Below are 72089 nucleotides of genomic sequence, written 5' to 3'. Positions count from 1 at the left end.
TTGCAGGAAGTGATGTTAGCCACAATATGATCGAATTGATCCACCGTAACATCATGTTCCACATACACTTGCTCTAAAACCTTCTGCAGTGCTTCTCTATGCGCTTCTGAATTCATTAGCAGAGACAACACTGAAATCTTGGAGGGAGTTTGGAGCAACTACTCCACCATATTAAACTCGCTTTCTTGATTAATATGAGTACCTCATCGTCATCGTTAGGCTTCAAACCGATGGATTCGCCAGACTGACACTTTGGAGCGCTAACAGGATCTACTACAGGCACATCAACCTTCTTACCGATAGATATATCTTCAACATTCTTAGGGAACACCGACCCAAAAACACGACCACTGCAGGTCACATTAGTAACATCAGTTATACTCAACAAAATTGGTCGTAGGCAAAGGAACCTCTTGACCATTCTCTAACATGGTAGCATTGTACTGATATGGGACAACCTTATCGGATGCATATGGGACGGGGCCCGCTAACCGTATAACCAACAGTGATACCGATCTATTGCTGACACCGTTACTGCTGCTGCTGTCGTATTGGATCACTACTCTTTCAGGAGTTCTGAAAATGGGAACAATAATATTCACATCGCCATCCACGTGACGGGACTGGAAAATCTGAATCATGCCCTCATCCATGAACCTTTGGATGTCTCTCTTCACAACCATACAACCTTTAGGATTGACATTGCAAATAGCACAACCATCATGATCATGCTCACAGTCGCTTACCAAACAGATATCCTTGTGCATCATCACCAAGGACCTTCTAATGAAGCATACATCAAATACTTTGAATTTCCCAGGACAACCGTCCACCATATTAACAGATGAATTTCCATGGGAGGGTAATGGGTTGGCTTTGACATTTGGCGCACGATCCTCAAAGGACACCATTCCACATTTAACCAGCTTTTGGACTTCATACTTTAGGGGGTAGCAATTCTCAATATCATGACTGGGAGATCCTTCGTGAAAGGCACAGTGGAGTTCCGACTTGTACCACCATGGAAGTGGTTCAGGAATTTGAGGAGGATTCCTTGGTTGCAAAAGGTTCTTGAGAACCAACGATGGGTACAATTCAGCATATGTCATAGGAATAGGGTCAAAAGATACCTTCTTCCTCTCGAAGTTTTGTTGTTGTTATTGACTGTTGGTACTGTTGTTGTTGTTTTTGTAGGTGTTTGTTCGTTGTGGCGGCGGTTGTTGATGTTGTTGTTGAATTGGTGTTGATTAACTGGTAGAAAATACTGGAATGACAAATGATACTTGATGATGGTGTTGACGGGGTTGCGGACTTCTTCTGATATGAGGCCTCCTCTGCCTCCCAACAGATACTGCATTAGCCTCGTTCTCCTTCTTCTTAGCAAAACTGTTACCATGCCTCTTGCTGGATGAAACTTCCTCCTTAGATAACCGTCCTTCTCGGACACCTTTTTCTAGCCTCATCCCCATATTTACCATCTCGGTAAAATCACTAGGGGCACTGGAAATCATCCGCTCATAGTAGAATGAGCTTAGGGTCTTGAGGAAGATCTTGGTCATCTCCTTCTCTTCCAAAGGAGAGGTAATTTGAGCAGCAAGCTCTATCCATCTCTGAGCATACTCCTTAAACGTCTCTTTATCCTTTTGAGACAATGATCTTAGTTGATCCCTATCCGGCGCCATGTCCATATTATACTTGTACTGCTTCACGAATGCTTCACCTAAATCATTGAACATGCGGATGCTCGCACTATCCTAGTCCATGTACCACCTCAATGCGCACCAGTCAGACTGTCTTGAAAATAGTGAATCAGTAACTGATCATTATCAGTTTGCGTCGACATTTTCCTGGCATACATGACAAGATGGCTAAGCGGACAAGTATTCCCCTTGTACTTTTCAAAGTCAGGAACTTTGAACTTCACCAGGATTTTGACATTTGGAACCAAGCAAAGTTCCGCAACACTCTTACGAAACAAATCTTTACCCCTCAAAGTTTTCAACTCCTATAGCATCTTAAGGAATTGGTCTTTCATTTCATTCATCTTCTCATAAACATCAGGGCTCTAAGACGGCTCAAAATGATAGATGGTGTCTTCAACACGGGGTAGAGTATGCACAACTGGTGGTGGTACAGACATGATCGGGCTAGATGTCGGCATGGAAGCAAAAGTAGGCACAAAACCTTCAGGCATAAAATTAGGTGGCATTCCCCACGGGAATCCGGTAGGCATAGTAGGCGCAAAATAAGCAGTAGTAGCAGGAATGGTAGAGGTAGCAACCTCGGAAATAACAGTCCTCTGAGGAGGAGGAGTTGCAGGCGTTGGAGAAGACTAGCCCTGAGCAGCTAGAACTGACTCCATCATGGCAGTCAGGCGGGCGATCTTGTCCTTCAAATCTCTGTTCTCTTGCTCTAGATGTTCCATGATTCTTGAGTGATTGGCGTGGGTATTATATCGATGAGTCAGCTTGGCTAAAGCACATAAGAAATACCAATAAGACATCTGGAAAAAGAGAAACTTGCTATGCAAATGATGCATGAAATGCAATGCTTGGTTGTTTTTATTTTCAAGGAACTTACTATATTATTTGCAAATATATATGATAATAACGATTCCAACAATTTGATTGATCATAAAATCTCTTTTATTTATATAATTGGAAGGATTACACTGAGTACAATTTCAGAAACCGAAATACAAAATACAAGAGGAAAGGAGACTAATCATCCTAAGGATCCCTGTCGCATCTCGAAAAATACGATTCCTCGCGATGGTCGCGAAAAAATTTAATGTTCGAACAGAGTCGCCACCGAACTTTATTTATCCCAATGAAGGGATAGGAAAATATCGATAAAACCTTTAGGAAATAAAATAATGGTCATTGCAACCATATTCGGGTTCGGGAGTGGATTACGTAAGGGGAAGGTATTAGCACCCCTTACGTCCGTTGTACTCAATGAGAACCTTTTAGTTCTAATGTGCATTTCGTGTGTTAATTTATGTTTGTTTGTTATCCTTTGGTTATAAAATTATTAAAAACATAAGTGGATGAGAACCTAAGAAAGGGAAAGGGGAGGTTTTTTTATTAGTGTGCTCGCGAAGATACAACAATCTCCTGCCTACGTATCCTTATGGTGTAATAAGGAAATCAGAGCATTCGTAGTTCGGGGAACTACGGTTGGTTGGTGTCTTTTACCGAACAGTTGTTTAGATCGCGTTCTAAAGGCTAAACGCTGGTTTGTCTACTCTCGGCGGAGGCTTAAGCACTAGTTTGTTGTGCGCGTTAGAAAGGATTAAACAATGTTCTTTCTGAAAAGGGTTTTGATCACACGAGGGTGACAAGTTGGATTAATATGTTGGATGTTTTGTTTGACTGGTTTCGATCGCACGAGGGCGAGAAAGGATAAACTTGATAGGTTAAGATATTTTTGGTTGGATGACGATTACTCGGATATTCGAGTAAGACAACTCGTATCCCAATAACCGGGAAAGGGAATAGAAGACTCTAGACTGCTTTCTTTTTCATCCTTAATTATAGGAAGGATTTGGTAATAATTAAGGTGTTTTGAATGGATGACGAATGCTCGGATAATCGAGTAAGACAACTCGTATCCTAATAATCGGGAAAGGGAATAGAAGACTCTAGACCACTTTATGTTTCATCTGAGTAATTATGAAAATAAGGTTGTATGTGGTTGACGTATTCTAGAATAAACGACAAGTGCTCGAATGGCTGAATAAGACGACTCATACCCAAACATTTGAGAAGAGGAATTGAAAACTCAAGACCATCTCCCTTTTCGTATAGTTTACTGTGAAAGTTATTTGATTAAGTCACAAGTTTGTGGGAAAACGACAATTGTTTGACTAACCGAGTAAGAGAACTCGTATTCAATCAATTGAGGAGAGAAAGTTGAAAACTCAAAGTCATCTCCCTTTTCATTTAGCTTAATGTGAAAATAATTTGATTTAGTCGGGTTTGGAAGTTTGTAGAGGAACGACAATTATTTGACTAACCAAGTAAGAGAACTTGTATTCAAATAATCGAGAAGAGGAATTGAAAACTCAAAGCCATCCCCTTTTTCATTTCCAAATGAAATGTTGTTTGATTGTGATTGGATACGTTCTTTTAAATTTTAATGAAAATACTCGACATCGGATCGAGGTTTTAATTTTGTGTTTATGAATGAAATGAATTTTATTTTAGTGTATTCATCATCTACTCGATTAATTAAAAATCGAATAGGTCTCATTGTAAGAAAACCCAAGAGTAAGCTATGTGAGGTTGATGGCGATGCTATTACAAGCGATCGACTTACATAGGGGTTTTGAAAATGGGCTCGACTTTGAATCAAGAATTGTTTGGTTTTGAATTGATGGAATGAAATTGCATTTGTATTATGAAATGATAATGGAAAATGATGGTGATAGTGAAAGAAATTGATCAATTTTAATTATCAAAATTAATTGATTAAAGTTCGATTGAATCGATTAATTAAATTAATTAGGATTAATTATCAAAATTATTTAATTAAAATTAAATAATCAAGTTAATTAAAATTAATTAATTTGAACAAAAAATTTAATTAATTAATTAAAAGAGAAAGAATTAAGTAATGATATTGATCTATCCAATTTGGCCGGTGTGCTCAAATCGGTTTGTGCAAAATGACAACATGACTAATGTCATTTGCGAGATCCAAACGCGGTGAAAAATTCTATTTAATTTATTGCAACTTAGGCAACATAACGACATGCAAATGGTGAATCCACAAATAATAGTCAATTAAGCGTAATAGAATTGAACAAATATCAACATTACATTACAATAACTCTCATAAATTATTTTGACATCTATCGTTGCAAACGGAAGGTGAGAACAGATAACAAACTTAACCATTATCAATTTAATACTTTCTCTAAATTTAATAAAAGGTTAGAAAATAATATAGTAAAAATAAAAAAAAGATTCCACTTGTATCCACTTATCAACAGTAATCACTTAACCATTATCAATTTAATACTTTCTCTAAATTTAATAGAAGGTTAGAAAATAATATAGTAAAAATAAAAAAAAGATATCCACTTATCAACAGTAATCACATAAGTCGAAAAAGGAAAGGAAATACTTGAAACTCTAATCTCCCCAAACACGTTTTTTAAACACGTTTTTTATATGCAGTTTATGTAATTTCTTTTCATCAAGAGAACGTGGTCTAATGAACACAGAATCATAATCTCATAACTTCACCCCTTTGATCTAAAACTCAAAGCAAACAGAAAGCAAAAATAAAATGAATAGTGAAAATGGGTCATCGTATGGTTACCGAATTTGGAAGCGGCGGCAGAGGATGAACAACGTTTTATAATCGGAAAACAAATGCGTGGCAACGGTATTTCTGGCGATGGCCCTGTTTAAAGTGATTTCTGCCGGAGACGGAACGATTTAGTTTGTCGGTGGTGAATCGGAATTCCGGAGACGGAACGGTTGAGTTCGACGGTGGATTTGAACTCCCGGAAATGGAACGATGGAGTTCGACGGTGTATTGTTGTTGAAAACGGATCGAGGCAGAAGGAGGGTATGAGTGAGGTTGTACGCGGTTGGGGTTTAGTGATGGAGGGTGGTTTTGGTGTGTAGTGAGGAAGAAGAATGTGAGGTGAGTGAGAGAGATCTCCAGAGAGGATTTTTGTGTGTGAGAGTCAAATGGGTTTTTATTTCTTTCTTTTTTCTTTGTTACCGTTGGAGAGGAGTGTCATGTGCGTGCTAGCTGTCACCAAATATAAAAATCATTTTCTTTTCTTTTGCCAGCGAGAGAGAGAGAGTGTGGATTGGAGAGAGATTTTTTTATACTTTTATTTATTTTCAGATTTTCTTTAATAATATCATTAATTAAATCCTAATTTTGATTGGATGAGTAGGATAGGTGTGGATTGCTAATAATGGCCACTGATTAACTCGAATCGACTGTTTGGATTGAATCATAGAAGCACACCAAGAAACACACATTATTTAAATAAATCAAAATGCATATAATGCCCTTTTTTAGATGACTTAATTGATTTAAAACAATTTTAATCAATTGAATCAAATAAAATTCACAACTTTTTAAATAATCATGATAAAATTAAAATAATAACATGGAAAATTCTATTTATTTAATTTGACTATTTTGACAAAAGAACAAAATTAAAACGACTAAAAATGAATAAAAGTCGGGCAAAAATTTGCTCGAAAGATTAAATCGGATGCATGAAAATAATCAGTGCGAAATATACTTAATGAAAAAATACAATATTTCTTCAAATTCTGAAATAAATTTTCATCGGTTAAAAGGCTCAGACGGATTAAAATGCAGCCGAAACAGTCGCTGAAAAATATAACGGGCACACCAGTTTAAACTTCATGAACCGTAGATTAATAATACTGGCGTCTGCAATTTTAAATTTGAAACTTTTTACCCGCTGATTCTTGCACGTTCCTGAGAATAGATTTAACCAATTTGTCTGTATTTTCAATAAATTTACCCTGACTGATATTTTAGGTACTATTTATGATGAAATGCATGTTATGCTGTACAACTGATGCAAATTGAAATAAAAATCAAATTTACAAAAATTTAAATATGCTCAGACAAAATTGGGGTATGGCAGCTGCCCCTATTTCATTATCTTGAACTAGAAAGTAAGAATGACAACAGTCCTCATACATTCGTGGTAGAAGAAAATTAAATACAAAAAGACCCTAATTTTGTCCTTTAAAATGCTGAAAGAAAATGCAGTGAGAAATACAGTAAGAAAAATCATTTTAAAGTAAAAATGGAACAACCAGTACTTTCTGGGAGTCGTCAGAACAATATCTTGGACGTCATAGTCGAGATATGTTAGTAATGGAGTGGCATCCCTAGCTAAATCTCAAGACTTTTCCAGGATGCTTAGAGCAGTATCTCTAAAAAGTATGGCATGAGACTCTTCATATTGATGAAGCAACATCTCAACAGTAAAAATGAGATTCTCTGTATCAAGTCGAAGCAGCATCTTATATGATAGAATTAAGATGTTCCAGCAAGGGAAAGATACCTTAATTGAATCTAAGACTCTCCGAGGATATTAGAGCAGTATCTCTAAAAAAATCTGAAATGAGACTCTTCATATTGATGAAGCAGCATCTCAAACAGTAAAAAATGAGATTCTCTGTATCGAGTTGAAACAACATCTTATCTGATAGAATTAAGATATTCCAACAAGGGAAAGATACCTTAATTGAATCTAAGACTCTCTGAGGATATTAGAGCAGTATCTCTAAAAAATCTGAAATGAGACTTTTCATATTGATGAAGCAGCATCTCAAACATAAAAAAATGAGATTCTCTGTATCGAGTTGAAACATCATCTTATCTGATAGAATTAAGATATTCCAGCAAGGGAAAGATACCTTAATTGAATCTAAGACTTTTCGAGGATATTAGAGCAGTATCTCTAAAGAAATCTGAAATGAGACTCTTCATATTGATGAAGCAATATCTCAAACAGTAAAAATGAGATTCTCTATATCGAGTTGAAGCAGCATCTTATATGATAGAATTAAGATATTCCGAACAAGGGAATGATACCTTAATTGAATTTAAGACTCTCCGAGGATATTAGAGCAGTATCTCTAAAAAAAATCTGGAATGAGACTCTTCATATTGATGAAGCAGCATCTCAAACAGTAAAAATGAGATTCTTTGTATCGAGTCGAAGCAGCATCTTATATGATAGAATTAAGATATTCCAGCAAGGGAAAGATACCTTAATTGAATCTAAGACTCTCCGAGGTTATTAGAGCAGTATCTCTAAAAAAAATATGGAATGAGACTCTTCATATTGATGAAGCAGCATCTCAAACAGTAAAAATGAGATTCTCTGTATCGAGTCGAAGCAGCATATTATATGATAGAATTAAGATATTCCAGCAAGGGAAAGATACCTTAATTGAATCTAAGACTCTACGAGGATATTAGAGCAGTATCTCTAAAAAAAATCTGAAATGAGACTCTTCATATTGATGAAGCAGAATCTCAAACAGATAAATGAGATTCTCTGTATCGGGTCGAAACAACATCTTATATGATAGAATTAAGATGTTGCAGCAAAGGGAAAAATACCTTAATTGAATCTAAGACTCTCCGAGGATATTAGAGCAGTATCTCTAAAAAAATATCTGAAATGAGACTCTTCATATTGATGAAGCAGCATGTCAAACAGATAAATGAGATTCTCTGTATCGGATCGAAACAACATCTTATATGATAGAATTAAGATATTCCAGCAAGGGAAAACTACCTTAATTGAATTTAAGACTCTCCGAGGATATTAGAGCAGTATCTCTAAAAGAAATTTGAAATGAGACTCTTCATATTGATGAAGCAGCATCTCAAATAGTAAAAAGTGAGATTCTCTGTATCGGGTCGAAACATCATCTTATATGATAGAATTAAGATATTCCGAACAAGGGAATGATACCTTAATTGAATCTAAGACTCTTCGAGGATATTAGAGCAGTATTTCAAAAAAATCTGAAAATGAGACTCTTCATATTGATGAAGTAGCATCTCAAACAGTAAGAATGAGATTCTCTGTATCGAGTCGAAGCAGCATCTTATATGATAGAATTAAGATGTTCCAGCAAGGTAAAGATACCTTAATTGAATCTAAGACTCTCCGAGGATATTAGAGCAGTATCTCTAAAAAAAACTGAAAATGAGACTCTTCATATTGATGAAGCAGCATCTCAAACAGTAAAAAATGAGATTCTATGTATTGAGTCGAAACAACATCTTATCTGACAGAATTAAGATATTCCTGCAAGGGAAAGATACCTTAATTGAATCTAAGACTCTACGAGGATATTAGAGCAGTATCTCTAAATAAAATCTGAAATGAGACTCTTCATATTGATGAAGCAGCATCTCAAACAGATAAATGAGATTCTCTGTATCGGGTCGAAACAACATCTTATATGATAGAATTAAGATGTTCCAGCAAAGGGAAAAATACCTTAATTGAATCTAAGACTCTCCGAGGATATTAGAGCAGTATCTCTAAAAAAAATCTGAAATGAGACTCTTCATATTGATGAAGCAGCATCTCAAACAGATAAATGAGATTCTCTGTATCGGATCGAAACAACATCTTATATGATAGAATTAAGATATTCCAGCAAGGGAAAACTACCTTAATTGAATCTAAGACTCTCCGAGGATATTAGAGCAGTATCTCTAAAAGAAATTTGAAATGAGACTCTTCATATTGATGAAGCAGCATCTCAAACAGTAAAAAGTGAGATTCTCTGTATCAGGTCGAAACTGCACCTTATATGATAGAATTAAGATATTCCGAACAAGGGAATGATACCTTAATTGAATCTAAGACTCTCCGAGGATATTAGAGAAGTATCTCAAAAAAATCTGAAAATGAGACTCTTCATATTGATGAAGCAGCATCTCAAACAGTAAGAATGAGATTCTCTATATCGAGTCGAAGCAACATCTTATATGATAGAATTAAGATGTTCTAGCAAGGGAAAGATACCTTAATTGAATCTAAGACTCTCCGAGGATATTAGAGCAGTATCTCTAAAAAAAAATCTGAAAATGAGACTCCTCATATTGATGAAGCAACATCTCAAACAGTAAAAATGAGATTCTCTGTATCGAGTCGAAGCAGCATCTTATATGATAGAATAAAGATGTTCCAACAAGGGAAAGATACCTTAATTGAATCTAAGACTCTCCGGAGATATTAGAGCAGTATCTCTAAAAAAATCTGAAAATGAGACTCTGTTGAAAAGTATATCTTCGGAAAATATTTTTATATCGTATCCACAGAGATTGGTTGATATTACCGCCGTTCTATAATCCAAATGTTGTAAGTTTAGAAAGTAACAAGGTTGTTTTGGTTGGAAAGTTATCTTGTGATTAAATGTCACTAAAAACAGTAAAATGGTTTTAATCTAATGTAAAAGCTTGGCAAGATTGGAGTTCACTATTTCAAATGCTTATGATTCCTTATGATAAATAAATAGATTCAAGATTATTGATGATGTTCAAGTATCCTCTCAAAGTCATTTATGTCTAAATGATATTGTGATAATCACTATATTGATCCTCAGACGATCTCTCCACCTAACTATCAATATAGCAATCTTTAATGCTTAATACCAAAGAAGAGTAACGAATAAATCTATCTCTACAACTTATTCACTACTTGAAAATTTATTTTATGTCAAGACTCAAATAATCTCTCTCGACAACTACTCAAATCTGGTTTTCAACTTAGGGCAAAAGCAGTATTCAATACATCAACAATCTTTATCATATATATAAATCAAATGGAATACATAAACATATGAGAATAGCTACTACCTCCAATCTTGACAAAAGGGAGTTTAGCTCCTCATCATCATTGTTACAAAGCAGAATGTTAAAGAAGAAAAACTCTGTTTTCTCTCTTACAAAAATCTCTCAATGTCAATGTGTGTCAAATGTAATGAATGAATGAATGCCCTAGAATAATGTATTTTTCTTTACAAAAAGGGTTGACATTTCCCTAATTGGCCATTATCATCCAAAGCAGGAAAGTTATTCCAAGGCAGACATCAAAATGGCAAAAAGCTTTTTCTGCAAGACAGCACTTTTGACCCTCAGTCAGCTTGCTGGATTCGCAGCCTTCGCGGCGCGAACTGTTGCTTATCCAGCTTCCTTGTTTGGCAAGCTTCATCCAAGATGTGGTGTTGCATTCCAAAGCCTTCTCATCCAAAAATTCTACAAAATTAAAAAAATGTGAAATAACTATTCAAAATAAAATAAATTAAACCTAATTGCATTTATACAAAATGGTGAGAACAAAAGTGTGTAATTACATCAAAACTTGGTAAAAGGGACCAATAAAATGATATAAAAAGTAGTATTAATTGGTCCCTAACAGACTCTTCATATTGATGAAGCAGCTCAAATAGTAAAGATGAGATTCTCTGTATCGAGTCGAAGCAGCATCTTATATGATAGAATTAAGATATTCCGAACAAGGGAATGATACCTTAATTGAATCTAAGACTCTCTGAGGATACTTAGAGCAGTATCTCTAGAAAACAAATGAGATTCTTCAAATTGATGAAGCAGTATCTCAAACAGAGAGACGAGATTCTTCATATAAATGAAGCAGTATCTCGAATATTCATCTGTTAGGGGAATTTTAAGAAAAGACTCCTTTTGAGGGAGACGTACTGGAAATGCTCTACAAGGAAAAAAGCTCATAAGATACTTTTTAGGGTAACCTCTGCTTGGGGAGTGATGATTGTAAAGAAAATTGATGGGAAATAATCATTATTAATCATAAAGTTTGAAAAATGATCTGCTGAGAAATAATTCCACGAGCATTTGCAGGGTAATAACTTCATTTGGAAATGAGGAATGTCCAAGATATACATGAATGACCTTGGATTCTGATATTTTGGTGTGATTTTTGTGTGATGTCCCACTTTGAGTGGTAGTACTATGCATTGGATGATGCATGAGATGTATGCAATTACTGGGGATATTTGGCTGTGCATGTAGGAATGCGAATGATTTTTATTTTGTTGAAATTCCCATTTTGTGGGAGTGTTATGCATGAGTATGCTGATGATTGATATGACTGTGTTTTTTTTTTAATTTTCTGTTTGGTAGGAAAACCATGTATGGATGATTCGTGCGATGCATATGGGAATGCAACTGGGTAATTGGATGCTTTTGTAGGGTTTAATTCTTGATTGCCAATGAGGTTGAACTTTAAATGGGAACTGCCAGATGAGAACTGGTGAAGGAGATTAAACTGCCAGATGAGGACATCACTTGAAGGATATGTTACCAGACGTGAACTGGTGAAAATAATTGAAATGTCGGACGAGACTGAATTTGTTTTTATTTGTCAGACGGGAACTGACTTTTTTAAAATAGGCTACCAGACGAGAACTGGTGAAAATAATTGACTACCAGACGAGAACTAGTATCGAAATAAGTGACCTACCAGACGAGAACTGGTATTAAGAGATAATTTACCAGACGAGAACTGGTATTTGGCAAATTGATTTGTCATGCAACAACTGATTTTTGATATAGTCCGCCAGACGAGAACTGGACTTTGGAAATAAATTTCCAAACGGGAACTGGGCTTTGAAATGAATTGCCAGACGGGAGCTGGGCTTTTGAAAAAGGTTGCCAGACGGGAACTGGGCTTTGAAATAAATTGCCAGACGGGAACTGGGCTTTTGAAAAAGGTTGCCAGACGGGAACTGGGCTTTTGAAAAAGGTTGCCAGACGGGAACTGGGCTTTGAAATAAATTGCCAGACGGGAACTGGACTTTGAAATAAATTTCCAGGCAAGAACTGGACTTTGTAATAAATTGCCAGACGGGAACTAGGCTTTGAAATAATTTGCCAAACGAGAATTGGACTTTGGCGTCAGATTTTGGGTTTCAAGGCTTTTTGATGTCAGGTTCATGTTATGGGTTATGCCTGATAAATGATATGATATGCATGGCTTTATGCTAGAGCAAAGCGACATGACTAATGCATGATGATGATTTATGTAATGATTGGAAGGTTTCCAAAATGCCCCTGCGCGGGTATTGGAAGAGAAGGTTTTTTTTGCAGAAAGGCTTTTGTCTGTCAAAAGGTTATTTTATTGGGTGATAGCGTGATTCCCCGACACTCATCTTGAACTCTACAGTTGATGACGTGTGAAAAAGCTTTCCCTTGAACAGCTTGAAGTCAGGGAGATGACTTGCTCCTGTATGGCTCATCTTGCCCCAATGTGATGGGTCTATGCAAAATGTTTTACCTCGAAAGGATTTTGAAAGAAACTGTACCATAATTTGGAGATGGATTGTCCCAGAATTTTGATCCATGAAAGGATTTATCCTTGGTTAACCGACTCTTGGAGTGGTTGACTTTCCTCTGCTCTTGAGGTAGCTTGCCCCGGTATGAGCGTTAAAGCGACTGAACTCACCCTAACTGAACATTGAAAGGGTCTGCCCCTGGCCAACAAAACCTCTAGGTGATCTGCCCCTAGTTAATAGAGTCCTAAGATGATTTGCTCTGGATCAACTGATTCTTGAAATGATTTGCACATTTATTAACAGATGTTGGAGACTGTTTAAGACTGACCAATTCTTGGAGTAATCTTCCTATGATCAACTGATGTTTAGGTGGCATGCACCTGATTCGTGGGTTATGAAGTAGTCTTGATTCGGGTTAGCACCAACGAATGTCCAAGTTCCTCTAATTGTTCCTTATTGTTGGAATTTCCCTGACGTCAAGTACTGTCTTGCAGTTAAAATTGTTTGTTAAAAAATGGTAAGTTTAATGCGATACTCATGCAAGTTTTGAAAAAGAATCATTTATTGGAATGATGTGATAGTATGTGACAAGTGGACCCTGAGTCCAAACGTAATGATGATTTAGCAATTTAAAGTGTGAAAGACTACCAGTGAGAATAATGACATCGATGTTGAAGATTAGCAAATCTTTAGGAGTCAGTTTACGCAACTTTGCTGTAATATGCTTTCGGAAATAACCCCACCTCAATTAGGTCTTTTGAGGGTTGTAACGTGGATTGGTTCATGGCACAAATCAGTCCAACGATTGCCAGTGTTAAGGATGTCTTCCTTTTTTCTAAAGCTATCATAACCTCCATAAGTTGGTCTATCTGGTTTTTCATCGAGTCCACATCTCCTCTCAATGCAATATGACTTTGCTTCAATGGATCCATGGTCTTCCAAGAGCTACTTCAAGTCTGATACGAGTGTCGGGAAATCAACTGTAGGTTATGGACGAAGGGTGGATGAGTTTTTTTGTATTTATTTTTTTGGTGAAAAATGATATGAAATGTATGATGATGAATGCAAATGCAATGATATGTGTATGAAGGTAGTGACATATTTAAGATCACAGGTTCAAAGTGTTCTCAGACGGATCAGAATAACGGGTATCTCTGATTAATGTAACCCCATGGGTAAGCTCTACAGTTGGTAGGTTCCTAGAGTCACATATATTTCTTGAGGACGTCACTGCCGTGACGAAGACTCGTCGGACAATAATATCCTTAAGAAGATCTCCTCTAGGTGAGGTCTTCGTATTATCCCAACAAGGAAGGCTCCATGGGGATTCTACTACACAACTCTCGAGTCCAAGGTTCTAACAAGGTTCTCAGAGTCATAGATCGAGGTTGGAAATATTACTGTAAAATAGTAATACGTCCAAGGGATCTCATCTGATTGGGGCTTTCGTATTAACCCAATAAGTCTGGGACTTTTCAGGTAAATACTACATAACCACCATATATAATGGGTTAAAAAGGTCCCTAGAGTCATTGATCCAACTTGAGAATACTATCGTCGTGACGAAAACTCGTCGGGCAATAATATCTCAAGAGAATCTCCTCTAGGCAGGGTCTTCTTATCTTCCCAACAAGGAAGACTCCTTGTGGGCGCCCACTATGCAACCACCAACTTAATCTATGGTTTTTCTCAGACTCGGGTAGAGAGCCTATCTCACAAAGCACCACTAACAGAGAGCCCCAAATAAGACATAGTCAATAAATCACAAAACAATAATTATGACAGAATAATAATAACAGAATAAAAATAACAATCAAACAAACAAGATTAACACACAATACCGAAACTGAACTAAATTTGGCTTCACTCTCTTTTGCTTGGAGCAAATATTCCCCAACAGAGTCGCCATCTGTCGCATCTCAAAAAATACGATTCCTCGTGATGGTCGCGGAAAAATTTAATGTTCGAACAGAGTCGCCACCAAACTTTATTTATCCCAATGAAGGGATAGGAAAATATCAATAAAACCTTTAGGAAATAGAATAATGGTCATCGCAACCATATTCGGGTTCGGGAGTGGATTACGTAAGGGGAAGGTATTAGCACCCCTTACGTCCGTTGTACTCAACGGGAACCTTTTAGTTCTAATGTGCATTTCTTGTGTTAATTTATGTTTGTTTGTTATCCTTTGGTTATAAAATTATTAAAAATATAAGTGGATGAGAACCTCAAAAAGGGAAAGGGGAGGTTTTTTTATTAGTGTGCTCGCGAAGATACAACAATCTCCTGCCTACGTATCCTTATGGTGTAATAAGGAAATCAGAGCATTCGTAGTTTGGGGAACTACGGTTGGTTGATGTCTTTTATCGAACAACTGTTTAGATCGCGTTCTAAAGGCTAAATGCTGGCTTGTCTACTCTCGGCGGAGGCTTAAGCACTAGTTTGTTGTGCGCGTTAGAAAGGATTAAACAGTGTTCTTTCTGAAAAGAGTTTTGATCACACGAGGGTGGCAAGTTGGATTAATATGTTGGACGTTTTGTTTGACTGGTTTTGATCGCACGAGGGCGAGAAAGGATAAACTTGATAGGTTAAGATATTTTTGGTTGGATGGCGATTACTCGGATATTTGAGTAAGACAACGCGTATCCCAATAACCGGGAAAGGAAATAGAAGACTCTAGACCGCTTTCTTTTTCATCCTTAATTATAGGAAGGATTTGGTAATAATTAAGGTGTTTTGAATGGATGACAAATGCTCGGATAATCGAGTAAGACAACTCGTATCCTAATAATCGGGAAAGGGAATAGAAGACTCTAGACCATTTTCTATTTCATCTGAGTAATTATGAAAATAAGGTTGTATGTGGTTGACGTATTCTAGAATAAATGACAAGTGCTCGAATGGCTGAATAAGACGACTCATATCCAAGCATTTGAGAAGAGGAATTGAAAACTCAAGACCATCTCCCTTTTCGTATAATTTACTGTGAAAGTGATTTGATTAAGTCACAAGTTTGTGGGAAAATTACAATTCTTTGACTAACCGAGTAAGAGAACTCGTATTCAATCAATTGAGGAGAGAAAGTTGAAAACTCAAAGTCATCTCCCTTTTCATTTAGCTTAATGTGAAAATAATTTGATTTAGTCGGGTTTGGAAGTTTGTAGAGGAACGACAATTATTTGACTAACTAAGTAAGAGAACTTGTATTCAAATAATCGAGGAGAGGAATTGAAAACTCAAAGCCATCCCCTTTTTCATTTCCAAATGAAATGTTGTTTGGTTGTGATTGGATACGTTCTTTTAATTTTTAATGAAAATACTCGACATCGGATCGAAGTTTTAATTTTGTGTTTATGAATGAAATGAATTTTATTTTAGTGTATTCATCATCTACTCGAATAATTAAAAATCGAATAGGTCTCATTGTAAGAAAGCCCAAGAGTAAGCTATGTGAGGTTGATGGCGATGCTATTACAAGCGATCAACTTACATAGGGGTTTTGAAAATGGGCTCGACTTTGAATCGAGAATTGTTTGGTTTTGAATTGATAGAATGAAATTGCATTTGTATTATGAAATGATAATGGAAAATGATGGTGATAGTGAAAGAAATTGATCAATTTTAATTATCAAAATTAATTGATTAAAGTTCGATTGAATCGATTAATTATCAAAATTATTTAATTAAAATTAAAATTTCAAGTTAATTAAAATTAATTAATGGTAATTAACTAATTTGAACAAAAAATTTAATTAATTAATTAAAAGAGAAAGAATTAAGTAATGATATTGATCTATCTAATTGGGCTGGTGTGCTCAAACCGGTTTGTGCAAAATGACAACATGACTAATGTCATTTGCGAGATCCAAACACGGTGAAAAATTCTATTTAATTTATTGCAACTTAGGCAACATAACGACATGCAAATGGTGAATCCACAGATAATAGTCGATTAAGCGTAATAGAATCGAACAAACATCAACATTACATTACAATAACTCTATAAATTATTTTGACATCTATCGTTGCAAACGGTTAACCATTATCAATTTAATACTTTCTCTAAATTTAATAGAAGGTTAGAAAATAATATAGTAAAAATAAAAAAAAGATTCCACTTGTATCCACTTATCAACAGTAATCACTTTACCATTATCAATTTAATACTTTCTCTAAATTTAATAGAAGGTTAGAAAATAATATAGTAAAAATAAAAAAAAGATTCCACTTGTATCCACTTATCAACAGTAATCACATAAGTCGAAAAAGGAAAGGAAATACTTGAAACTCTAATCTCCCCAAACACGTTTTTTAAACACGTATATTATATGCAGTTTGTGTAATTTCTTTTCATCAAGAGAACGTATTCTAATGAACACAGACTCATAATCCCATAACTTCACCTCTTTGATCTAAAACTCAAAGCAAAAATAAAATGAATAGTGAAAATGGGTCATCGTATGGTTACCGAATTTGGAAGCGGCGGCGGAGGATGAACAATGTTTTATAATCGAAAAACAAATGCGTGGCAGCAGTATTTCTGGCGATGGCCCTGTTTGAAGTGATTTCTACCGGAGACGGAACGGTTTAGTTCATCGGTGGTGAATCGGAATTCCGGAGATGGAACGGCTGAGTTCGACGGTGGATTTGAACTCCCGGAAATGGAACGGTTGAGTTCGACGGTGTATTGTTGTTGAAAACGGATCGAGGCAGAAGGAGGGTATGAGTGAGGTCGTACGCGGTTGGGGTTTAGTGATAGAGGGTGGTTTTGGTGTGTAGTGAGGAAGAAGAATGTGAGGTGAGTGAGAGAGATCTCCAGAGAGGATTTTTGTGTGTGAGAGTCAAGTGGGTTTTTATTTCTTTCTTTTTTCTTTGTTACCGTTGGAAAGGAGTGTCATGTGCGTGCTAGCTGTCACCAAATATAAAAATCACTTTCTTTTCTTTTGCCAGCGAGAGAGAGAGTGTGTGATTGGAGAGAGATTTTTTTATACTTTTATTTATTTTCAGATTTTCTTTAATAATATCATTAATTAAATCCTAATTTTGATTGGATGAGTGGGATAGGTGTGGATTGCTAATAATGGCCACTGATTAACTCGAATCGACGGTTTGGATTGAATCATAGCAGCACACCAAGAAACACACATTATTTAAATAAATCAAAATGCATATAATGCCCTTTTTTTAGATGACTTAATTGATTTAAAACAATTTTAATCAATTGAATCAAATAAAATTCACAACTTTTTAAATAATCATGATAAAATTAAAATAATAACATGGAAAATTCTATTTGTTTAATTTGACTATTTTGACGAAAGAACAAAATTAAAACGACTAAAAATGAATAAAGGTCGGGCAAAAATTTGCTCGAAAGATTAAATCGGATGCATGAAAATGATCAGTGCGAAATATACTTATTGAAAAAATACAGCGTTTCTTCAAATTCTGAAATAAATTTTCACCGGTTAAAAGGCTCAGACGGACTAAAATGCAGTTGAAACAGTCGCTGAAAAATATAACGGGCACACCAGTTTAAACTTCATGAACCGTATGTTAATAATACTGGCGTCTACAATTTTAAATTTGAAACTTTTTACCCGCTGATTCTTGCACGTTCCTGAGAATAGATTTAACCAATTTGTCTGTATTTTCAATAAATTTACCCTGACTGATATTTTAGGTACTATTTATGATGAAATGCATGTCATGCTGTACAACTGATGCAAATTGAAATAAAAATCGAATTTACAACTCCTCTACATCTTGGTTATGGAGAGTTAATGGCTCAACCACAACCATAGACATAGGTCTTTCACAAGCATAAGGCATCTTCAATTCCAAAGCTCTCTTCTTCACCCAAGTAGTATAAGCTTCCAAAGCTACACAGTTGCACGGGCCAAACTCGGATCTTCCTTTCCTATGTACATTATGCCAAGCATGCACAATCTTCTGCTTCAAATATTGGGGATATTTACCCTCTTTATAGAAAAAACCTTCTAACAAAGTGTTATTAGGTTTATCTCTCAAGGGGAACCCAAGTTGACGACGAGCCAAAGCAAGGTTGTAGTTAATTCCTCCTTGTGTACCAATGAGAGGCACATTAGAGAATTCACCACAACTATCAATAATCTCCAAACTGCTTAATGAAGGATCATACTGAACTATATCATCATTAGTGAGAGACATAAGTCTTTGAGACCACTGTAGACATTGTTTGTTCTCCACAAAAGCAGACGTCTGAGGCAAGTGCGAAATAAACCACTTGTACAGAAGAGGAACACAACAGACGATAGTTCCACCACCCTTAGAATTCCTTAGATGCAATGAGAAGTACATATCATCCAACAGAGTAGGCACAGGATTTCCAATCAAGAAAATTCTAATGGCGTTAACATCAACAAAACCGTCAATGTTAGGGAACAAAGTCAAACCATAGATGAGCAACATAAAGATGGATTCAAAAGCATCCACACTACCGGCTTGAGCAAAAGCAGTAGCTTCCTTGATGAGGAATTCAGAAGTCAACCCAAACAATCCTCCTTTCTTCACCCAATAAGCCTCAATCTCAGACTTCTTCAAGTGAAGAGCTTCAGCTATAATGTGAGATATGGGAATCTCCTCCAATCCACTAAAGGGCACTTTTCTAGAAACAAGTATTCCCAAGAGGTGGGTGTACTCCTCTAATGTAGGCACAAGCTGATAATTAGGGAAAGTGAAGCAATCGTAGAGAGGATCATAAAACTGAACCAACACGCTCAAGAGTCCTTCAACCACATCAGCAGACAAAATAGACAGAAGCTTCCCATGCCGTTGCTTGAAATCAAAGGGATCTAATACAAAAGATGATAGCTTCCTTAACTCTTTCAAGTCGGGACATCTGAAACTGTACTTTTTAGTGTTCCTTCGTCCATAATCCATGTTCTGAAAATATTTGCAAATAAGACCTCAGTTCCTTGAAATTTATGGGTGTGATGAATGTTACGATGCGCATGAATGCATGAATGCAACAATCACAAATAAGGGATCACACACAAGGCAAACAAACAAAGTTCAAGGGATGAACCAAGTCATTGTCAAGATCAATCATCCATTTTGGTGGATCATGGTTTTCACCTTATCGACACCCAAATTCCATTGATATTGGCAAGACTTGATTGGATCAACCAAGAATCAAGGGTTTGTTGTGAGTCACGAGCATGGAGTCTGGGTAAGAACCATCCGAAAGGCGTGAACTAAGGATAAAAACATGTAGATCATATTCTAAAAAGTTCCTAGAGTCTTAATTCCATCTATCGGATATTACAGGTTAGGATGATTGACTCATCAACCCATAATATTCTCAAGAGAAACTCGTTTGAGTGTAGTATCGCGTAAAAATTGTTATCAAGTCTACACTTGAACAGTCTCCGCACTACGTCCTAAATAGGCCAAGAGGGGTTAAGTGTTCCATGGTCCTCAACTTCTCGGACCCCAAATCAGAGAAAGTAATGCCTAACCACAAATAACTTGTGTGACATTCATAACTCCAAAAGGGTCTCCACTTAGTAGATAAGTCTCAAGCCAACTTGTAAGGACTACTCCACACAAGTCAAACATGACTATACCATCCTCCTATCTTAATTTCACTTAAGTTCGGGTTAGAACTTATCTCACCACTCAGAGACCAACAAGCACAACAAGCAGATTATATCATACAAACAAATATACATACATCAAATATACAATTATATACACACAAAAAAGTAGGCTAAACCCACTGGAGACTACTCCCCAGCAGAGTCGCCACTTAATTTCTGTAGCGGTAAATTCATGATCATCAAGCTATGGATAAGCAAGACGTCAATAAAACCAGAGTCGCCACCGCGCTTTTATTGTTTCCAAGGGAAAAGGGAAAAGTACGAATAAAACCCATAAATAAGAAGTTTTCAAATCAAAACTAATAAAATGCCAGAGATTACAGGTAAGAGGGTTGGTTACACAGAGGATAGGTGTTAGCACCCAAAGTGTCCTAGGTACTCCTAGGGAGCCCTTTCTTGTGTGCATATATGTTTTTGTACAAAATGATGTTTGCAATAAATAAAGTGGGGGGATGAGGAAAGAATTAATTAATTACATTTTCGTATTTGACAATATCTTCAGACTTGTGCCTACGTACCAACATAAAAATGAGGGATCAAAACCTCATAGTTCGTGGTAACAATTTCAAAGTGAGTGCATTGCTTTAAACAAAATTTTAAGTTTAACAAAGGCACAAAAGGCCTAATTTTTTTTGAATGAGTGTTAGTTCTTTTTGTCTTTTAAAATTTTAAGTCAAGTATAGTTAAGTTCATTTAAAAATTTGATTAAGAAAAGATTTTAAAATTCAATGACATAAGGCCAAAGTTTCTAATTTGCAATATGGTCTAAGTTTAGAAATCACAAATAAAGAAGATTTTGAAAGAGGGGAGAGATTTGAAATTAAAGAAGTGGGGATGAGATGAAGAGACTAATCCTAAGCACAAATTAAAAGTTAAGAGTTGAAAAGATCTTACCAATGGGCTGCAATCCAATAGACAAGAATGTCATATAGAAACCCAATCTTCCCTTTGGACCTTAGAGTCAAGCAATACCAATACACAAATAGAAAGATGAAGAGCAAGGCATCAAATAAAGATAGCCACATCCAAGCTTAGCAGCTCCATAATCTTCTTCAAAATTCCCCATGTATTAGATACTTCAAAGATGGCATTAGACACATGTTCAATAACAACTTCAATATGATCATGTAGCAGATGAACTTAAGAGGGATCTTCAACATTATATCAGATGAATATTCACTTCTCAAGCAATTGGTTTCATGAAAGTTGGCATTGGCCAAGTCCTTTGCATATGGAGTGTTGCCTAATTCTAAGTCCAATGTCTCAGATCAAATCCAACAGTCCACATAAAATCTTTTTTAGGGATTTTGTTCTTATTATGTACATTAAGGTCAAAAGACCACACAAACAAAAAAGTATATACAAACACAATATATCACAAATTATGGCCCAAGTGAGCAAAGTGAAAATGACATTAAAGTAAACAAATTGAATGGTATGAATAATGGCAAATGAATAAAGCTTGAAATTAAAGTGCATAAAAGTAAATGGCTTGAAATTAAATGTTAGTTGTTAGTTGATTAGAAGTTAGTATTGCTTTTGCTTTTGTATTTTTTAAGTCATTCTTTGGAGAACACTCAACCCACTTATCACAAGCATGGATCCTTGAACCAAGACATCTTCCAAAGGAAGGAAAAAAGGCCAAGTTTCCATACAATACCATGAAAGAGGGGAGACTTACAATCTCACTTACTAGAATGTTATGCCTTTTGTGTCAAATTTTAGCGCTATGTTAAACAATCATAATTTGACTTATATAGAAGTCATAACTATTTGAGGCCGGGCAATAGAATTTTGGTGTTAATGCATGTTAGAGACATAATATAATGGACTACGCTCATTAAACATACCACACACAAAAAGAATATGCAAAGTGGTGGACCTAATCTCATCCATACTCATGTTGATTTTGCAATCAACTAGCCTTAGGATATAGAGATATCATAGGTCCGTGACATGAATGCATAAAGAAAGGGAATGAGATGAAGGGGGAGGGGAAATGGAATCAACACAAATTGGTCAAAGGAGGACTTTTATCAAATTAAGATCATTCATTCATTTTTGGAGATGAAATGTACATTTCATCAATCCCCTAAATCCAATGATCTTAACTTAACAAAGTCAAATCAACCTTGACCAAGGCCCAACAACACAAGTCAAACTCAACAAGTCAACTAAAATGGCTCAACATAATTTATTTGATATTTAATCAATTAAAAATAATTAAAATATGCATTAAATTAAGTTATGGTTTGTCAATTTCCTAAAACCTCATCAAAACACCAAAGAAATGGCCATGAGATTTATCACAAGTCAAACAAGGTCAGAGGACCTTGGAGAAACAATTTCATCATTTTTTGAAACTTAAAACTATTTTTAAACAATTAAAAATATTCACAAAATCAATTAAATCATGAAAAGTATTAATAATGATCCAAAAAATAATTTTAATTCAGAAAATAAAAGAGGAATTTATTTAAATTTTTTTGGTGAAACTCTCATATTTTTTGGATCAATATTAAAATTAATATGAATTAATGAAAATAACACAAATAAAATGAAAATCAAATAATCAGAAAAAAAAACGTGGACCACTTGATCTCCCTCATTAATTGAGGTGGCAGATCAAGTGGCCACAAACGTGCATTCCATGGTGGACTTGAGTCAGCGCGTCACAAACCAGGTAATCAAAACCAACGCTCGTGATTAAATCATTTTAAACAAATCATGTGACTCTGGACCTTGCCAACTCACCACCGAAGCAAATCTCCGGTCACCTTCTCAGGCGAGCCTCACCGGACTGGTCCAATCATAACCATCACAAAAATTAAAAAGGAGGACATGATTTTAAAGTAAAAATGACATTGAGCACGAATCTGGCCTCAATTCATCCTAACTCCAAGTATATTGAGAGATACAAGGAGTTGAAATTTAAGGTGCATGATCTGAGTTGCTTCGATTTGACCTCAAAACAACTCAATCTTGTTGCCTACATTGGTAGGACTTCAGACAACCAAGGATCCAAGAGAATTATAGAGAATTGAGTAAGAATAGAAGAGATGAAATTTTCTGGAAAATACCTTCAATGCAGGTCTGGATTCACTTGTTCTTGCCTTGGCTCGTGCTTGATCTCACTCAGGAAGCTTGCAGAAGTAGATTAGGATGCACAAAAGGTCTTGGATCCCTGGAGTTTTGAATATCAAAACAATGAGATTCAAACTCAATTTCACAAGAAAATTCTCAGGATTATCCTCTCAAATAGAAGGGTTTGGAGTTTGGGATCAAAGCTGGCGCGAAGGAGTCCTCAATTCTGAACCTAGAGGCCTCTATTTATAGCTGCATCAAGTGTTATTTGCACCTTGCAAGTGAGTTTCCAAAATTGGCAATGAGTGATGCATGTGTGCATGGGCGTGTGCAGGCCCATTAGATCATTCCTTTAGGTCCATAATTGAGTATGAGCAAGTCTGAAATCAACTTGGAATGCAAGACAAATTTATATGGAAGTTTGAAGTTTGATCTTTGCCAAATGATGATGCAATGTTCAAGCCATGCGCAACCCATTCAAATATTATCCAAAATGGATGAAATTAGACTTTTTGGAAAGGTTAGATCAAGTGGAACAACTTTCATCTTGAACACTTTTCCATTTGAACCTTATATCATGATGAATTTTGAGGTGGAAATTTGGGAATTTTAACATATCAAAAATGTTTCTAAGTGTCAAGCCATATGTTCACTTATTCCACCTTGGATAACTTTTTGTGTGAGCTTCAAATGAGAAAAGTTCCTTCATCAAAGTTGTATCTATTTCAAATTCCTTCAAAATGGTCACAAATTTTACCTCATTTGGATTTGTTATGAATGCGTTATGCATTTTTGAAGTTGAGGAAAATCACTTGTTTAATGGTATTGCTCCAAAATGACCCATAATGTATCCTCATATCCCATGCTCATAAAAGTTGAATTATATTTTCCTCATATTTAAGAAAATATTGGTCCAAAATCACTTGTTTAAGTACCGACTGCTAGGAAATTGTGCAATATAAATATTGGTCCAACTGTGAGATTCCATTGCTGCTAGGAAACACAAGGTAATTGGGAGATCTTTTCTTTAATGGGTGTTAAACATGAGGGGTAGAGTTGATGAATCCTTAACCTCCGATAGGATTACAAGTATTGTATATGAAATATGTATAATTATGTTGTGTGAGGTTCTATGATGATTTTGATGATAAAATTCGTGTACTAATATGTGCTAAATATTATGTCATAAGTGTTTTCATGTTTATCCCATTGTTGATGTCTTTGAAGGTTTGAAGGATGTTTGGAAAGTATGAAATTAATTGAGTAAGCATGATAATTTGATGCAATATTAGGATATATAGGTGTATATGATGTTTTTGTACTCTCTTGGGTCGAATTTAGGTACTAGAAATGAGAAATCGGAGTTCTGAATTGAAATCCATGCAGAAAAACGAATTTTGCCATTTGCAAGTCGATGGTGCATGCCATCGTCATGGATACCAGGTCACCATAGGTTTAGAGTTGATGCCGGGCACCATCACTATGGCGTGTTACCTTCATGTACCTAGGATGAGCATAATGAGCTCTGGTGTGTGGAATTGAATTCCAATTCCAATTTTTTTTTCTGTTGTATGGTGAATTGAGGCGTTGTTGGGTACTGTTTGGTGTCTATGATTGCTTATTAATGGTGCTTAATTAATTTTGACATGATTTAAATGATGAATTATGTTGTGTGGTGCAAATAATGAATGTTATGGTGATATTTGTTATGATTAAATGTTGTTATATGTTGATGTATTTCCTACCATGATTATGTTATTAGTATTATTGGTGTTGTACATGGTCAGAAGATGGGCCATATGTGCATGTGTTTAAGTACATGTTGAGAGTCATGCATCATGGTATACGGACTTCGGTCTAGTTTTGGTGTGCTCTGATCCTATGGTGGGGATCGGGAGCGAGTGGTTCTGGTGGGAATCAATGAAGCGTTACCTATGGTGATGGTATCGATTTTTGTGTGCTCTGGTTCTAGAGAGGGAATCAGGAATGAGATGAACCTAAGTGTTCATATTGATACCACATGCATGTTGAGACAGTTGTTGAGTACAGTTGCATTACTGTTGCATTTGTGAATGATTCTTTTGTGGTGTGTTGTATGGATGTGAATACTTGATGTGTGGATATTGGTATGATTAACAGGTGTACCTGTTGTTATATGATATTATACCTTTTCTTGTTTACACCACTAAATTACGGAAGTGTATTCTCACCCCTATTTGCTTTCATGTTTTCCACCATGGACATCTTACAGATAACCAGGATTAGAAGTTGTTGTTGTAAGTGGGAGATAGATCTTGGAGTCATTTTCATTAGTTTAATTTATCGCATTTTTAATGGTGTAATACTCTGATTTTGTAGCACTGGGTGAGGCGAACGACATTACTCTATGTTTATGTTTTTGTTAATCGAGAGTTGGATGTTATACTCTTGACGTTTGAGCTTATGTTGGTGGTGGAGACTTTTGCCACCGGTTTATTAAATATAAATAAAGTATTTTAATGGGATTTAATTATTGTGAATCATGATTACTTGATGAATTCAGTTGCGATGGTACCTTAAGTGAATGCGAGCATGCGATAACATGTGTATTTGAATGTTTTACCTTAATTGATAAGTGTTATGAAACAAATATTGTTTTATGATGAGTGACATCCTAAATGTATGCATTGTGATCAATACTTGAATTATTTTATAATTTAACACGTGGGAAATTTAGGTTGTTACATAGTGGTATCAGAGCAGGTCGATCCGTCCGACCAAGTTTTGTAATGTTGTTGAGTCCCTAGCATGTGACATATGTGTGTACACTGTCAATGCATTCTTTCTTCTAGTTTTTGTTTGATGGTGTGAAAAATGTATAGAAGAAACAATTGCGATATTATTGATGCTTTAGAGTCAGTGGCTCAGGCACTACACGAACAGCAGAATCAAGCAGGTGATGAATTCTGCAATCTGGGAAAATTTCAGAGGAATAATCTGCCTACGCTCAAGGGCAGGTATGATCCACAAGGTGCTCAGGTGTGGCTTCGTGAGATTGATGAAATTTATTGATTAATGGATTGTAATGAAGAACATAAGGTAATGTTTGGTACTCACGTGTTGTATGAGGAAGCTAAGTACTTGTAGGATAATGCTGCTAGAGACTAGAAGATGTTAGTGCTGAGATCACTTGGGCCGTGTTCAGGGTGCAATTTCTTGAGAAATATTTTCCTGAAGATGTATGTAGCAAGAAGGAAATTGAAATCCTTAAACTTAAGTAAGGAAACATGACGATTGTTGAGTATGCCGCTAAGTTTGAGGAACTTGTGAAGTTTTGTCCATACTATAATGATGCATATGTGGAGGGGTCGAAGTGTATTAAGTGTGAAAATGGATTGCAGCCTAAGATTAACCATGGTATTGGCTACCAGGAGATTCACAGGTTTCCTACTCTGGTGAACAAGTTTAGGATTTATGATGAGGATTATAGAGCTCGTTATGCTCACTACAAGAGTGTTAGCGGGAGAAATAGGGAAAATAAGTATAAGGGAAAATCATACAGTGCTCCAGCTGACAGGGGAAAGCAGAGAGTTGCAGATGAGAAAAAGCCAAGTGGGGAAGGGACTCTTGCTTCTGTCAAATACTTCAAGTGTGGCGAGTTAGGCCACCGTGCTAACGAGTGCAAGAATAACATTTTGAGGTGCTTTAAGTGTGGGAAGACACGTCACTGTATGGTAGGTTGCATGATTGATGGGCCGAATTGTCATAACTACAGCGAACAAGGTCATATCAGTACCAATTGTTAGAAGTCGAAGAAGACACAATCTGGAGGAAACGTATTTGCTTTGACTGGGACAGAGACTATTAGTACTGACTGTTTAATTTAAGGTACGTGTTTTATAAATAGTATTCTATTGATTGCTATTATTGACACGGGTGCAACATATTCGTTTGTTTCGCTTGATTGTGCCGAGAGGTTGGGTTCAAAATTATCTTCTATGGATGGGAATATGATTGTTGATACCCCAAATCTAGGTCCGGTAACCACTTCTTAGGTTTGTTTGAATTGTCTACTTAGTATTTACGGTAAGAGTTTTGGGATGGATTTAATATTTCTACCTTTAAGGAATCTCGATGTTATCTTTGGAATGAACTGGTTGGATTTAAACCAGGTGAGATCACTTTCCTTTTAGAAATATTTTGAATGATGTCAAATTAAAACACTTAATATTTGTATATATTAGACTTTATCTTCTGTCTCTAGATGTGCATTTCATCTTAGGATACTTAAAACTGGTTTAGAAATGTTTTTATAAGTTAAAATTAAGTTTTTATGTGAAAAAATAGTATATGTGTGAACACATAAGGTTTTTCAGGTTGACAAATAGAAGCCTCTATTCAGTATGTGTCAACACATAAGGTTTTGAGGTTGACACATAAAAGCAATTGCCCAATATGTATCAATGCATAAGCACTTCATATCGACACATATGTCCTTTAGGTCGACACGTATATCCTATAGGTAGACGCATACTGAAGATTTTGCAAAACAAAGTTTCTATTTAATATGTGTCAACGCATAAACACTTTAGGTTAATGCATAGGTCCTTCATGTCAACACATATGTCTTATAGGTTTATGCATACCGAGTTGTTTGAAAAAACAAACTTTCTGTCCATTTCAGGTTGACACATGGAGTCTTTAGGTCGACAAATAGAAGCAAAAGCTCTTATATAGGTCGACGCATACTTCCTAGAGGTTGACGCGTGCTGTCTAAAAATTCCAAAAACTTGTAAAATTTTCTAAGTTATGTTTTTATGTTATTCTCTCTCTCTCTCTCTCTCTCTCTCTCACACACACACACACACACCCCATATATATATATATATATATATATATATATATATATATATATATATATATATATATATATATATATATATATATATTCATGCATTTTTTGAAAACATTGAAACCAAAGAATATACAAAGCAATCATCGTCATCTCCAACCTTTCTCTATACATACACACAACAATTACACATAATCATTTTTGTTGGGTGCTATATAGATTCAAGGTTGATAAAGTCCAATTTAGGATTTGTAAAATCAAATTGGGTTAAGATTACTTTGGGGATTTCATTGATAAACCCAATTGGGATTTTTCCCTCCAAGATCAAGTGTGATTTGGGGTTTTTTGGCACAAGACTTTGCAATTACGATTCAGTTGATTGAAAGCTTTAAAGAAAGGAGTTTCTGTCAAATAAGTAGCGGAACCAAAGGATCAATAGGAAATCTTGGGATACTTGATCTTGCTTAAGATAAAGGGAAGTGGAGAAGATAAAATCAACATCAAATTTGGGATTTTGGGGTTTGGAATTCTATTTTTCTCTTATATTCAACATTTTGTAAAGATTATTGAATATCTCAATTCCATTTGGAATTGGAGGCAAATGTACCCATAGTGAGGACAATTGGGGAACTGTCTAAACAAATCTCTCTCTCTCTCTCTCTCTCTCTCTCTCTCTCTCTCTCTCTCTCTCTATATATATATATATATATATATATATATATATATATATATATATATATATATATATATATATATATATATATATATATTGCACAATTTATTCACATACTTAATTTAAAATTTGTGAGCTCATTTAGTGTGCAAATGTTCACATATTGATAATTCCTTAGTGTTGAAATACCGTAAACTATTTTTGTTAAGATAATTGCAATTCATAAACTTGCAATAGGATTTTCACATCAACAACATAAAGGAAAAATTAGCTTGGTATTTATCGCACATCAAGTGTTTGATAAATTGTCTTAGTCGAAAACAGGTGCAATTGAGAAGGAGCAACATTTAGCGACCCCATCAGCTCCTCCTCAAACCCATTGAAGGGAAAATTGAACTTCAGGTGGGTAAGGAGACCTTTATAGAAAGAAACAAAATATCTACCAAAATAGTTGCAAACACTCTTGCTAACATCGGCATGTGAGACCAACCAGACCAAAGAAATACCCACTTATACATGAGTTTCCTCTACCTTTTCGACACTATAAAAGAAAAAAATTGTTTCCACCAATTCAAGATCCACCCATTGGTACATCTGGGCATCTGCCGAATCCATTAATTCTACAAGTCCCCGTTTAACCATTTCTTCGGGTTGTCATGCAAAAGATAATGCCAATTATAAACTACATTGCTAATCCTAAAAACAAGATGATCTTTAAGTTTTATATCACTATGGTAATGGCCACGTGTCTCCCTAAAAGTATTGGTACATAAGAGAGCTATTCTCTCGTCTCAAGTCGTTATGGCAGCATCTGGATTAGCATAAGACTTGATAGAAGAGACAAGGCGGAAAACCACCTCCCTAAAATCTAAATTATTAGAGTTCTCATCTCAATCTTCTTCAAATGTAGTGATAAGAATGCCACCACTCTTTATAGAACCCCCTCAGGTCCATTACTATCGCTCAACACAATAAAGTTAGGATTTGGGTCATTAACTTCTAAAGGTTCAACATTTGGGACATTAGTATTCTCATAAATTATTGATATTGGAAAATCTCCCCACCAGCTTCATTCATATTCTCAAGAACACGTTCTAGGTTGGCAATGGTGAATTCTAAAAAGATAAATATGAAATTCAAGGGGAAGGGCTAGAAATGTACTTGAGTAAAAAGTGAAGCAAATAAACTACTCAGGGGAAGAAGACCTTGATAATGGGGATGAAACATGAACTATGGACCCAAACAAGAAGGAAAATAGGGAAAAAGTAGGAATAGCCAAAGCTTGAGAGAAGCACAAGAAGAAGAAGAAATATTTCACAAAGAATACAAATTTCAGCTATGAGAAGGCAGGAAAATTATTTGAAAGGACAAAACAACCTTTATATAATGGAACAAATGAATCGTCTCAATGTTTTTGAATGAAAGAAAATGGAAGGTGAAAAATAAATTATTCAAATGAAACCTCGAAAATGTAATTACACTTGAGTTCCCTTGAGCATTCTAGGGGAAAACATAATGCTCTAACTTATGAACTTAGGGTTACGTGCGAGGAAACTTGCAAAATATCTCTATAATGAGATTGACATTTAATGATGTTGTCTTCAAACCTTTTCCACTTCTCAACATGGGATCACAATTATAAGTATCTGACTTATCCCATTGAAAGGATTCTCGTGCATCACACCATAACAATCCTTGGGGGCAATAATTATGGGTTGACCACATGTCTAATACTATATAGGTCCAATATTCACCCATTGGTAAATTTCACCGTATGAACAACAAAAAGGTACGATTCTCATCATAAATCACTTTATTCCCTCTACTAAAAAACCGACTTGGAGGTTTGAGTGCTATCTTTGGAGTTCCACCCCATGCAACCGCACTAGAGTAACTTGTACCACCACATGAAGGAACTGCACCAACAATTATGGTTCTTGAACAAAATAACTTCCCTAAAATCACACTTAGTAGTAAAAAAAACTTCCTAACTCCCATTTATAATTTACCACGTCTTTATGCAACTTGAAGTCCAGATGCTTATTCCTGTTTGTTCCATTATTCTCATCATTTTCATAACCGCTTTCCAATTCCCCGCTATCATTTTCTCTCTAAATAATTTCCTCCTTATGCTACTATTTTTTTTGCTAGTACCAGATGCTTATTCCTGTTTGTTCCATTATTCTCATCACTATAATCAGATTCTTCAAATGGTATATCCAATGCACTGTTATAATTAAAATTCTCATAATCATTATCATCCTCACTTTCAGAACCAACCATCCCACCCTTATTCATCACACATATTAACTTTATGATTGTCGACTACATCGTCATTCAATTTACCGTCTTGCACCTCATCATCATAGACTCTATCTTCATGCACCTCTATTTCATCACCTTTCACTACTTTTTCATACAATTTAGAAATCAAATCTTCTTTATCAAGATTAACAGTATCCTAAGGGTTTATATCTTTTTCCTCTATAGGATCGTCATGAATCTCAGGTTGAGATAGTGGATGTTGTACATAAAGATCAACACTTTAGTGCATCTTACATAAATGTGCAATATCTTAGGCACCTTTGTCATAAGCCAAAATATGCATCCCAAATGTTGGGTCCTTGTACCATATAATATATACTTCCCTATATCCTAGATCCTTAAATATACCTACTAACTCGAAGTAACTGCATTTATCGACATCACATTTCAATTATGAAATTGTACCTTCATGTATATAGTTAGTACACCATCTACAAATGAGGCCCAATGATAAATAAACATATGAAGAAATTCTTCCATTTCTTTTACCTATTTATAACCAAACATAAATTAGAAATGGGGAGAACAAGGGTGAAAATCCCTAAAATGATCACAAATTCCTTTAAACCCTAAAGAGAGGCACACAGAAAATGAAATTGTATACTAGAAATCAAAGATACACACAAAACCCTAAATGAGAAAGGGGGTAGAAATTTATGAGTTTACCGTCCTAAAATCTTGTGCATGCGCTCCAGAAGCCTGCGCTCATATCCAATAACTTGTGTTTGTATCTTCAAATCTTTATCGTTTTGGTTTAAGTTTAAACGTGTCTCTATTTTAATTTAACATGGTTTTTAACATAAAAGATAAACGTGACATAATTTGAAGAAATAAGAGACAAACACCATTTTTCCTTTTAAAGTTAAGAGACCTAATTGAACACCAAGTCAAACATAAGTGATGAAAAAGTGTATTAAACATTTTATTTATTATAAAAATATAAAATAATTTTTCATTTTTTTAATAACATAATCACCTTAATTTCACAACTTAAAGATGAATAAGTGGAGTATCACATATTTGAACTGGTGCCTATGCAATTGAGTGCCCTTACATATATCAACTAGTAAGAGACCTGTGCATTCGCACGAGTCGAGTAAAGTCAATAAAATATTACATAAATATAAAATAAAAAGTATATAATTGTGTTAAATAAACTTAAATTAAAAAAAATGTTTAAAATGGTGTTTGTTTTGTAATTAAAATAAATATTCATTTATATTTGAATAAATATTTTGAAACATCAATAAATAAACAATATATTTATTAACATAATATAAAACCAAATGCATTATTTATTTTAAATTATTGTAAATTGAAATGGATTGTATATAATTATTTTCCAATAAAAAATTGTCCACTTGCCCATTTGATATGTATACATGGCCAAAAAGTTCAGAATACTAATAGTCTTTATCTAATTCATGAAATTAGGGTTTTCTACTCTAAGCATTTAGGATTTTTCCGCTATCTTGCAACAACCCTGGTGTTTCACTGCCAATTGATCGCATAAATCGCTCATAAGGGAATTAAATCATGTCTGATCCAAGCAAGTTAATCCATAGATGCATATCAAATGGTTGCTTGTTAGATATAAGATAAAAATTGCTAAATTTTCTTGCTTTAAATGTGTTAACATATTAATTGTTTTGCCATTGTATTTTGTATTCGTTGATATGCTGCAATGAAACATCGATAGATTGAGTTGTATATGTTTGCAAAAATCCATTATACTAATGACAGATAACTTTCGGCAAGGATTTCAATATTTGGACGTTTGTTTTAGGTTCATATATATATATATATATATGGTATATTAATTCTTCATATTACTATTATCAATTTTTCAGTGGCGAAACAACTATGGAAATTATCAAGTGCATGGTGATGGAAGTTGTTGAACCTTTTGCAAAGAATAAATCGGCTAAGAAAAATAGAAATGTTAATTCAAGGCTTTCAACAATCGGCAACACCAAAGTGGCTGCAAAAAAATATGGAGATTGCAACTTCAAATATGGAAAAAGGAAAGGTTGTTATGAAACCAATTGACAAAACCGTAGGGGGTGACAAAACCGCTGAGTTTGGAAAATAAAATATTGAAAAAGGAAAGGTTGTTATGAATCATATTAAGTTAGAAGATGACATCGATGTCGCTAACAATGTTTCAGAAGACATAAATAAGAAAGGTCGGAGAGAAAAGACGGTTACAAAGAATGCACATGCACGTAAAAAATGGTTGGAGGTAATGTATTGGGTACCAAAATAGGAGACAAACTGTTTTTAACAATGCAATTCCAATTAGAGTTCGTTAGGAAGACGAGATGGGTAACAAAGTTTTTGTCTGGGAGATCATTATATTGAATGCAAAGAGCAAGACAAGAAACGTCATGGTAAACGTATATATATGTATAGATTATTTATCTTTGTTAAAATTGATATTTTGGTAATATTTTGCTATGTGGAATTGTCATATTTTGCAGCACTTTTCTAGGGCGATAGCTAAGAAATATCTTCGACGAAATCAGAAGGAGATAAAATTAGTTGATGTTGAAGCTGGTAAGACCTTCAAATGTGTCATTCACACGTAAAAATACGTCTAACATATATGAGAAGTATATGGAGCAAGGATGGTATGAATATGCTGCAAGGAAAAATTATGCGATAGAGACAGGTTGGTTTTAAAAATGGAAGTTTTTCCCTTACCTGTATGCTACATTGAAGAGGGATTGATGAATTTGGTGTTTTTTTAAGGAAGTAGTTTTTGACATGTTAGGATCTGATATGTTTTTGTGTTTTCAAAAGACAAACGAATAAAATCGTTTATGGATATGTAATTCAATTTATTTTGCATATGATTTTGGTGTTTTTTTGCTAAAAGTATGACTTTATGTATGACAATTAGTATTAGTCAGTATTTATGCATGTAGTACAATTATGAAAAATTTAACATCGTATTATATATTGTTGAGTTTATATATTCAGTTACCTCAATTAGATATGCAGTGTTATATTCATAATTCAAAGATGTGATTTAATCATATGCAAAAATTGAAATAATATGCAGTATGATAATTTGCTAACATTATGCAGTTTGCAAAGTCTGAGTCATCTAGACTATGTAGTATGTAGAATACAGAGTTTAAAATATTATGCAGATGTGTTAATATTAAGTATTATACAATATGGAATGATGAGTATGAATGTTGATTTTGTTGGTATAAATTCACTAATAAGGTTGAATTTGCTAGTGTATGTTTTCTAATAAGCCTTTATGAAAAAATTGAGACTGTTAATTTATATCAGTGATATAAAACTGAATTGTAAAATACATCTAATTGATTAAAAATTGATGTGCTTAATATATTATAGTATAAGAAAATGTATTGAAGTATAAAACGATTCATCAAGTTCTGAAAAATGAAATAATTGTTTGCATTGAAAATCTACATAGTATACATACATTTGCAAATTAAGGTTTATTATAATAATATCTCAATTTGAATTTGAATTAAGGGCAAACGTACCCATAACGAGGTCAAATGGGGAACTGCCTAAACAAATCTTTGTGTACTCTCTCTCTCTCTCTCTCTCTCTCTCTCTCTCTCTCTCTCTCTCTCTCTCTCTCTCTTTCTCTATCTCTTTTATTTTTCAGTTCTCAAATTGTTAATTACTTTGATCTCTTGATCAACATTGTTTTGATAATAATTTTTGAATCATTTGTGAATTTTGTTTTGTTGTAGTGATTACATACCATTTGGTAGTGATTGGATTTCTAAGAACTACAAACACTATACAAACATCCCAACTTTGTTGATCGCACACAAAGTGTTTGACATATTTTTTCAACTAGTTTTTATGTGTTGTTATCATTGGAGATAAACCTTTACTAAACTAGAGTATTTAATTTGTTGTTCATACCAGTGACACCTTTACATATATCCAGGCTATTCCATAGTAGGTTCGGTTAGACAATTTTTGATCCGGAAAATATTTGAAACTTGCTTCCGTGCCATAAATTTTTCTAAGTCAAATTTTCGGATAAATTTTTAACTTGGGATCTATTCACCCCCTCTAGATTTAGACCTATCGTCTAATAAGTGGTATCACGAGCTCCAGTTGTTTCGGTCTTAAGATTTGCTTATTAGATAATTTCTACCGAACCTAAAGAGGCGTATAATAGAGAGCCTATTTTCACCGTGAAAATTATGGCTATTGGAAAGCTTGTATGTGTACCCATATCATCTCCATTGATAAAGGTGTATGGGACATCATCATCAATGGTCCTAACGGAATTACAATGACCAATGATGAAGGCGTCATCGTACCAAAATCGGAAGGTCAATGGAATGATAATGATAGTAAGTTATGGTCGCGTGATTGGAAAGCACATCCACTTTAGGTGTTGACGAGTATTATCGTGTTTCTCATTATGAAGCCTCCAAAGCTATGTGGGGCCCATTAGAAGTTGCCCATAAGGGGACTAATGAAGTCAAACAGGATAGAATCAATACATTAAATTAAGAGTTTAAACTCTTTCGTATGAAGCATGGTGAAACCATTGCCGACATGCAAAAGAGATTCACATATCTTATTAATATATTGAAAGCTCTAGGTAATCCTATCTTCAATGTTATTGCTACTAAAAAGTTTTTAAGATGTCTTAATAGGGAATGGCAACCCAAGGTCACCATGATTTAAGAAGCAAGTGATCTTAAAGCACTTGATCTTACTACTTTGTTTGATAAATTGGAAAAACATGAGCAACAGCTCACTTGCTTGTAAAAACATGAAAAAAAGTATGAAAAGAATATGAAGAAAGAGAAAGGTAAAGACAAGATGGAAGAGAAGAAGTCCATTTTTCTAAAGACTTCTAATTTAAAGTCCTAAAAAATAATGAGCTTAGTGATTGTGAAACTAAAGATGAAGAAGACTTTGATGAAGAAGATATAGGGTTGTTCATCAAAAGGTACAATAGATATATGTGGGAACTGTCGCATCCGCGAAAAACAACCGGCGGGCTAAAACAAAAACAACACAGAGCCGCCACCGTGCGTTATTTATCCCAAAGAGGGAAAGGAAACGCTCAGAGTAAACCTGGAAAAAAGCAAGGTCTCGCGACCAAAGAGAAAGGGTACGGGAGTCGGTTACGCAAGGGGAAGGTATTAGCACCCCTCACGTCCGTCGTACTCGACGGGATCCACGCTCTAAGAAAAGAAAAGGTTGCTAAAACACCACACACACACACGCACCGAAGACAACACAGATGGGGTTAAGAGGAAGAGAGCTCGATAGGACGTCGCATCCTATGCCTACGTATCTCGTCTGGAACGAGAATCAGAGCTGCCGTAGTTCGGCTCACGCACGCCAAACAAGCAAACACAAACACAGGCAAACTAGGAGCCTGAATGCCAATCACTGGACTTACATCAGCATCCGAACCAAAACACACACAAGAAGGCAAACGTGGAGCCCGAAAGCCAATCACTGGACTTACATCGGCATCCGAACCAAACACACGCACACTGGAACCCGAAGGCCACTCGATGGACTTACATCAGCTTCCAAGCACACAACAACCAAACGAGTTAATAGGGAGTCGGGAACTCGAGCCTATAACCGTCAAGCACACACACAAAAAGAAAGAAAAGTGCCCGGAGAGACCTCGCACGGTCTCCTGCCTACGTACCTCATCTGATATGAGGATCAGGGCGACGTAGTTCCCCTGAAAGGGAAAGAAATTCTAGCCAGAAACCAAGGGAGACACACTACCAGGGAGCTGTACTCGAGCCTAGTGTTATCATGCATCATTGCCCTATGTTATGGTTTCTACCTACTTGCACAACAGCAGGCTAATCCTATCCAGGAAGAGCAAAACACACATGCAAGCATCAATCAAAATAAAACAAACATTTCAAGCAAATATTCACAAAGCACACACTATATCCAGTCAGAAGTGGGCTCAAACAAAGGGTTCGACTGCCAAGGCAAGTCATCTGTACAAGGGTAGAGTTAGCTCTTAACCTTGCCATTGAGAGGCTAAGGTGAAGCTGATGAAAGGTGAGTGAAGATTAGACTTCACAGCTCTTATCCCTGGCCAGGGAGAGCTTCAGACAAAGGAGCGTGGGTCCAGAATGGAGGGAACCCTTCTACACTCAAGACTCTGACACAACTGTACAAAGTACAAGATCTTGGGTTTGTGTCCCAATGCGTCAACACAGTGGTGTGAGCAGAGGGACGACTCAACAGAATAGCGGGGGATAGATTGCATATCCCTTGGGTTCCGCCAATTGCCTCATAGAGGTCTTTACCTGCTTGGCACAAAAGTAAACAATCACAAACATCGCCTCTTAAGGAGGACTTCAGACAGTTGCCTGGCTAAATAACAAGCCAGGTCTTCCAGACTACATGGAGACAAGAGAGTCTACCTCAACTGGTTTATACAACCAAGCAACAGCAAGCAAGTTCTCAAGGAACTGTAAGCAACTTAATGTACCTGAAATCAATCAAGTATCATCAGTACTCAGACAAACCAACAGTAAACAGTAAATGTTAATCTGTACAGTCAAACACAAGTTAATGCACACAAGTGCAAGCCATGAGCCCAAGGTCAAGCATCAAACCCTACAACACAAAGTCAATGTTAGTTTACAACATCAAACAAACTCAATTTACAACTTGCATTTATCTCCTTAAGCCTTTTGCATTTCAACCTGAAAATCCAAACCAAACATGAGAAACTAGACCACTAGGCCAAGCCTAGGGTCCAAAGGAGATGCAAAAAATCAAAACAGCAAGTGAAAATTATCCAAAATCACTTTCAAACAAATCAAAAGCAAATGCAATTGGTCCCATGCTCATATCAATCACCATTATCATTTTATGCACAATTTAGTATCAAACATGCAATTTGCAACTCCAAATGCCCAAACAGAAAGATCTCAATCAAATCCATATCAAAACAATTCAATTAATTCCAAAAACATTCACACCTAAACAGGACACATTCAAGGCATAGCATGTCAATTTTCAGCTCAATTGGACAAAAGGAAGTAGGTCAATGAAAATCAAGAAGTCCAGACACATTTATACAAGCCAAAACAAGGCATCCAAACAAGCATTAACTTCCATAAATCATAAAACAGTGACAACAATTAAGAAATGAATAGGATCAAAACCATAATGTCCTATAATGTGTCTACAATCCCCATGTCAAATTTCATCTTCATCCAATACACCATGAGAATTTCACAAACAAAATGCCAACATGTGTCACACAATGTTACCAAATGAGCACACAGGGAAGAAAATATTCAATCAATTAGAAAATGCAACCAATAAATCCAGCAAAATTCACATGTAATCTTGACATATCAATTATCATCCACACAAAATTTCAGCTCAATTCAACATCTCTAAGCTTTTTAAATAAAATCATGAAGTTGACCTAGCTTGGTGTGACACAAATTGTCACACCTTTAATCAAAAAATCATATCTCAACAACCAAGTATCCAAAAATCACAAACTCTACATGAAAATCACCATCAACATGTCCAGAACAAGCACAAAAAATTTCATCCATTTATTTGAAAACCTCATCATTTCATGAAGGATATGGCATGGTATACACAAATGTGACACATACAATCAATCCCTAAGCCAATTAATTTTCTACACGTGCAAAAAATCCACAAAAATCATGATTAAATTCTACACATCATCAGGAGAACAATGCAAAAAGTCTCACTCAATTTGGATGAAAAATGAAGTCTCTATGAATTTTCTAAGATCATGCATCAAAATGAAAAAGAAATAAGAAAGAAAAATGAAATAATATTAATTAATATCTGATAATGGCATTATTGTAATATTAAAGCACAAGCGCAAAACGGCGCCGTTTCAAATAGATGCAGTGGCGCGTTTTGATTGGTTCTGGAAAGCGGTAAACAGAAATTCAAACACAACGAGGCAAAATATGGATCAAACAGCACATTTGAACGCGCTTTCATCGTCTTCCTCAAGCGCCATTCCAGAAAAATTGAAAATACACAAATCTCAACCAAATGCAACAAGTCATGCATCATCGTGACCGTCTCATCATGCACATTACGAATATGTATTCCATTAAACCTAACTCTAAGCACAGCGTCGGGATCGAGCAAAATAAGATTGGATATCAAACATTCAAAATCAGACTTCTCTCACCTCACCTCAGCAAAATAAGATTGGATATCAAACATTCAAAATGGTGATGAAGCTTTTGAGAGAATTTGGCAATTTTGGAGGGAAAGTTTGTTATGATTCTTGGAATATGAAATGTAATTAGCATTTTCTGTTACAGTTAACCATTTATACCTCACACTAATCCATCTCTTAATCTCAATTATCCAAAATTTGGAAGATTAGTGTAATTGCATTTTTAGGTGCTATGTCAAAAATGACCTTGCCAAATATTGCAATGTGACAGCTCATGACAGTTGGAACAAGTCACATTTTGCATTTGGAGAGTGTGGGAATTGGTTTCATGTCCATTGGCCTTGTAAAACTCAAAATCACATGTTCACACCAAAAATGCTAAAAAGTCCACTTGAAATTTGACTTTTTGCTATGAGTATTTTTGATGAATTTGGACCATACACCATGAAATTACATGTGAAATGGGGTTTGCTCACAAAAAGATCACCCAAATTGGACATTCCATGTGAAAGTTATGCCACTTTGATTTTAGGCATTTTTGGAAAATGAATGGACCATAACTTGCCAACCACACATGGGAATTTCAAGTTCTTGGACTTTTTGGAATGGTGAGATCAAGTTCTTCAACTTTCATGTTGGACAAAATTTCATTTGAAGCTTTTTTGGACACGTAATTTTGTGGTGAAAAACTTTCCATTTTTGGAAACTTCCATTACAAGTCACTTTCTATTTTTGGAAATTTTTGTCCTGACTTTATTTTCTTCATTCTTGAGCTTTGACATGTCAAATGAAACTTATTTCAACATGAATGAAGTGTATCCAACTCTCTCCCACCTCCAAATCCATAAAATCAAGCACAGTTGACCACAGTTGACTTTTTCAACTGATAGATGAATTTGGCAATGCACTGATCAATCTGAGCCCCAATCCTCTGATGAAATGGCTCAAGGATGAAACCCTAGCCTCCATAAGCTCAATACAATCATGAAATGATCCCCATATCCATCGTAGACCCCATCTCCTTGCCATGCCCTGATTGGCCCAATGCAGATGATTAGGGTTGACCAGTGGTCAAAACCCTAATCTCAAGGTGTATGATCAATCTCTTGAACCCCTTAGATGATATCAAGACCATGATGATGATGATGTATCATTGCAACCAAGATGAAGCTCAATCTCCTTAAGAACCATGAAACCCTAATTTGACACACCAACCTTCAGATGGTTAATGATCCAGTCCATTCAATCAATGAAACCCTAGCTTGCACATTAGTCCCTTATCTTCTGACCAAGACTTGTGAGGATGACTTGCACAATGTAACCACGTGATATGCAATATGCAATGCCTAATGACCTAAAAAAAATGCAATGCAATATGTTAAGCTAGTCCCAAGAGAGGAGGGCAAATTTTGAGGTGTTACAGCTGCCCCTATTCAATCCACTGTGAACCTGTCGATATGAATAGCCTCGGCTTTCAGATGATCAGGATGAAGAGTGATTGAATACCAAGAACAAACGAACAATTTGCACTCTGATGGGAAATAATTAACAATGCCTGTCAGAATCGGCAAAGAAGCAATCTTGAAACAAAAATCCGTCGGGAACGGAGAAAGTCGGCTTGAATACCGAAATAACATGTCGACCTGGATACCAAAATAAATGGTAACGCAGGGATAACCACGGCCTGAACACCACATCCGCTGGGGATTATTATTACTCTTCTTTTTTATGCTTTTTCTTGAACCCCGAAATTTCCTGATAATTGCTCTCTTCTTCGTTTTCTTGAACCCCGAAATTTTCTTTTGCGCCAGTGATCCCAGATCATTGCATTTGAACCCCAACATCTTGTTTGCCCAAAATAATGAACCCCATTCTCCGTTTGAACCCCAGTCGCCTGACGATAACTTGTGATCGCCATTGTGAACCCCATTCTCCAGAAAACACCTCGTGTCTCCTTTTCTCCGTTTGAACCCCGCTCTCCAGAAAATGTCTCAACATTTCCTTTTCTCCATTTGAACCCCGTTCTCCGCTTTCTTGTGATAATTCCGCTGGCAATGTCGGAAATAACACCAAACACCACTCTGAGGGCGACATATCAGAGGGTACACCTTCAACCAGACACTTACTGATGACTGGGAGAAAACTCGACGTTTACTGGACATCGAACGATGATGTTTACAGGCACCAAAGAAAACTCGACCAGACACTTACTGATGACTGGGAGAAAACTCGACGTTTACTGGACATCGAACAATGATGTTGACAGGCATCAAACAAGGATGTTGACAGGACATCAAACAATGATGTTGACAGGCATCAAACAAGGATGTTGACAGGACATCAAACAATGATGTTGACAGGACATCAAACAATGATGTTGACAGGCATCAAACAAGGATGTTGACAGGCATCAAACAATGATGTTGACAGGGCATCGAACAATGATGTTGACAGGGCATCGAACAATGATGTTGACAGGGCATCGAACAATGATGTTGACAGGACATCGAACAATGATCGACCAAACATTAAACAATGACTGGGAAATAACTCGACGTTTACTGGACATCGAATGATGATGTTTACTGACACCAAAGAAAGCTCGACCAGACACTAACTGATGACTGGGAAATACTGTTGCTCCAAAATCCCGATGCTGAACTCCTCGGAGTATCGTCTTCACTGTCCGGCAAAACCAAATCTCAAGCGGTAACCACGGCTCGAGTCGCGCTGATCGCGTAACATTTCTATCTCTGTCCGACGGAAAAGTTTCCTCCAGCATCGCACTACTGGGGAATATTGCTGATCTGACGTCCTGATGCTAAACCCATCAGAGTAACATCTTCCAACTTCTGTCGAAACCACCTCTCAAACAATAACCACAGCTTGAGACTAGCCTATGCTTGCAATGATGCATGACTTTTTCTGTGTGATGCTCCACAATTATGGAAATGCTACGCGGTTTATTTTTCTATGCAACATGCTATGCTTATTCTACATGATGAATGCATAAAAAGCATCCCCCTCAAGGGATTCTGCTGGGGAGTACGAGACACTCCGTTGAGGAACTCATCAATTCTCCGATCTCCACCCCGCTGGGGAATAGCACTGCTGCTGCTGGAAAAAGGTAACCCTTGCTAGGGAAGAACCTCCTTTGCACCCAATCCGCTCGGGAAACTGCTGGGGATAAGAACCACCAACACTCTGTGGGGATACAACAGTCTTTGACTCGCTGGGGATATCAATCCCGACTCTGCTTGGAGAACCCTCACAGATACCTGTCGACTTCACTGGGGAAATGCTCACAGATAGCTCTGCTGGGGAAACAGCAACCTCCAGGCCTGGCGACTGGGGAATATTGCTGATACCTGCTGGGGATAACCATCCTGACCCTGCTAGGGGAAACAAATGCTACTCCGCTGGGGACGACCCCTCCAATCCACACATAGGATACACTGCTGGAGATATATTTCATTGAAACCCGCTCCACTCGGGGAATAGCAACCTCCAAGCCTGGCTGCTGAGGAAACACCGTTTTAAACCTGTCGGGGATAACCATCCTGACCCAGCTAGGGGATCCACAAACCTTAGATCTGCTGAGGATTTAGTCCTCACAACTCTGCTTGGGGACCTAGCTGGAGAAATGAGAAAAGTTGGTACAGAACACCCGTCGACTCGTCGAACCACGGTATCCGCCTCCCAATCTCGTATCAGCTTTCCACTTTTGAGAACTCCCAGACTCGTCTGGACCTTTTCTGCTCCATCATCTTGTATTCCCAACCGCTCCGCGCTCGACGGAGAGCGAACTCCTGGGGATTATACAGACTTTTCAATTTTCCGACTTTGAAGAGTCTTCTTGATTAATTCCAAAGGTCGTCGTACGGCTCAACATCTCTTCATCATCCCTTCATATTCATTCGTCCCTGATTGGACCCTGCGGGGAATTTCTACAGACTTTCCAATCTTCCGATTTTGAAGAGTCTTCTTGATTAATATCAAAGATCGTCGTACGTCTCAACGTCTCTTCATCGTCCTTCATATTCATTCGTCCCTGATTGGACCCCATGGGGATTTGTTTACAAACAGCTTCCACATCACAACCTGCAAGTGAGTGAAAATATCTAACAGTACCTGCAAAACAGATCGTTAGATAAAACCGTGCCCCAGGCGTGTCAAGATTTCAACACTTGGGTCACTCCACCTTCCGAATAAGATTTCAAGCTTTCAACCTTATAAACATGCATCGGAAGGAACCTATATGTTTTAAAATGCAAGATTCTTTATCAAAATAATTGGATGTTTTTGCAATCAAAGCAGTAATGAAAACAAAAAACCAAAATTATTTGACTGAATATGCATTTTATTGATTGGAAAAGTGTGGCTCAAATTGAGCAATACAAAGGAAGCAATTCCTGAAAAGAGGTAATTGCGCAAAAGGAAAAATCTGTCTTAATGGCAATGTGAAACCCGTAATCTCATCGAGTTCCAACTCGGTTACACCCCATATGTCCTCTGACTCTCCATGCTTTCTGCCTTCCGAACAAGACGCTTCTGATTGATCCCTACCGGGTATTATCCATGATACTTTAACCAAAGCGCAAACGATCATGCTGGACGCAGTTGTTCGTTTCAATCCCTCTTTTGCCTGGACCGCCCTTTCGGGTTTTCAGTCCACCGGGATACCCTTTTTTGCCCAAGTCGCCTTTTCAGGTTTTCGACTTGCCGAGTGTACATTTTTCTTTTTATCCCTAATTTTTGCCCGAACCTTTTTTTTTCTGTTTTTTGGTTCGCCGGGATGCCCATTTTTGCCTGGACTATTTTATTCTTTTCGTCCAGCGGGTCTCTTATACGAAGTATTTTTTAACTGCGTCTGCATTCACAGGGGATGGAAAATCTTCGCCATCCATGGTCGTTAACAACAAGGCTCCACCAGAGAAGACCTTTTTGACCACGAACTGACCTTCATAATTCGGTGTCCATTTGCCCCTTCGATCGTTTTGAGGAGGAAGGATCCTTTTCAGCACCATATCACCCACGTGATATACCCGAGGTCGTACCTTTCTATCAAAAGCACGCTTCATCCGCGGCTGGTATAACTGCCCATGACAGATGGCTGCCAGCCTCTTTTCCTCAATCAGGCTCAGCTCTTCGTGCCGGGTCCTTACCCATTCAGCCTCTTGCAACTTGACGTCCATCAGGACTCTTAAAGAGGGAATCTGAACTTCAACAGGTAATACAGCCTCCATTCCATATACCAATGAGAAAGGAGTTGCCCCAGTAGATGTGCGCACCGACGTTCGATACCCATGCAATGCAAACGGCAACATCTCATGCCAGTCTTTGTAGGTTACCACCATTTTCTGCACAATCTTCTTTATATTCTTATTGGCTGCCTCAACCGCCCCATTCATCTTCGGACGATAGGGAGAAGAATTGTGATGCTCAATCTTGAATTCCCGGCACAGTTCTGCCATCATCTTATTGTTCAAATTAGAACCATTATCAGTAATGATTCTCTCGGGAACCCCATATCGGCAAATGATGTCTCTCTTGAGAAACCTGGCAACGACCTGCTTCGTCACATTCGTATAAGAGGCTGCTTCAACCCACTTGGTGAAGTAATCAATAGCCACTAATATGAATCGATGCCCATTCGAAGCTGTAGGCTCAATCTTTCCGATCATATCAATGCCCCACATAGCAAACGGCCATGGAGACGTCATCAAACTCAGCGGATTAGGAGGCACGTGCACCTTGTCAGCATAAATCTGGCATTTATGACACTTCCGCACGAAATTGAAACATTAGGCCTCCATTGTCATCCAATAATAACCCGCCCTCAGCAGCTTCTTTACCATTGCATTCCCACTGGCATGGGTACCGAACGATCCTTCATGAACCTCTTTCATCAATTGGCTTGCTTCTCTATCATCAACCCATCTGAGCAAGACCCAATCAAAATTCCTCTTGTACAGAACCCCATCCTTATTCAGGTAAAACACCATGGCCAACCTCCGCAGAGTCTTTCGATCCTTCTTCGATGCTCCCTCAGGATACTCTTGAGTCTCCAGATAGCGCTTGATATCGTAATACCACGGCTTCTCATCATCAGACGCTGTATCAACAGCAAACACATAAGCCGGTCTATCCAGACGACCTACTTCAACGCTAGGGAACTGATTCCACCTCTGTACCTTAATCAAGGCGGCCAGAGTAGCCAAAGCATCTGCCAAAGGGTTCTCTTCTCTGGGCACATGATGCATCTTCACCTTGGTGAAAAACGTCAACAATCTCCTCGTATAATCTCGATACGGCACTAAATGAGATTGATGCGTATACCATTTCCCGTTAACCTGATTTATCACCAGAGCTGAATCTCCATATATGACAAGGTTCTTGATCCTCAAATCAATCGCCTCTTCAATCCCCAATATGCAAGCTTCATATTCAGCCACGTTGTTGGTGCACTCAAATGTTAGCCGGGCAGCAAAAGGAATATGGGATCCTTTCGGCGTAACCAAAACAGCACCAACACCGCTTCCATTCACGTTAACGGCCCCATCAAACATCAGAATCCATTCGGATTCAGGGTCAGGCCCCTCCTCCGGGATTGGTTCCTCGCAATCTTTCGATTTGAGAAACATGATGTCCTCATCAGGGAATTCAAACTTCATCGGTTGATAATCATCAATGGGTTGCTGGGCGAGGTAATCAGACAATACACTCCCTTTAATCGCCTTCTGAGAGGTATACTGTATATCATATTCAGTCAAAATCATTTGCCACCTCGCAACCCGTCCGGTCAATGCTGGCTTTTCAAAAATGTACTTGATTGGATCCATCTTGGAAATCAATAAAGTGGTATGAACCAGCATGTACTGCCTTAGTCGGCGAGCAGCCCAGACCAAAGCACAGCAAGTTTTCTCGAGCAGTGAATATCTTGTTTCACAGTCGGTAAACTTTTTGCTAAGGTAGTATATGGCATGCTCTTTTCGACCAGACTCGTCATGCTGCCCCAATACGCACCCCATAGACCCCTCGAGGACTGTTAGGTACAGAATTAACGGTCTTCCCTCCACAAGAGGCATCAGAATCGGAGGCTCCTGCAAATATTCTTTTATTTTTTCAAATGCTGCTTGGCAATCATTATTCCACCTGACCGTTTGATCTTTTCTCAACAACTTGAAAATTGGTTCACACGTGGAAGTTAGGTGAGATATGAACCGTGAAATGTAGTTCAATCTACCTAAGAAACCACGAACCTCCTTCTCTGTTCTCGGTTCAGGCATTTCTCTTATTGCTTTTACTTTTGCAGGATCAACCTCGATTCCTTTCTCGCTCACAATGAATCCCAGCAATTTACCGGACCGCACTCCGAAAGTGCACTTATTCGGATTCAACCTCAGTCTGAATTGTCTCAGCCGGTCGAACAACTTGGCCAGATCTACCAAATGCCCCTCTTCTGTTTGGGACTTTGCTATCATGTCATCAACATAGCATTCAATTTCATGATGAATCATATCATGAAACAAAGTCACCATGGCCCTCTGATAAGTAGCACCGGCGTTCTTGAGACCGAATGGCATCACCTTGTAACAAAAGGTACCCCACGGTGTAATGAACGTTGTTTTCTCCATATCATCTGGCGACATTTTGATTTGATTATAGCCAGAAAAGCCATCCATGAAGGAAAACACCGAGAATTGAGCTGTATTATCTACCAACACATCAATGTGAGGTAGTGGAAAATCATCCTTCGGACTAGCTCTGTTCAAATCTCGATAGTCCACACACATTCTCACTTTCCCATCCTTCTTCGGGACTGGCACAATGTTTGCAACCCATGGCGGATAATTAGTGACAGCAAGGAAACCAACATCCCACTGCTTCTGCACTTCCTCTTTGATTTTCATCGCCATGTCAGGTCGAGTCCTGCGTAACCTCTGCTTCACTGGAGGACAATCTGTTCTCAACGGTAGCTTGTGCACAACAATATCGGTATCTAACCCTGGCATATCTTGATAAGACCAGGCAAAGATGTCGACATACTCTTTCAACAATACTACCAATCTGCTCTTGACACTTTCCTCCAAAGCAGCCCCGATTTTCACTTCTTTCTTGACCTCGTCGGTACCCAAATTCACCACCTCAATCTGCTCTTCGTGCGGCTGAATCACATTCTCCTCTTGTTTCAACAACCTGGCTAATTCCCCTGGCAGTTCACAATCTTCTTCGTCTTCTTCTTCAGCAAGATAGATTGGATTGTCAAAGTCATACGAGGGTGTAACAGGATTGTTATCAATGAGATCCGGAGAAGAATCGCATCTGCATGAATGTTGATTCATGCATTGCTTAGAACCGGTGTGAGACAAATTAAAAAGAAAAATGAAAACATTGCCATTTTTATTTTGTTTTTATTTTTAAACTGCAAAAATAAATGAAAAACAGGGAACACCGCTTTTAATTGAAAAACATCCTTTTATTAATGATGCAGAAATGTTGCAAAATGAAACATGAGGTGACCCTTACAATGAACCATTACGTGTCGGGCAACACGTATGGCTTTCATGCAGATAAAATCAAAACAGAAATCATTACTCTTCCGAATGAGTGACGATGCTGATCTTTTTAGGCCTTCCAGTTCTAGATTCCCATCCCTGGTACGCACGGTTTTATCCAACTATCAAACTCGCAGTCACTGTCAGTCTCTTCACCCACTGTATAGGCGTGATCCGAATCTTCAGCAATTATGCTCACCATCGCCTGACCATGTGTCGACATGGGATTAGCATTAACATTCGGTGATGGTGCAAAATTGATTGCCTTAGAATCCACCAAGTCCTGGACCACATGCTTAAAAGCTTTGCAATCCTCAACATGATGTCCGGGTGCCCCAGCATGGAACTCACACCTGACATTCTCATCATAACCGGTAACCCTCTGATCTGGTTTCCCTGGAACCAATATCCTTGGCTGCACCAACCCAAGATCCTTCAACTTTTTAAACAGAGAGGCGTAAGTCACAGGCGGCTTATTGAAATGACGATCTGTCGTCCTTCTTCTCACTTGGCCCCCAACACTTTGTGTCCTCTGTTGAGGTGACTGTTGCCGCTGTGGTGCAGGTGAATCACCAACAGGAATGGTTACGGTGGCAGCATAAGGGTGGTAACGATCCTTACCGCATTCTCTTTTAGTCTGCGCACCACCTGATTCAACCTTCTTCTTGGGCTGACCATTGTCAAGGGATTTCTTCACTACGAATGACGGAGCTTTCCCTGGGTTTCACCCATTCTCAGCCATTTTTCAATCTTCTCCACCTTCTCGGCGATTGCTTTCTGTCCCAAGGCAAGCCCTTGCACAACACTGAACAAATCCCTCACCATCTCTTTTAGTTCGAGGATGTCGGCGTTGGGAGAATTCATCAGTTTGGATTTGTTGCCCCTATCAGGATATCTGAGCAAACAAGCTATGCGCACCGGTTGACACCTACAAAACAGCAAATGGGTTAGTATGACTCACGCATGCACCATCTATCCATATGAGGAAGACTCTGCCCTTTGATTCTGGCATCATCGAGACAGATAATATTTTGACATCCACATTCTGAAATTCAAGATGTCTCTCAACCAGATTCTCAATCAATAATACTCCCCATATGGCTAGACATAGGTTCGATGCAGATGAATGCAAAATGAGAATGATGCAGATGTATGAATGCAATGCATTGCCATCCTCCAAGTCATCTGATCCTCTGTTGCTCTGAGTTACAACCCTGATTTCTGAACCGATCACAACCATCTGAAGTCTGATTAACCATAAATCCGACTCAAGGGTTCCGAAATAAACGGAAGATACATCACCATCATCATCAGACAATCTCTGAGCAGATACCCATAACCATCTCTGAATCGGCCCGGGGAATCCTGAAATAAACGGATCCCCACTGATAAATAACTCGGACAGCACTCCGGCGTCTCAGAAATAAATGGCCATAAATCCGACTTAAAAATAGGACTCTGCTCCACGGAACCATTAGTCACCATCTGAGTCACCAACAGAACATGCATCTGAAAGAACCACCCTCCCCTCACAGGTAAATTCTAATCAGGTCATCCTAAGGCGGATAATAGTCTCGACAATCGGGCAGAGATACTCAATGGGTTTGCCCTTTCGGGTGTGCCATTGTAGCTCTCTTAAGATCGTCTAAACCAAAGATCCGGGAAATGATCGGTCACCAGAGTCAACAGCTCAAATGAAGTAACTCAACCAAAGTGGAGTACCCCACAGAGGAAATCACTATCAAATGAACCTCGTCCGGCTTGTGGTACATCACGTTGCCAGGCACATGTTGACCTAACATGAAGGAGGCAACATGAGACCACACTAATCCTAGGTGTATACTCGGGCCTGGGTTTTAGCCCCACTCAGAACACCCACCCCAAACAACGGAACCACCTGCACAGAGGACGACAACAACATGATAGTATGATACATGCAAATATTTATGCAAATATATACACAGTCAGAATAATAAATGCAATAAATAGAACACAAGCAACCTAAACTATCCTAGAACGCTAGGAGAGACTCGCTTAGGGAAGATGGACCAGCACAGGTCAACATCTTGTGGAATCCCCAGCAGAGTCGCCAGCTGTCGCATCCGCGAAAAACAACCGGCGGGCTAAAACAAAAACCACACAGAGCCGCCACCGTGCGTTATTTATCCCAAAGAGGGAAAGGAAACGCTCAGAGTAAACCTGGAAAAAAGCAAGGTCTCGCGACCAAAGAGAAAGGGTACGGGAGTCGGTTACGCAAGGGGAAGGTATTAGCACCCCTCACGTCCGTCGTACTCGACGGGATCCACGCTCTAAGAAAAGAAAAGGTTGCTAAAAAACCACACACACACACGCACCGAAGACAACACAGATGGGGTTAAGAGGAAGAGAGCTCGATAGGACGTCGCATCCTATGCCTACGTATCTCGTCTGGAACGAGAATCAGAGCTGCCGTAGTTCGGCTCACGCACGCCAAACAAGCAAACACAAACACAGGCAAACTAGGAGCCTGAATGCCAATCACTGGACTTACATCAGCATCCGAACCAAAACACACACAAGAAGGCAAACGTGGAGCCCGAAAGCCAATCACTGGACTTACATCGGCATCCGAACCAAACACACGCACACTGGAACCCGAAGGCCACTCGATGGACTTACATCAGCTTCCAAGCACACAACAACCAAACGAGTTAATAGGGAGTCGGGAACTCGAGCCTATAACCGTCAAGCACACACACAAAAAGAAAGAAAAGTGCCCGGAGATACCTCGCACGGTCTTCTGCCTACGTACCTCATCTGATATGAGGATCAGGGCGACGTAGTTCCCCTGAAAGGGAAAGAAATTCTAGCTAGAAACCAAGGGAGACACACTACCAGGGAGTTGTACTCGAGCCTAGTGTTATCATGCATCATTGCCCTATGTTATGGTTTCTACCTACTTGCACAACAGCAGGCTAATCCTATCCAGGAAGAGCAAAACACACATGCAAGCATCAATCAAAATAAAACAAACATTTCAAGCAAATATTCACAAAGCACACACTATATCCAGTCAGAAGTGGGCTCAAACAAAGGGTTCGACTGCCAAGGCAAGTCATCTGTACAAGGGTAGAGTTAGCTCTTAACCTTGCCATTGAGAGGCTAAGGTGAAGCTGATGAAAGGTGAGTGAAGATTAGACTTCACAGCTCTTATCCCTGGCCAGGGAGAGCTTCAGACAAAGGAGCGTGGGTCCAGAATGGAGGGAACCCTTCTACACTCAAGACTCTGACACAACTGTACAAAGTACAAGATCTTGGGTTTGTGTCCCAATGCGTCAACACAGTGGTGTGAGCAGAGGGACGACTCAACAGAATAGCGGGGGATAGATTGCATATCCCTTGGGTTCCGCCAATTGCCTCATAGAGGTCTTTACCTGCTTGACATATCAATGATCATCCACACAAAATTTCAGCTCAATTCAACATCTCTAAGCTTTTTAAATAAAATCATGAAGTTGACCTAGCTTGGTGTGACACAAATTGTCACACCTTTAATCAAAAAATCATATCTCAACAACCAAGTATCCAAAAATCACAAACTCTACATGAAAATCACCATCAACATGTCCAGAACAAGCACAAAAAATTTCATCCATTTATTTGAAAACCTCATCATTTCATGAAGGATATGGCATGGTATACACAAATGTGACACATACAATCAATCCCTAAGCCAATTAATTTTCTACACGTGCAAAAAATCCACAAAAATCATGATTAAATTCTACACATCATCAGGAGAACAATGCAAAAAGTCTCACTCAATTTGGATGAAAAATGAAGTCTCTATGAATTTTCTAAGATCATGCATCAAAATGAAAAAGAAATAAGAAAGAAAAATGAAATAATATTAATTAATATCTGATAATGGCATTATTGTAATATTAAAGCACAAGCGCAAAACGGCGCCGTTTCAAATAGATGCAGTGGCGCGTTTTGATTGGTTCTGGGAAGCGGTAAACAGAAATTCAAACACAGCGAGGCAAAATATGGATCAAACAACACATTTGAACGCGCTTTCATCGTCTTCCTTAAGCGCCATTCCAGAAAAATTGAAAATACACAAATCTCAACCAAATGCAACAAGTCATACATCATCGTGACCGTCTCATCATGCACATTACGAATATGTATTCCATTAAACCTAACTCTAAGCACAGCGTCGGGATCGAGCAAAATAAGATTGGATATCAAACATTCAAAATCAGACTTCTCTCACCTCACTCAACCAAATCAAAAACTATGCATATCATGTTCATCTACATTGAATGATCTTTAAAACGCATATCATGATTTGAGCAAAGGCGAAATTCGAAAAATCACCTTGTGTTAATGGCAGTGCTTGATCTTGATGCTTCAAGGTGTAATTTACCAAAACAGATGGAGATTGACGTATAGAAAAATGAATAGAACGCGTGCCTTAGCTCAAGGATGCTTCAATTGGAAGAACTAGCCAAATGCCATTGTTGTGCAAGCTTGCAACAGTCCATGATCTTGATGCTATTGCCACGAATTTGTCAAAACAGATGCATAACAAGGCTTGTGGAAGATGAATCGAGAAGAATCATGCAAATTGATGTAGATTTGGTGAAGAAATTTTGAAAAATGGTGATGAAGCTTTTGAGAGAATTTGGCAATTTTGGAGGGAAAGTTTGTTATGATTCTTGGAATATGAAATGTAATTAGCATTTTCTGTTACAGTTAACCATTTATACCTCACACTAATCCATCTCTTAATCTCAATTATCCAAAATTTGGAAGATTAGTGTAATTGCATTTTTAGGTGCTATGTCAAAAATGACCTTGCCAAATATTGCAATGTGACAGCTCATGACAGTTGGAACAAGTCACATTTTGCATTTGGAGAGTGTGGGAATTGGTTTCATGTCCATTGGCCTTGTAAAACTCAAAATCACATGTTCACACCAAAAATGCTAAAAAGTCCACTTGAAATTTGACTTTTTGCTATGAGTATTTTTGATGAATTTGGACCATACACCATGAAAGTACATGTGAAATGGGGTTTGCTCACAAAAAGATCACCCAAATTGGACATTCCATGTGAAAGTTATGCCACTTTGATTTTAGGCATTTTTGGAAAATGAATGGACCATAACTTGCCAACCACACATGGGAATTTCAAGTTCTTGGACTTTTTGGAATGGTGAGATCAAGTTCTTCAACTTTCATGTTGGACAAAATTTCATTTGAAGCTTTTTTGGACACGTAATTTTGTGGTGAAAAACTTTCCATTTTTGGAAACTTCCATTACAAGTCACTTTCTATTTTTGGAAATTTTTGTCCTGACTTTATTTTCTTCATTCTTGAGCTTTGACATGTCAAATGAAACTTATTTCAACATGAATGAAGTGTATCCAACTCTCTCCCACCTCCAAATCCATAAAATCAAGCACAGTTGACCACAGTTGACTTTTTCAACTGATAGATGAATTTGGCAATGCACTGATCAATCTGAGCCCCAATCCTCTGATGAAATGGCTCAAGGATGAAACCCTAGCCTCCATAAGCTCAATACAATCATGAAATGATCCCCATATCCATCGTAGACCCCATCTCCTTGCCATGCCCTGATTGGCCCAATGCAGATGATTAGGGTTGACCAGTGGTCAAAACCCTAATCTCAAGGTGTATGATCAATCTCTTGAACCCCTTAGATGATATCAAGACCATGATGATGATTATGTATCATTGCAACCAAGATGAAGCTCAATCTCCTTAAGAACCATGAAACCCTAATTTGACACACCAACCTTCAGATGGTTAATGATCCAGTCCATTCAATCAATGAAACCCTAGCTTGCACATTAGTCCCTTATCTTCTGACCAAGACTTGTGAGGATGACTTGCACAATGTAACCACATGATATGCAATATGCAATGCCTAATGACCTAAAAAAAATGCAATGCAATATGTTAAGCTAGTCCCAAGAGAGGAGGGCAAATTTTGAGGTGTTACAGGAACAAGAAAATAATTACTACGAAAAGAAGGATCATGACAAATCCAAAGGGTTGTTAAATTCCTCAAAGGAATATGAAAAGAAGAAAAGGGTAAAAAGTATATGCTACCATTGTGGAAAATAAGGCCGCATTAGGCCAGAGTGTCTTCAAATCTTGAAAGAAAATGAAAGAGCTCATAACAAACGATCCAATAAGCCTAGAAAGGCTTATGTTGCTTTAGAAAGCAAAAGTGGCTCTTCAAGTGGAGAAAGTTCTAGCTCAAGCGACGAATCGTAAAAGATGTGCTACATGGACAACAAAGGAAACAAAAAGAATGTAATTCACTCTAATCCTAAATCTACTAATGACTTATCTTATTCTCAATTGCAAGAATCTTTTAAAAATCTACAAAGACAAGCCATAAAAGCTTTCAAAAAGCTTGCATCAAACAAAATAAACTTCTCTCATTTGTAAGCTATAATGTTGGAAAATGAAAAGAACATGGAAGCTCGAAGGAAATCTATGAAGATATTTTAAAAGATAATTGTGATGATAATAAAACCTCATGGTTTAGGTGTGAGACTCGTCATATTTGGCAAAAAGAGTCAAGAGATCTTAAAGCCAAGTTGAACAAGGCTTTGCAAACCAAAGTCACTTTTGCTATTGACACTTCAAAATATGACATGCCTTCTCATAATCCTTATAGAAGGTATAATTATGTTGAAAATAGTTTGATTAGCAAAAGAGCATCTTCTCATAATGTTTATTGTCATTATTGTTGCATGAAGATTCATACCATTGCAAAGTGTAACTTTAGGAGACTCTTGGTCCCCAAAGGCACTCATCAATGGTTGCCTAAATGCAACAAGGGTTTAACTAATCATCAAGGACCCAATGAAGATTGGGTACCTAGCACTAGTCGTTGATCTTGCAGGATAAATGTCTTGGCACTATGAAAAGAGTATGATATCTCGTTCCTGGAAGCTCAAGTCATAATACTTGTAACACTTCTCTATTTCTTGACTTGGTGACAAGGAAGATAGAATGTGTTACTAAAGAGGTTAATGTTTAGTGTTATTTTAATTGGTAAAAGTGTATTGATTATTACTAACGTTTTATATCTGAGAAGTATCATAAAAGGTATTATTCTTAATGATGTAGGTTGTCTTTGACAAGACATACTCAAGTTCATCAAATTAGGGATTGATCAACCTAAGATGATAAAACGCGAGGAGGAGTAAGATGATTATCTGTCATACCCCAAAATTTTCCCCTCTCCCCCTTTTCACTTTTCATCTAACATATGAATTGAGATTCATCTGTACTCATTCATGTCTCATTCATATGTATCATTCACTCATGTTAGCACTTCCTAATAAGCATCATAGATTCAAAGCTTGTGAATAATAAAAACTAGGGTTTTGTTTGAGCATTGGAGTTTGGCTCATCATATGGGGGGAAACCCTAATTTCATGCCCTTTTGGACCTTGGTTCAAGAAGATTACAATCATGACATTCATTTATATATTCAAAAACCTAACTCTTGAGTTTATTATTCATTGACCTCATCAGCTTTCACCCGTGCATCTAAAACCAGATTTTTGGGTCCTTGTGTTGGGGTGTCTTTGTAGAGTTCCATGCGTGGTTTGAAGACCTTGATTAGGGACAGTGCATCATGAAACCCTAATCAAGTATGCTTGATCTTGTGTGCCATTTTAAGTTGGCTTTTGACCATATGATTGACTAAAACCATATCTCATTGGGAATAGGTTATTAACCCTATTGTCATGCATCATCAACCATCAAACTTGCTTTGAACATGGAAGTCATTCATTTGACCTGCATGTCTACATGTTTGGGAATTCATTTGATCCAAGGCCTTGTTCAGGTAACCATGCATATAGACTCTACTTTGCCATTCCTATGTCATTAACTTAGGTCTCTTGGTGCTTCTAAATTCATAGGTCTCGACCCATTGATCCGTGGTTCATGATTGCATTGGTTATTGATCTTTTGGTCCATTGTTTTCATTATTCTGGGATGATTCATAATGCATAGTAGGTCCATTAATCTCAGATTCATCACTTATGCTATCCATTTAACTCATGCATTCATGATCCTTACGATTCATTTGTTTTAAAAGTATTGATTCATTTACTTCTTCTAGTCATGGATCAAACTTGGTTTTTAAGCAAAATTCATTTTTAAATCAAGTTTTATTTACATTCAATCTTGGATCATTTCATTCAAATAAATTCATTACATTCATTCATTAGCATGTGTAATGTTCATTACAAAAGAGAATATCAAAATTGCATTTTTTTACAAGAGTTGACTTTTGGTCAACTATCACATTTTCCATCCCTAAAACCCTAATAATAATTACATCACCATCCTTGGATTTTTTCTTGAGTTTCCATCATTATCTTTCTTCCTAGGCAAGAAATCTCATTTTACATCCATTTGGTCATGCCTTGCCTTAAACTTCACCATGCCTTGCAACCATGTTTAATTTCACAAGCCAACCTTGCATCCAATCAATCAACAAATGTGCATCACATTCATGATTCTAAGCATACACATTAGACATCATCAACATTTGCCCTAACAAGCATACATTTTCTCAACAAGTATAATGCAATGAACATGCCATGCAAAGTCCCTTCAAATAAGTCAGCAACAATATAATCGTACATGACAAACTCATCAATATGAATCAGATACCAAAACATAATGAAAAACAAACCTACTTTGGTGCCATGCTTCCATCCAAGCATAAGGCAATCATGCAAGGTCAAACATTGAGCAAGCAATGCATTCACTTCAACATAGGTTGTGCCAGCTGTTAGCAACATGGAATCGAGGCACAAAAGCCACTTGCAACCCAAGTACTAACAAACATATGCAGCCATGAGTTCAATAAAAAGTGAATTGTATCAGGAAAGTTTGCATCATACCTTAACCTGCAGTATGAATGCAACCATATGGTTCACTCCTCAACTTGCTCCCAACAACATGGTTCAACCAGTTTTAACTATTACCTTGCCCTGTTACAGCAAAACCTTGCATTAACTTACAACCTGCATTTTCCAAGCTACCTTCACAACCATGAAAAACCTGCATACCTCACAGCAGCCACCATACCTTGCATTGTGTCATCAATATTGCCTTGCCTAGCCGTGCACAATATCCATCCAAGGCAATTAACCAATGAGCAAGCCATGACAGAGCTGGAAGTGTACCTATTTACACATGTAACAGAGCATCAAGTTCAGACATATCTAATCAGCAATTGCATCAGCCTATTCATTATTACCACCAACCAATTTTCCAAATAATCAAAACTAATAATAACAAGCAACTTAACATTTCCAATTCCCAATAAACATTTGCATCACGAACTTAACCAAAACTAAGTCCACTATTAACATTCATCAAATTCCATTGCTAACTGATAATTAACATTCAATTTTCCCACTATATTAGTCTAACATATTAACACTCATAATTTTCCAACTAACCTAACAATAACTAATAGCAATTTTTTTCCAGTTATGACAACTCACGATTCGAATCCATTTCACAATGCTAACTAACTCTTTCTCCTAATAACTAACTTTTGCATCAGCTAACTAACAATGCTAACAAAATCAACTAATAGATTGGGGATTCTTAACAAACTCGCACTTCCATGATTGAACATAGATCCAACTCTGTTAAATCCAAGGACTCTCTATATAGCATTTCATCCTCCACGATTCAAAGAGGTTTTTATTCACACTTCATCACTCAGAATCTCACACAAATAAGAGTAATCCTCACAACTACATCATTCTGCAACCTCTTCCACGGTGCACGCTTCTTCTCCGGTTCAACGCTTCGTCGGAGCAAATCTCCGCTTTAGAGGTAACTCTTTCCTTCTCAGTTCATCTTAAGATTTTTACCATTACGCAACTGATGTCAGGAGGATCAATAACCCTAATCCCAGAATGCGAATATGTGCATCATCTGCATTTAATTTTAATTTGATTTCCTAGGGTTCTTCACTTTGATTTCTCTTTTTTAAATTGTTGAGTGAATTTTAGATGGAATTGATGTGTGTTTATGATTGAGGAGGGAAATTTGGTTTTGGTTATGTGAATTGGAAGGAGGTGTGAGCTCCACCGTCGCTAGAGGTGATTCTGGTGCAGTGGACACGAAGGGGAAACATTTGAATACATGGCGCATGTGTTTGAGTTCAACTGAGTCCTTCTCTTTTGCCTCATGTGAATGGAATTGGGCCTCATGCCCATTCTCTTTTCTAACAACGCCTCACTCAATATGTTACACCCCCTTTTTGATCCCAACTCAGTGTTGGGCCTTGAGCCCCAGGCCTAAGCGCGTTTTTGCTGGCATGAACCCCATTTTTGAGCATGCACCCCCCATTTTAACATCTTATTTAATTAGTATTAATTTAGTTAATCTTGATTAATTATTCATAATGAAAATCGGGATTAATGGTTTTCACTTTCTATTTTTTATTAATATAACTATGGTTAATTGTGAGTTTTTTGTTAATTAGATTAATGTGATGATTATGGTCAGTTCGATAATTATGATTTAATTTGTAAATTATGATTAATCGGTTAACTATAATCAATAGAAATCTTAGGTTTAAGTTAATAAACTTAGCTTAATTTTTTCATCATGTATTCATGTATTAACTAATTAGTTTTAATTAATTCGGAATAATCTTGATTTTAATTCCATTTTTGGCATATTGACCATTTTTCCCTTAGGGCTTAGAAATTCTGATTTTTAATGCATGATCCCTTAGCTTTGGGTTTTTACTTAGAAACATCTGATTCATTAACTGATTTATTCATTAGGTGGTTGTACATAGCCCAATTAACTTCTCTGAATCCCACTGATTAGTGTTGACCAAAGGTCACTTTGGTCAACCAAATCCTTTGCATTGTGCTTTAATACCCAAGCCTATTCAAGTGATCAAAAGACCCTTTATCACTTGATAGGGCAAGTCCATTGTGCTCAAGCTATATTGGATATGCTGAATCTCAGGAGCTCAAGATCTCAAGGTTCAAATTCAAGATCAAGACTTCAAAGTCAACACCAATCAAGCATAGCTGACAAAGTGAACTACTTCTCAAGCACAACAAAGGTACCTACACTTATTAATCATAATTCAGATTGTATGGCACATGCCTTAAGAAATAGAGAATGAATGAGAGTAGATAATTCCATTAACTCATTTTGAATATCTTTGGGTACTGGATGAATGACTCAATTTCTCATCGTATTCACCTTTATTCATAAACTTTAGAATAATTCAAATCAAATTATTGTCAACTCTTCTTCTACAACAAGTAGCATTGCATCGTCATGATCAACACTCATAATCTCCTATCAATAACTTGTCAATCATGATTTAAGTTGTATGCCATGAGCCTTAAGTAACAAATAATGATGAGAGTGGAGAATTCCTATCCTTGTCTAGAATATCTTTGGGTACAGGAAGAATGACCCAGTTACTCAAGGTATTCACCTTTGTTCATAGGCTTTAGTGCAATTTGAATCTTATAATTTATAAGTCTTCTTCAAGCAAGCATCAATCCTTCTTCAACAGTGAAACATCATTACTTTCCTCTTGGATTCAGTACCAAACTTTTCTCCTTGGTGTCCACACATCTTTTAGGATTATTACCTTAGGGTCACACACCCATTTTCTAATCAATTACCTCATGCATTGCCTATATAGTTACAAACTTTGGTATATTCTTTCATTGCCCAGAAAGTACAAACTTTGGCGACTTCTTTTTGCCCATGGAGTACAGACTCTGGCAACCCTTGATTGTTCCTATAAAGTACATACTTTGGCATACTTTATTCCTTGCCTATAAGATACATACCTTAGCATCTTGCTCATGGATTACAGACTCTGGCAACCCTTGATTATGCCTATAAAGTTCAAACTTTTGCATCCTTCATTCTTTGCCTATAAGGTACAGACCTTGACATCCATCCCATGGAGTACAAACTCTGACATATTTTGTTCCTCTCCTATAAGGTACAAACCCTGGCATCCAGCCCATGGAGTACAAACTCTGGCTACCTCTTTTAGTGCCTATACAGTTCAGACTTTGGCATTCATTTCTCTTGGCCCTTATCGAGTTTCAGACTCTGGAATTCAATTCCTTTTGCCCTGTATAGTTAAGACTTTGGCATCATATTCCTGTGCCCATATTGAGTTATAGACCCTGGCTATATGTTTCTTGCCCTTCTATAGTTTAGACTATGGCATATCTTTACACTCTTGCCTCGTGGAATTCATTTATTTCAACTATAGGGAGTTCAGTCTTTGGCTATATTTCATTCTGCCTGGTGGGGTTGCAAACCCTGGAAATATCTTTTCCTACCCCATGGAGTCTCAGACTCTGGTAGTATCTTTGTTCAAACCATGCTTTCCTAAATACCTTGTGGTTGATTATCATCATTGGTTAATGCCACACTCTTGCTTTGTTAAGCAATCTACTTTGCCTCTGGGCAATCCAATTTATCCTTTCTTTGTTTTTGTAGTTCCACGAACTACAGAGCTCTGAACTTCTCATTGGACGATGAGAATACATAGGCACGAGGGTTTAAATCCTCCGTGAGCATATTTATCCATATTTATTATTATTTCTCCTTCCGCCTCAGCGCATAATCCATTCATCTACATGGACCATTATCCACTACATTCATTCAATGTCTTCTACCTTCATTCACTTTATGTGATATAGTGTTATCTTTGAGCCAAATGCACTATTTTATTTGAGCTCCATCTCGTGTCTTCTTGTGAACCAAGAGATGTTTGTTATGGAACCAAACACTTAATTCTCTTTGTTTTCGGTAGTACCATATAATGGCGATTGCTTCAGGCTACCCACACACTGGTTAATGCCAGTTTTACTCTTGGGTTCAGATTTCATCCCATTTTGGAGTCAAACCACATTATTCTTTCGCTTAAACCATATTTGTTATCACTCTTCTTTTCACCTCCCACCAATAGTTCTATGAACTACGAAGCTCTAAATTCCTTATTGCACTATAAGGATACATAGAGATGAGGGCCCTAATCCTCTCTGAGCACTCTATCTATTCCATTCTTTTTCCCTTATCCTTTCGCGAGTAACCTTCAGATATCACACCCATTCGAGCAAAGAACAATCAAAACGGTTCCCGTTGAGTACAACAGATGTGAGGGGTGTTAATACCTTCCCCTTGAATAACCGACTTCCTCACTCAGTTATCTCTTTCCCCGGGGTTTTATCGATGTTTTCCCTTTCCTTCGGGAATAAATATGGTTTGATGGTGACTCTGTTGTATGTTCGAACGCGCGATGCATTCAGGTATATTTCCGCTAACTTCATTATCATAATTGAACAAGATTGAAATTCCAAGTCTTAGGATGATCTTCAAGTCAATGAGACTCTTTGGCACATTATTAATAGCACTCTCCAATATTTTTACAAAGAGAAAAGTGGTAAGAGCATTCATTTCAAAGGTATATCGTTTGTGGCACTTGTTGCGTTCATTTGAGCTTTCGTTCGAAAGTTTCTCGTGGAATGCTTGTGCATCCTCCATCTTCCGTACGGTGAGGTAATATCCTTTCAATCCCTTTTCTTATTTCATAAGTGAGTATTTCTTTTACCTATTTATTTTTCAAAGGTATATGATGTAGTATGCGTATGATATGTGTAATATTTGTTCACTTCCAAAAATTTCAATGCAACTATTGTGTGTTTCATTTCATATGTTTATAGTGGCTTTATACTAAATGTCATCATACTTGATCTATATCTTTTCCCATTTCATGCTTACTTTTATGTTTGCATGTTAATTGCTTTCAAACCATCAAATCATTGCATATGCATGATCTCTTATTCATTAGTCATGCATAAGTCATTGTGAGTCATCAAAAATAATTTAATAAGTCATAAATGTGATTTTTGTCAAGTTTTATCCATAATTCATCGACACATGGTCGTATAGGTCGACGCATAATTAAAATTTTTGCATTTGTCAAAAATGCTTCAGGATGTGTCGACACATCTATGGATAGGTCGACTTGTAGAATTAATTTTTCTATTCTTGATTAAACGCTTCAGTATGTGCCAACACATAACCTTAATAGGTTGGCACATTAACTCAGAGGTCAACTCATATTCTCACATTGGTAAAAAAATTCTTCATTTCACATTCATGCACCCAAAGCTCTCAAGTCTCCAAGCTCCATCTCATCTCATAAAAGTCGTCCAATCTCATTAAATCATGGTTGTCTCTCTCAATCCATTTCATCTTTATTCATATTTTCATCACATCTCTTTCATTCATCCCATTTTTCCCTTTTGTTCTTTCAAAAACCCTCTTTTCACCCTAAGTTACAAAAGTTCCAAATTCTTACTGGGTTTTTCAATTATCTTCTCATATTTGTGTGTTATCATGATTATGTGTCTTGTTTGAGTGTGTGGATATTCAAAAATATTCCATACTCATTAATTTTACATTCAAACATTTCGTCAAACACCTGGTGTGCGCACTTTCGTTTCAAAATTTTCCATGGCTTCAAAGATTTCTAAGTCCAAGAGTGATGCTAAGGCTAAAAGCAAGGCTACCGCCTCTATTACTGGTGCTGAAATCCATTTACTTTGGTTTCCAAGAGGTATTCCAAGGACTTTAGTTAAAGCATAAAACCTGTCTTGCAGTGAAACATTTTATGTCGAAGTAGGTTATTGTTGGTTGCCTGGATATACCTGATGTTGTTAAGCTTGTTGAACATCAGCAAATTGACTATTTCCTATAACTTGCTCAGGATTATAATGAGGGTCTTATTCGCGTATTCTACTCAGGACTAAATGAAGAACATGGTTCTTGCTTCAGTTTCTTTATAAGTAATAAAGTTTACCAATTTACCAATGATTTATGGAAAACTTTGCTTGGTATTATTGTGGGTGATGCTGATGTGGATGACGAGGTTGATCTGTTGGCAACTGATCTTTACAGTCATGTAAGTTTTGATTGGAGTGTTCATATGAATGAGTTACTTAAGGCTCCTCGTGTTGAGGACTATTATGATCCTATTACCACTGGTCATTTGAAGATGGTGCCAAGAATTCTGCTATGGGTGGTATCTCATATCTTACTGCCAAAGAATGGCGGATTTTCGAGAATTAACAATGTTGAGATTCATTTGGTATACATTTTGCTGCACAAGGTCAAAATTAACTGGCCTCACTAATTTGTATCTCATATGTTCTCTATCAAAAAATGCAACAAGGGCATACCTTTCTACTATCCCTCTATGATTGCTAAGATTCTAAACTACTTTGACATTGACTTTCCGAATCTTTCTAAGCATCCTTGCTCTTTTAGCCAATTTCTTCTTCAAAGTATTTGTAAAAAAACACATGTTCACTGTCAGATGCTTGTTCCATTGTTTCCAAATGTGTGTAGTATATTATCTTATTCTAACATATATATTGTAGATTATGAATGAATAAGTAACCTCATTGATGAAATAACTTGGTAATGATTAATATATTCTAACGCTTATCGTTTTAGAAGTTATATAAAATGATTTATCATGACATGTTTTTTATCAACATGTAAATGGCAATTTATTGTTTATCATAAAAATCCGAATAGCCTTAAAATATGCAAAAAGATCATTCAGCCACCCACATTAATTACTATAGACTGCTGCAATCATGGAATTTCATTGAAAACTTGCATACTTAGCAAAATCTATACACAATGTATGTTGGAAACATAAGTCACTTATCAAATACAATTGCATAACAAATTTATTGATTTTATAGGCATGCATTATTTCTCTGAATCTACATTTATTGAAGTATATAAGTGATATGTATGGTATGTATTCTATATATGGATGAAATTTTGAACAACAAATAAGATGTATGCAAAAGATTTAATTGGATATTTCTGAAATTTGACAAACAGGTTATATAAACTGCAGAAGTTTGTTTACAACATGAATTTAGATAAAAATAACACAAACAACTAAAAGGGCAACATCAAAGTTAATTAATAACAATTATATAACCAGATGAAATCAAAATCATTTCCTTCAAGCATTGTTCCTTTTGGGACATCTCCACAACCTAATGTACAACATTTGAGAATCAAAGTGGTAGTGACATAATAAATATCTCCCACCTTAAGATTTTTTCCTTTGCATATTCATACCACCCATGTCCGATATACATCTCCACCTTGGCTCTCTCCGGTTTAATTGTCTCACAATCATAGTAGTCTATAGTGTCAAGATCCATAAGGGTACACTCTGTTTGGTCTGGACGAATATCCTTCCTTATAACCTCGACTGGGAAATGCTGCAGAGTGTGATTATTTTGTGAATTAACATTAGCATTGGATTATATATTCATTGAAAAATGCAAAACATTATATATATTTTGTGGATGTTAATATTTTCATAACATGTTACAAAAACTTGATTTCTGCCCTTAAGTGACCTGATGGTCTATTTCTCCCAAAAGAGATCAGGTTCCAACCCTCCTATTTGTTGATTCAAACGCTCGGCTGGACCATGCTCCTAAGGCATATTGATATCAGGAAAAAATACATCTGCTTGACCTTACAAGTTCTAATTCACCTCAGGACAATCTTCATCCACTTGAACACCATTCGGAGGTTGGTTCACTTCTTGGACAATTTTTCCAAGTATTTTATAAACATCATTTGTGTCAAGAGATAGATATCTGCAAATACAACGATGCAAATGAACAATATTATATATCAACTATGACAGTTGCATGAAACATAATACAAATACATAAAAAACACTTTGAAGATATGTTACCCATTAGAAGTAGAGGAAGACATAGCGAGACTCTTTCAAAATCAACGTAGTGCACGTAGTAGACTCGCCACACTTCAATGAATAAATTTGATATGCCTGCAAAGTAAATAAATAAGCAAATGGCAGCTTTTATGTTGCTTCTGAAAATTGATTTGGTTTAATGGTTGAGTATACCGTGGGAACATAAATGTATATTGAGACCATGACTATTATATGTTTAAAAAAAACGTGCCATCGATTTAAATTGCATTTTGGAACGATTGTCCGATTTTTCAATTGTTTTGAATTCCCAACATGAAAAATAATTGCATACTACAACTATTCATAATGATAGTGAGCCTGTCAATATGGATATTTATGGTGACCTTTTAGGTTTCTCTGATGCTAATTGAGTATTGTATAGCAAGCTGCCAAACTCATTAGTTGGGAAATTAATAACACTAATCACGATAATTATGCAAGAATGCATACGACGTTTCATTATTGCAACATATTAAACAACGTTTAGTGTTAAGAAAATTCAAAACTCATTCCAAAGCCCGTAACAACAAACAATTGACTAATACTAATGTAAAATATTAGAGAAACATACCAAGTCATTAAAAACATCACAACCAAATGTCTGAAAAAAGAAATATTCGAACATGGAAAACAATAAATTACATGAAAAAACAACAACCAATTGTCATGAAAAAAATCATGTTCATATTTGTTGATTAATTGGCTCTGTCTTAATTTTCTTCAGTGGCTTGGTTCTTGCACATTGAGTAGCTCCAACTACGTCACAATCTACATCGACATTGTTGCCCACGATTGATACCAACTTTGCAGGCATTGAACCACTGTTAACATCAGGTTCATTTTCTCCACATGCAGAAATTGAATGCTATGAAAAATATATAAACACATATAGTGAATATTTAAATTTATGAACAACGTAAATTTATAAATATGGCATATTATAATACAAATTGATAGTATCTTACAAATGAGAAATCGACATTATCATCGCTAGCATTGACATTTACAGACTGGGATTTCAAGTGATTCTGAAAAGTTATGCAATTAGGAGTCATTAATTGTCTTATAGATGTACTAAACTCGAAAGCATATTACTATTGTTAATAATGGATAAAAAGTATTGGTTTAAAAACTTGTATGCTGAATGTACATATTGGTAACAACATAAAATATGAAAATTACACTTACAACCATTCTATCAACTTTATCTTCACTAACATTATGCTTTGAACTTTGCGGTTTAGACTAATTTTGATAAAAATTGTAGCAAACAATTAATATCAGTTTGTAGAACATAGGTACAAATTGAAGAGGCGGTGAAAAATACATGAATAATTATTATACCTCTCCAAGGAAGAAATCATTTTCAATTTCATTAACAAAATGATCCGTCAACCTCGAGTTTAAAGACAAAATCCTAACTAAAAGTGGGTTGAACCTTAACTCTCAAAGTCATTCTTTTTTTAATAACATATCAAGATCATCCGGATAAACCATAAGATCGTCTTCTCCATCCTGATGATTTAATAGATATATAATTGTTATTATATAATAATGATACAAATAAAAGAAAATACACAGGGTTAACTTAACATGTCCATACATCGAGCATTTTCGTACGAAGCAATACATTTGTCTTCCCAATGATTTTTGCACAATAAACATCCCAAAACACAAATCGATACTTTATATCTCCATGGTTGCACCATATTTCAACTTTGTACCTGATGAAACACAACGTAATATAAGAAAAATAAATTTCCACAACTACAACAAACTAAATCATTTTATTGACCTGGGGATAGGTTGTTTAACATTTTCTCCACAACCATATTTAAATGAGTTAGTAGGATTAAGAGCCTTTGAGAAGCACTTGGTGCAACCATAGTAGAACCATCCATATTTTGAAACAACAAATTTCAAAGTCGTTGCTATCGTAATGCAAAAAGTTTTCTAAGCATATGCACAACAAATAACTGAGTTACATAAAACTCTATTGTGAAATTGAAAACGCAAATTCTTTTTACTTTTACCTATTTTAGTTTTGCAAAATCATTTAAGTACATGCACTTGACATTATACACAAACCTTTCTATCGTTGTAAATTGCGAACTACTAGACCAATTAGAGAAAGACTTTGATGATTGTGTAGGTTTCTCAGTATTCTTAGATAGAGGTAACCTGATTCATCAATATAAATGTAAGAAACACACACCATACATAATAAAATCTATGAATGAGTTTTAAAATGATCAACTACATATACATTGACATAAAATCTTGTATTTTAGGAATTTCTTCATTAATCAACAATTTCGAACCACTCCATCAATTTGAAACTGTGAAACACTTTTTTTTATCATGAAATGAGAATATATGGAAATAAAAAAACACATGTATGAAGGTTTTTGATCTAACAATCTTGTGCATCTTTTATCATTGCATGTGTTAAAATAATGACTATTCCTCCAGAGTTTGATATTCCCATAGACTACCGTTTGTGATATTCCCCATGTATCACAAACAAATTATTCCTAACATTATTGATATACAGAATCCATGGCAAATAAGCAATATAAATGTAATATAGTTGATTGATTTACTCACTTCAAATCCCTCAATTTCAAAGACATAACAACCTTCTTTCCGCTTGTTTTTTCTTGAATGTTTTTGATTTCATGGACAACATCAATAAGATTTGGTATAAACAAAATGTATACAAAGACAATTGGATACGGTGCAAAATGAGTATGTTTATAGAAAAAAATGCTAAGTATATAGATAACAAAATTTAAAATTACCTTCAAGTCTGTCACTTTTACAATTCCCCTGCAGAATGTCAGCAAAATCCTTGAAGTAAAACTTCATTGGGGGATGTTGGCAAGCGTAATAGGTTTGACAGTTATGCCATTTAGAAATACAAATTTCTTTGAATGATCACACAATTTCCATTGAAAATCATTATCATCACGTTATCGTTATTAATGACACAAGTCATATATTCTTTGAGCAATTCTTTCCACTTTGGTATATGGTCGTGACAAATCAATATTTGAATTCTATCACACTGTAATGGAAACACACAACATTTTCAAAATGTTGACAATTGAATATATTTATAAAATGTTGATAATTGAATATAATACAGTTAACGAAACAATTTCTATTTCATTAATACATTTGCATCCATTACAACCAACTCAAGGTGTTCTATATCCTTGCTGTTAATCACGGTCCAAACATCGATTGTTCGAAAAACAAGACGCCATGTCTCTTCAGAATCATCGATGTCCTTAACACAGTCGAATTTTCGAGACATTATGTACTCCGGCTAATCAGTAAAAAAAATCAATATTTTAGCTTACCCAACTAAAATCATGAAACAAATTTATACAAAATACTGAAATGACGGATATCAATGAAACATTACCGCACATACAACACAAACGACAATGGAAAAGCAAGCTAAATTCATGATACATACCTAAACCCTAAACAATGAAACAATGGATAACTATGATACAATAATATGTATACAACACAAACATCAATGGAAAAACAAACTAATCATCCAAACGGTACCTTTTCCAGCTAATAGCAAACTAAAATCATGATATAAAATCATGCAAAACAATGAAACAAGGGATAAATATGAAAGATATAGCAATGAAATGGATAGCAATGAAACACGAAATATAAAGTACTTTTACCCAGAAGTTGTTACAATTGATTGCTTTTAAAATGACTCTGCTTTATGAAGTTTGTTTGCAAATCTACTATATAACATGAGAAGACCTTAAGGATTCTTCAAGGTGATGATTCATATTCTAAAAATGCATTGCATGAAACATATGTAAATGGAATGAGCTTTTCGATTGTGTGAAAACGTGAAACCATGCTGACAAAATGACTTGAAAATGTGTGTTGTATTAATTAGAATGTGTGTTGTATTGAAATTGTGTTGTATTGAAATTAATCATTTTTTATCATATTTTTTTTAAAATAGGCAACTTTCGTGATAAATTTTTCGAATTTTGATTTTTTTAAACATGTAATAGTCATTCAATTGCTAGTCTCTTGAGATAGTCTCTCAATTTTTTTTTAAGTGGTCCGCATATGTACCATCCTATTTTATTATTCCAGCAAAACTTGATTAATTTACTTTAATATTTTATCTCTTAAAATAAATCTATTAGGTGATCCCATTTTAATATTCACATTTTAAATTATTTTAAAATATAGTTTTAAATTTATTTATTTTAACTGAAATATTTAATATGTTTTTCATCGTTTATTGATAAAAAAGGTATTCTCTATTCGTTTTAATAAAATAAAAGGTTAAACTGTAGATAATAGTATTTTCAACCTTAACCAACCTTATTCTATTATATTTTAAACTGCAGATAGTAATAATAGTACTCATACAAAATTAACAAACGTTCTTAAACCTTAATACATTCTTCTGTAAAAGACCAACAAAATTTCAAACAAAATCCTCCAAATCACGAACAATGCAATAACAAAACAAAACACTTTTGGAATGTGACAGTGACCAAAATTTAAGTAATTAAACTAACCCAGGTATTCACATAATAACAAAAGATACCATTAATACATTAAGATTTTCTCCCCTAAAATACCTTATATTTAAATAATTAAATTCAACTTAACTCTCTCGCATCTCCATGCCCAAATTTGAATTCTCCATAATTTAAAATTAAAAATAGAAAATAGACAATATGGTTGGGAATTGGGATCAATAAACGACAACAGATTCAGTGACCGTTTGATTCAAATTCAAATTCAAATCCGAATCCGTAGCTCCCTCAACTGCAGCGTACTACATAACACTACTCTCCAATTTGAAAACAACATAACCATAATGGGCCCCACACCTCCACCCCCGCTCCTCAGATCAACGGCCCAGATCCTTCCTCCATTCAAACCTTCTCTTTCCCCGCCTCAAAAATTCATTCATAAATATAAATAAAGCTATATTTATTGCATTCACAACAATCACACTCTCACTCTTCCTTCTTTCTTTTCACTCAAAAGTCTCTAACTAAAGAAAAGAAAAAGAACCACTAATCCTTCTTCTTCTTTCTTCGTTCTTTTCTTTCTCTGACCTAAAACAACCGTTGTAACCAAATTCCAAAATGTCAAGTCATAATAATAATAATAATAATAATCGTCGTTCATCGTTTTCTTCTTCAACGACGTCGTCTATGGCAAAACGTCACCCTCCGGTCACCGAGAACGTCGCCGGAAAAGTTTTAGCCTCTGCCAAGAAACGTCCTCCTCTCACAAACCTCACCAATCACAATGCTTCTCGTAACTCATCCACTTTGGTATTATTCATTCTTTCTTCCTTTCACCCTTTCATCTTCTTCTTCAATTATAGCGATTAAGCGATTTTTATTATTTTTTGCAGGTGACTAAAGTTGCAAAGACCAAGAAAGAACCTTCAATTTCCGGCAACAAAAAACCTACTTTTTCCAATGTTAAATCAGCTACGGTTGTTTTTCCTAAGGCTATTTCTACTACTACTACTAGTGCTTCCAGTTCTTTTTCTGAAAGGAATGAAGCTGTTTTTCCGTTAGTTTCAACTACTTTCAATGTTCCTGTGGTTTCGAGTTGTATGGATTTATCGTCCCCCAGTAAATCCGACGGAATGTCGGTTTCGATGGATGAGACAATGTCGTCTTGTGATTCTTTTAAGAGTCCTGATATTGAGTATGTGGATAACAGCGATGTTCCGGCGGTTGATTCGATTGAGAGGAAGACTTACTGTAGTCTTAACATTTCTGATTCTGATTACCCAACAGGTTGGATTTTGATGCGTTTTTGTTTTTTCTAGTCTTGTAAATTATGATTTTTTGGCTACCTTTGGGTTTTGCTAGAGCGTTTTGAAATGATAGTGTTGGTTGATTTGTTTGCAGGTAATGTTTGTAGTAGAGACATTCTTGTTGAGTTGGAAAAGGGGGAGAAAATTATTGATATTGATGATGATCATGTGGATCCTCAGCTTTGTGCATCGTTTGCTTGTGATATCTACAAGCATTTGCGTGCTTCTGAGGTAAATCTTCATTTCCCCTTGTTTACACATTCTGTTTTTTATGCTAATGGTATTGATTTTGAGTTTAATAACTGCTCTGAAATCCTTTACATGTCAATTTCTGGAATCTCAGGTAAAGAAAAGACCATCCACAAACTTCATGGAGAAAATTCAGAAGGATATAAATCCCAGCATGCGTGCTATATTGATTGATTGGCTAGTGGAGGTAATGTTAGTCAATTATAGCAATGTTAGTCAATTATAGTAATGTGAACTTCACCATTTCCAAAATTTTGATCAATGTGTTGTTCAAAATTGATACATTGTTTTTGGAGTACATAGCAATTTACCAATCAGAACATTGTTTTTGAAAACATGTCTCAATGTGACTTCATTATGAAACTTCTATCTGTGCTTAATATCTATTTTTAACTGCAGGTGGCTGAAGAATATAGACTTGTACCAGATACATTGTATTTGACAGTAAACTACATAGATCGGTATCTCTCTGGGAATGCCATGAATAGGCAACAATTACAATTACTTGGAGTTGCTTCTATGATGATTGCCTCGTAAGGAAGCCAACAACTCCATGTTGTTTTTCTGAAATAGCAATATGGGTATGACTTTATAATTAACTGTTTTTTATTCTTGTTGGCAGTAAATATGAGGAGATTTGTGCACCTCAGGTGGAGGAGTTTTGTTATATAACTGATAATACATACTTCAAGGAAGAGGTTTGTGTTAGATTATTGGTTAAGTTGACTTGTTTTGTTCACATTATTTGAAACATGCCAATCTCAAGCAATTCATCTCATGCAGGTTTTGCAGATGGAATCTACTGTCTTGAATTTTTTGAAATTCGAAATGACTGCCCCAACAATTAAATGCTTCCTGAGAAGATTTGTACGTGCTGCTCAAGGAATTGATGAGGTACTATCTTCTACTTTAAGATGGGATTTTCAAACACTAGCA

General features: G+C 36.5%; 2 protein-coding genes across 2 annotated transcripts in view; both read left to right on the top strand.

Annotated features, from left to right (window-relative positions):
* Positions 1–57925: 57925 nt before the first annotated feature.
* LOC127082789 (uncharacterized) lies at positions 57926–63536 on the top strand. The gene is made up of 3 exons (XM_051023023.1): positions 57926–58065; positions 59028–59317; positions 63008–63536. Exons 2-3 carry the CDS (start codon positions 59204–59206, stop codon positions 63431–63433), a joined length of 540 nt encoding a protein of 179 aa, XP_050878980.1. The 5' UTR covers positions 57926–58065; positions 59028–59203; the 3' UTR covers positions 63434–63536.
* Positions 63537–70060: 6524 nt separating this feature from the next.
* Positions 70061–72089, top strand: part of LOC127082788 (cyclin-A1-1) — a 2991-nt gene continuing 962 nt past the window's right edge. The window contains exons 1-7 of the mRNA XM_051023022.1: positions 70061–70407; positions 70491–70884; positions 70999–71135; positions 71248–71340; positions 71553–71686; positions 71776–71851; positions 71937–72047. Of these exons, the coding sequence (XP_050878979.1) occupies positions 70216–70407; positions 70491–70884; positions 70999–71135; positions 71248–71340; positions 71553–71686; positions 71776–71851; positions 71937–72047 (1137 nt within the window). The 5' untranslated portion in view covers positions 70061–70215. The remainder of the gene's footprint in view (positions 70408–70490; positions 70885–70998; positions 71136–71247; positions 71341–71552; positions 71687–71775; positions 71852–71936; positions 72048–72089) is intronic.

Source organism: Lathyrus oleraceus, chromosome 5 (genome assembly GCF_024323335.1).
Source record: "Lathyrus oleraceus cultivar Zhongwan6 chromosome 5, CAAS_Psat_ZW6_1.0, whole genome shotgun sequence".
In the NCBI taxonomy this organism is placed as follows: domain Eukaryota; kingdom Viridiplantae; phylum Streptophyta; class Magnoliopsida; order Fabales; family Fabaceae; genus Lathyrus; species Lathyrus oleraceus.
This window is presented reverse-complemented; position numbering and strand designations above follow the sequence as displayed.

Bases quoted from the DNA above. Each gene is read 5' to 3' on its own strand.
- LOC127082789 (XM_051023023.1), top strand. From the start codon at position 59,204: ATGCTGAATCTCAGGAGCTCAAGATCTCAAGGTTCAAATTCAAGATCA. The intron at 59,318-63,007 runs GTACCTACACTT...TAACTTGCTCAG, and splicing joins ACTTCTCAAGCACAACAAAG to GATTATAATGAGGGTCTTAT.